At 44.8% G+C, this 70834-nt stretch overlaps 3 protein-coding genes across 3 annotated transcripts; all 3 read left to right on the top strand.

Annotated features, from left to right (window-relative positions):
• The first annotated feature begins 22645 nt into the window (after nucleotides 1–22645).
• On the top strand, nucleotides 22646–34991 carry LOC149744233 (nuclear RNA export factor 3-like). The gene is made up of 8 exons (XM_089904907.1): nucleotides 22646–22853; nucleotides 32659–32815; nucleotides 33036–33189; nucleotides 33813–33896; nucleotides 34004–34108; nucleotides 34233–34313; nucleotides 34419–34517; nucleotides 34854–34991. Exons 1-8 carry the CDS (start codon nucleotides 22646–22648, stop codon nucleotides 34989–34991), a joined length of 1026 nt encoding a protein of 341 aa, XP_089761033.1.
• Nucleotides 34992–35125: 134 nt separating this feature from the next.
• LOC149744232 (nuclear RNA export factor 3-like) lies at nucleotides 35126–40919 on the top strand. Its single transcript, XM_089904264.1, has 10 exons — nucleotides 35126–35235; nucleotides 36113–36149; nucleotides 36516–36584; nucleotides 36670–36725; nucleotides 36868–36975; nucleotides 37082–37140; nucleotides 37249–37364; nucleotides 37460–37502; nucleotides 38149–38221; nucleotides 38759–40919. Exons 1-10 carry the CDS (start codon nucleotides 35144–35146, stop codon nucleotides 38928–38930), a joined length of 825 nt encoding a protein of 274 aa, XP_089760390.1. The 5' UTR covers nucleotides 35126–35143; the 3' UTR covers nucleotides 38931–40919.
• Nucleotides 40920–61805: 20886 nt separating this feature from the next.
• Nucleotides 61806–64283, top strand: LOC149744231 (nuclear RNA export factor 2-like). Its single transcript, XM_089904263.1, has 8 exons — nucleotides 61806–62062; nucleotides 62670–62753; nucleotides 62869–62973; nucleotides 63090–63170; nucleotides 63309–63378; nucleotides 63525–63613; nucleotides 63733–63840; nucleotides 64024–64283. Exons 1-8 carry the CDS (start codon nucleotides 61967–61969, stop codon nucleotides 64141–64143), a joined length of 753 nt encoding a protein of 250 aa, XP_089760389.1. The 5' UTR covers nucleotides 61806–61966; the 3' UTR covers nucleotides 64144–64283.
• The last annotated feature ends 6551 nt before the right edge of the window (nucleotides 64284–70834 follow it).

Genomic DNA, 70834 nt, shown 5'->3' with positions numbered 1-70834 from the left:
TAGGTCTTTGTTGTTTATCTATTTTATATAGAGTAGTGTGTATCTGTATCTGTTAATGCCAAACTCCTACTTGCTTTCTCCCCCCGCTTCCCCTTTGGTAACCACCAGTCTGTCCTCTATGTCTGTGAGTCTGTTTCTGTTTCATAGATAAGTTCATTTGTGTCATATTTTAGATTCCACATATAAGTGATGTTATGTGATATTTGTCTTTGTCTGACTTCACTTACTATGATAATCTCTAGATCATCCATGTTGCTGTAAATGGTGTTAATTTATTCTTTTTTATGGCTGAGTAGTATTCCATTGTATATATACCACATTTTTTAACACCTTTATTAGATTATAATTGCTCTACAATTGTGTGTTAGTTTCTGCTTTATAACAAAGTGAATCAGCTATACATATACATATATGCCCATATCACCTCCCTCTTGTGTCTCCCTCCCACCCTCCCTATCCCACCCCACTAGGTGGTCACAAAGCACTGAGCTGATCTCCCTGTGCTATGAGCCTGCTTCCCACTAGCTATCGGTTTTACGTTTGGTAGTGTATATATGTCCGTGCCACTCTCCCACTTCATCCCAGCTTCCCCTTCCCCTTCCCCATATCCTCAAGTCCATTCTCTAGTAGGTCTGTGTCTTTATTCCCATCTTGCCCTTAGGTTCTTCATGACAAGAAGGAAATAAAAACAAATAATAATAAAACAACAACAAAACAAACAAAACATTAAAAACTAGTAATAATTTTATTTTCCTGGGGTCTCAGCTGCCAGTATCCTTGCCCCTACCATGAGTCACAGCCACCCTCCACCTCCCTACGAGGCCCTCCAAAACCTCTAGGTAGGTGTCTGGTCCCTCTGTGGGCACTGTAGGGGCAGCTCAGACTCTGACCTGGCCCATCTCCTGTGTGTACTAGTCCCCAAAGCCCACAGCTGCTAGAACTAGACCGGTTTTAGTTTGGGGAACACTCATTGTCCATTCAGATATTCCATAGATGCAGGGTTTACCAAGCTGATCATGGGGATTTAATCTGTGGTTTGTGCAGCTTCATGGAAAGATTTTTGTTCCTCTTCCTTAATCACCCTGCCCCTGGGGCTCAGCTGTGTTTTTTGCCCCACCTCTGCCTGTGGGCTACCCACATTATTCTGCTCCCGAGGCTTCCCTGGAGCACTCAGGTCTGCCCCGGCAAGGGCAGGGTGTGGAGATGACACAACTGCCTGGGTCGCAGGGGCCCCGGTGGCGACAGCTGCGTGAGAAAGCCAGCGGCCACGTGTGCGAGAGATCCAGCCCTAGTGGGAGCCTTTCCTAGTGCCTGGCAGCAGGTGTGAGAAGGCCCGCCCTGGTGGGAGCTTTTCCTAGCACCTGGGGGGGAGGGGTCGGTGCGTGGAGAAAGAGGCTGCAATGGTGACTGCACCCCCTGCGTGTCATTCAACAGTGGAGCCTTGCTTCTATGGCAGTCTGGGTTTCCTCCACAAGCATTCCCGGTTGCGGATTTCCTCCCTCCCATCCCCTCAGGCTGTCTCCTCACAGCCAACAGCAGTCCTCCCCACAGTTTGCTCTCCAATCCCCAGGTCCCAGCTCTCAGACCCCATGTATGGTGGACACACATCCCAGTCTGGGGCGCACAGGGCTGTGGCACGGACCATCTGTGTAAGTCTCACTCTGTCCTGTCTTCCATAGACGGGCTGTGTCACCCTTCTCCAGCAGCCTCAGATGCTCCCCCTTCTGTCCCAACTGATTTCCCCATTGGTGAGGGGGCTTCCTCGGATGCAGGAACCTCTCCTCTGCTTTAGCTCCCACCCCCCTAGGGGTGCAGATCCCATCCTGCCTCCTCTCCTCTTCTTTTTCCCTTCTTTCTTTCATCTTTCATCAGGGATCTCTCTTGTCCTTTCCAGTGCCCAAGGTCTTTTGCTAGTGTTCAGCTGATGTTCTGTGAGAATTGTTTAATCTGTAGATGTATTCTTGATGCATTTGTGGGGAGAGATGAACTCCACATCCCCCTACTCCTCTGCCATCTTGGTTTCCTTCATGATTACTGTTTTTGATACCATATTTTACACTTAAGTGTTTTGTGTAGCCCTTAACTGCTTATTGTGGATACAGATTATTTTAATACTTTTGTCTTAACCCCCCTACTAACTTTGCGTGTGTGGATGATTTCCTACCTTTACTGTATGTTTGCCTTTGCCAGTGAGCTTTTCCATTCCATAATTTTCTTGTTTCTAGTCATGACCTTTTCTTTTTCACCTAGAGATGTTCCTTTAACATTTGTTATAAAGCTGGTTTGGTGGTACTGAATTATTTTAGCTTTTGCTTATCTGTAAAACTTTTGATTTCTTCATTAGATCTGAATGAGTGCCTTGCTGGGTAGAGTATTCTTGGTTGTAGGCTTTCCCTTTCATCACTTTAAATATATTGCACCACTCCCTTCTGGCCTGCAGAGTTTCTGCTGAAAAATCAGCTGATAGCCTTATGGGAGTTCCCTTGTATGTTACTTGTGACTTTTCCCTTGCTGCTTTTAGTCTTCTCTCTTTATCTTCAATTTTCATCATTTTGATTACAATGTGTCTTGTTGTGTTCCTCTTTGGGTTAATCCTGTATGGGCCTCTTTGGGCTTCCAGGACTTGGGTGACTATTTCCTTTCCCAGATTAGGGAGGTTTTTGGCTATTATCTCTTCAAATAGTTTCTTGGGACCTTTCTCTTTCTCTTCTCCTTCTGAAACCCCTATAATGTAAATATTAGTGTGCTTGATGTTGTCCCTGAGGTCTCTTAAACTGTCCTCATTTCTTTTTATTCTCTTTTCATTTTTATGTTTTTCAGCAGTGATTTCCACAACTCTGTCTTCCTGCTCACTGATCCGTTTTTCTGAATCATTTAGTCTACTTTTGAGTCCTTCTAGTGTATTTTTCATTTCATTTATTATATTCTTCATCTCTGTTTGGTTGTTCTTTATATTTTCTAACTCTTTATTAAAACCTTCTAACTTATCACTCTGTGCATCCATTCTCCTCCCAAGTTCTTTGATCATCTTTACAATCATTACTCTGAACTCTTTCTCAGGTAGATTGCCTATCTCCACTTCACTTAGTTCTTCTAGGGTTTTAACTCTATCCTTTGTCTGGAACATATTCCTCTGCCACCTCATTTTGTCTAAGTTGCTATTTGTATTTTTATGTATCTGGTAGGTTAGTTATGTTTCTCAGCCTTGGAGAATTCACCCTCTGTGGGGGGCATCCTATGTGTCCCAGCAGTGCACTCCCCTCTCATCACCCAACGTATATGCTCTAGGGGTTCCCCCTAAGAGGGCTGTATGGGTCCTTTTGTTGTGGTGGGCTGACTTTGTGGGTGGCCTGGTAGGCCTGGTTGGCCCTAGTCTGGTTGGTTGCCAGGTCCTGCCTTGTACTGATGCTGCTGGCTGCTGTTTAGCAGGGTCCGATCATGAGGTGGCTCATTGAGGAATCCTAGGGGGCCCCAGGGCTAGTGCTGGCTCACTGGTGGGTGAAGCCAGTGTCCCAAAGCCTCTGGGGCTATTGCTCACCCATTGGCAGGTGAAGCTAGATCCTGGGGTTAGTGCCACACTAGTGGCAGGCAGAGCTGGTTTCTGGAGTCTGGCTGCAAGGCCCAGGGATCCCAGAACTTGTTTCAGATCATTGATGGGGGAGGGTGGTTCCTGACACAGTTGGGTATGGGGTCCGGGGTGTCCTGAAGGTTGCGTAGGCCTGTTAGCATGCAGGGTCAGGGCCCAGCTGGTACTGGGGTAGGGTCTGGCCTGCATGGTGGAATTGTAGTTTTCTTGCTTCTGCTGTCTACCCCCTGGTGGTTGAGGATGGTCTAGAGGTTTGTGTAGGCTTCCTGGTGGGAGGGTCTGATGCCTGTCCACTGCTCAGTGGAGCTTGATCTTGGCACTCTGGTGGGCTAGGCTGTGTCTAGGGGTGTGTCCAGAGGTGGCTATGGGCTCTTTATCCTTTAGGCAGCCTGTCTGCTGATGGATGGCACTGTGTCCTGACCCAGTTGGATATTTGGCCTGAGGTGTCCCTGCACTGTAGCCTATAGGCTGTTGGTTGACACCAGGTCTTGGAACTAATGATCCAATATATCAGCTGCCAGGAGTGTTCACAGGGTTGAATATTCCCCAGTATGTCTGACACCATGTCCATGTCCCCAGGGCGAGCCACAGCCACTCCCCCCACCACCTCTACAGGAGACTCTCCAAGCCCAGCAGGTAGGTCTGGCCTAGGTTCCTATCAAATCAATGCTTTTGTCCTGGCCCTGGCACGTGTGAGATTGTGTGCGTCCTTTAAGAGTGAAACCTCTATTTCTGCCAGCCCTGTGGGGCTCCTGCAATTAAGTCCCATTGGCTTACAAAGACAAATTCTGGGGGCTTGTCTTCCTGGTGCCAGCCCCACAGGATGGGGAGCCAGACGTGGGGCTCAGAACTCTCACTCCTGTGGGAGAACCTCTGCAATATAATTATTCTCCAGTTTGTGGGTCGCCCACCCATGGGGTATGGGATTTGATTATATTGTGAATACGCCCCTCCTACCCATCTTGTTGTGGTTCCTTATGTCTTTAACTGTGGAAGATCTTTTCTGGTAGGTTCCATTTCTTTTTTCATTGATGTTTTTTCTGCAGATAGTTGTGATTTTGGTGTGCTTATGAGAGGAGGTGAGCTCAGGGTCTTTCTACTCCACCACCTTGGGTGCTCTCTTCCACCCTGGGTTGTTTCTATGTCTTGCCTATTGTAAATAATGAACAATGTACTATGGACATTGGGGTACATGTATCTTTTCGAATTAGTGTTTTATTTTTTCTGGATATATATCTAGGAGTAGAATTGCTGTATCATATAGTAGTTCTATTTTTAGTTTTTAAGGAACTTCCATATTATCGACCATAGTGGCTACACCAATTTATATTGCCAGCAACAGTGTATGAGGGTTCCCTTTTCTTATTGGCTTGTTAATTTCTCCTCACAACAGACCTGCGAGGTAGGTATCAATGTACCATTTTATAGATGACCCACTATAGTGTCACACACATCTACTTAGAGGCTGTTGTGTAATCCCACTGCTCCTTGAAGAATTCATGTGTATAAAAAGAATGAAAGGACATATAGGTAGCTTTCACTTCCTGCTTACTCCTGCATCTGCATCTCATTTCTTTATTAAATGTGAATTAGGTGTCTACTGTGTACCAGGCATGGTCAGTCCAATTCCACATCTGCATCCCATACCTTCCCCCTCCTGATCAGTAGACCTGGGTAACTGGAGACATCCACAGGCAGCAAGGTGGATGCTAGTGCGCACACCATGGGGTGGTGAGGTATGACCTCAAAGGGACTCCATTCCAAACAAGTTTAGTCCAAGCTTCACCCTGAGTCCAGGAAACCTGGCATCTAAACAGGAAATAATGCTGTTGAGAGGGGAGAGGTTGTACTTGGGAAACCGAGGCAACTCATAACCCACACCTTTGTTCTCTTGAAGAGCCCTAAGAGGCTACTACTTTCTCCTGACAAGATTTCCCTCCCAGAAGGACAGTGAATGTCAAGGTAATAACACTGTGTGGTTTCAGTCTTGGTTCTGTCATGGGTGCAAGCTAGAGGGTTATTTTCTCTTAGCTCTTGGCCAGGTTGCATGATAGATTTCGAGAGTGATTTTGTGTCTGTCTTATCTCTAGGAGGGTGGTCCCTCCCATTTAGTTATCTGAGGGGGCCCATCAGAGGTGACATGGAGTTTCTGCTTCATTTAGGACCTTGTCTCCCAGTGGTGGGGGCCTGGACCCAGATCTACAGGAGACAGAAAGCATAGAGACCAAGTTCTCAAAGACAAGCCCAGACCGGGACCCTGATCTGCACATCTAAGTCTCCTGATTTAGTGGATAGTTTTCACAGATTTCTCACAAGATGGACCTCCCCTCTGGGTTGCTCTTATGCCTGACATGTCCACCAACAGAGGGCTGGATGATCACCTATGGTCCATCTACATCTGGTGGATTATGCAGTTATAGAAGCAATGAGGACTCCCTCTCTGTACTGCTACAGAGTCATCTCCAGGATATATTGTTCAGTGAAAAACCAAGGTGCACAAAATTGTGTAGAGCTGCTGCTGTCTAATACAGTAGCCACTAGCCATACTTAACTATTTACAATTTAATTAGATTAAATTAAATAATTTAAAAATTAGTTCCTCAGTCACAGTAGACACATTTTAGGAGCTCAGCCTCTTAGGTAGCCAGTGGCTACTGTGCGGGACACACAGATACACAGCATTTTCATTTCTGCAGAAATTTCTATTGCACATCACTGGAGTATAATATGCCACCTTTTATGTATGAAAAGGGGAGAAAACTAATATACATGTTATAATTGATTATATTTTTTTGGAAAGGTTAAAACAAAACTGATATGAATGATTTCTTATAGGTGACAGAAGAGCAGCTCAGGATGGAAGGACATGATACATAGTTTCATAACAAATATAATACATATTTACCAGCTCCATGCACTTAAAGGACAAGAAACAAGAACAACCCAGTAGCAATGAGCAACTCTTGTCCCAGACTGAATGTTATAAAAACATTTCCCACTAAAAAGAACCAGGTTTCCTTAGAGAAATGGCTGATACCAGGTCTGGATAGGGATTGTACCAGATGAGTCTAGACCAGATTCCATTACCAGAAAGTATGTCAAGGACACAAAAGACACAAACGGTGGGGGTTACAGAGACTGAGGAAGGAAAAATTTGAACACCAAAAACATTAATGACTGCAATGTATTAAAACATGAAATATATGAACATCTATGAAAGAACAAATAAAACCAACTAGCTGTTCACCTTTGGAGGATCCCAGGGTAACAAATCACTATTTTTGAAAGTGGAAATACTGTAAAAGAATTAAACATTCATCGTTCCCTTCTGTGTGGACCAGACCTCAAGGTAACCTTGTGGTTAAGGAGGGGAAGTTTGTTTTATAGAAGAATTCTAGCTAATAAATTATAAAATTAAAACATCATCCTTTACAACCACTAATGAAATGTAGATCTAGGCCATAATTTTTAGGGGGCTACAAAAGCCATGAGTTAAAAGGCAGATGGGAAATTTCATAATGGGTGGACCAGGCTGATAGCACCTGGACCCAGTGATCAGTCTCAAGGGCACAGGAGGAGAGACAGCCTGACATGATGAGGCTCCTGACGTAGGGCTATAAGAAGTACACCACTTCTCAGGTACTCTTTCCACAAATCTGAATCCGAACAAGCCTCTATATGTACAGTAATTACCAATTTAAAGGAAATAGGATGGGCCAGAGGAACAGAACAAACGGCACAATAGAGATACAATCAGCATAATTCAGAATGCAAACTTTCACATGAAAAAGATCCAGTTGAAGTAAATAAATGGAGATTAAAAGAAGAGGAGGGTATTTGGATGTAAAGAGACTTAAGATTTTAGAGAAATTAAACTTTAAACCACATAATATTCCACCACGTGCCTACAAGAACAAAAACAACTGAGAAAGACGGAAAATAGCAAGTGTTGGCAAGGCTATGGAGCAGAAGAACTCTCACACACTGCTGGTTGGAATATTTTTTTTAATTATTATTTTTTTTACATCTTTATTGGAGTATAATTGCTTTACAATGGTGTGGTAGTTTCTGCTTTACAAGAAAGTGAATCAGTTATACATATACATATGTCCCCATATCTCTTTGCTCTTGCGTCTCCCTCCCTCCCACCCTCCGTATCCCACCCCTCTAGGTGGTCAAAAAGCACCGAGCTGATCTCCCTGTGCTATGCGGCTGCTTCCCACCAGCTATCTATTTTACGTTTGGTAGTGTATATATATCCATGTCACTCTCTCTCTTTGTCACATCTTACCCTTCCCCCACCCCATATCCTCAAGTCCATTCTCTAGTAGGTCTGTGTCTTTATTCCTGTCTTACACCTAGGTTCTTCATGACATTTTTCTTTCTTAAATTCCATATATATGTGTTAGCATATGGTATTTGTCTTTCTCTTTCTGACTTACTTCACTCTGTATGACAGACTCTAGGTCCATCCACCTCATTACAAATAGCTCAATTTCGTTTCTTTTTATGGCTGAGTAATATTCCATTGCATATATGTGCCACATCTTCTTTATCCATTCATCCGATGATGGACACTCAGGTTGTTTCCATCTCCGGGCTATTGTAAATAGAGCTGCAATGAACATTGTGGTACATGACTCTGTTTGAATTACGGCTTGCTCAGGGTATATGCCCAGTAGTGGGATTGCTGGGTCATATGGTAGTTCTATTTGTAGTTTTTTAAGGAACCTCCATACTGTTCTCCATAGTGGCTGTACCAATTCACATTCCCACCAGCAGTGCAAGAGTGTTCCCTTTTCTCCACACCCTCTCCAGCATTTATGGTTTCTAGATTTTTTGATGATGGCCATTCTGACTGGTGTGAGATGATATCTCATTGTAGTTTTGATTTGCATTTCTCTAATGATTAATGACGTTGAGCATTCTGTCATGTGTTTGTTGGCAGTCTGTATATCTTCTTTGGAGAAATGTCTGTTTAGGTCTTCTGCCCTTTTTTGGATTGGGTTGTTTGTTTTTTTTAATTGAGCTGCATGAGCTGCTTTTAAATTTTGGAGATTAATCCTTTGTCAGTTGCTTCATTTGCGAATATTTTCTCCCATTCTGAGGGTTGTCTTTTGGTTTTGTTTATGGTTTCCTTTGCTGTGCAAAAGCTTTGAAGTTTCATTAGGTCCCATTTGTTTATTTTTGTTTTTACTTCCATTTCTCTAGGAGGTGGGTCAGAAAGGATCTTGCTGTGATTTATGTCATAGAGTGTTCTGCTTATGGTTTCCTCTAAGAGTTTGATAGTTTCTGGCCTTACATTTAGGTCTTTAATCGATTTTGAGCTTATTTTTGTGTATGGTGTTAGGGAGTGATCTAATATCATACTTTTACATGTACCTGTCCAGTTTTCCCAGCACCACTTATTGAAGAGGCACTCCTTTCTCCACTGTACATTCCTGCCTCCTTTATCAAAGATAAGGTGACGATATGTGTATGGGTGTATCTCTGGGCTTTCTCTCCTGTTCCATTGATCTATATTTCTGTTTTTGTGCCAGTACCATACTGTCTTGATTACTGTAGCTTTGTAGTATAGTCTGAAGTCAGGGAGTCTGATTCCTCCAGCTCCGTTTTTCGTTCTCAAGATTGCTCTGGCTATTCGGGGTCTTTTGAGTTTCCAGAGACATTGTGAAATTTTTTGTTCTAGTTCTGTGAAAAATGCCAGTGGTAGTTTGATAGGGATTGCATTGAATCTGTAGATTGCTTTGGGTAGTAGAGTCATTTTCACAATGTTGATTCTTCCAATCCAAGAACATGGTATACCTCTCCATCTGTTTGTATCATCTTTAATTTCTTTCATCAGTTTCTTATAATTTTCTGCATACAGGTCTTTTGTCTCCTTAGGTAGGTTTATTCCTAGATATTTTATTCTTTTTGTTGCAGTGGTAAATGGGAGTGTTTTCTTGATTTCACTTTCAGATTTTTCATCATTACTGTATAGGAATGCCAGAGATTTCTGTGCATTCATTTTGTATCCTGCAGCTTTACCAAATTCATTGATTAGCTCTAGTAGTTTTCTGGTAGCATCTTTAGGATTCTCTATGTATAGTATCATGTGATCTGCAAACAGTGAGAGCTTTACTTCTTTTCTGATTTGGATTCCTTTTACTTCCTTTTCTTCTCTGATTGCTGTGGCTAAAACTTGCAAAACTATGTTGAATAAGAGTGGTGAGAGTGGGCAACCTTGTCTTGTTCCTGATCTTAGTGGAAATGCTTTCAGTTTTTCACCATTGAGGACGATGTTGGCTGTGGCTTTGTCATATATGGCCTTTATTACGTTGAGGAAGGTTCCCTCTATGCCTACTTTCTGCAGGGTTTTTATCATAAATGGGTGTTGAATTTTGTCGAAAGCTTTCTCTGCATCTATTGAGATGACCATATGGTTTTTCTCCTTCAGTTTGTTAATATGGTGTATCACATTGATTGATTTGTGTATATTGAAGAATCCTTGCATTCCTGGAATAAACCCCACTTGATTATGGTGTATGATGCTTTTAATGTGTTGTTGGATTCTGTTTGCTAGTATTTTGTTGAGGATTTTTGCATCTATGTTCGTCAGTGATATTGGCCTGTAGTTTTCTTTCTTTGTGACATCCTTGTCTGCTTTTGGTATCAGGGTGATGGTGGCCTCGTAGAATGAGTTGGGGAGTGTTCCTTCCTCTGCTACATAGTGGGAGAGTTTGAGAAGGATACGTGTTAGCTCTTCTCTAAATGTTTGATAGAATTCGCCTGTGAAGCCATCTGGTCCTGGGCTTTTGTTTGTTGGAAGATTTTTAATCACAGTTTCAATTTCAGTGCTTGCGATTGGTCTGTTCATATTTTCTACTTCTTCCTGATTCAGTCTTCGCAGGTTGTGCATTTCTAAGAATTTGTCCATTTCTTCCAGGTTGTCCATTTTATTGGTATAGAGTTGCTTGTAGTAATCTCTCATGATCTTTTGTATTTCTGCAGTGTCAGTTGTTACTTCTCCTTTTTCATTTCTAATTCTATTGATTTGAGTCTTCTCCCTCTTTTTCTGATGAGTCTGGCTAATGGTTTATCAGTTTTGTTTATCTTCTCAATGAACCAGCTTTTAGTTTTACTGATCTTTGCTATCATTTCCTTCATTTATTTCTGATCTGATCTTTATGATTTCTTTCCTTCTGCTAACTTTGGGGGTTTTTTGTTCTTCTTTCTCTAATTGCCTTAAGTGCAAGGTTAGGCTGTTTATTGGAGATGTTTCCTGTTTCTTTTTTTTTTTTTTTTTTTTTGTGGCACGCGGGCCTCTCAATGTTGTGGCCTCTCCCGTTGCGGAGCACAGCCTCCAGATGCGCAGGCTCAGCAGCCATGGCTCACGGGCCCAGCCGCTCTGTGGCATGTGGGATCTTCCCGGACCAGGGCACGAACCCGTGTCCCCTGCATCGGCAGGCAGACCCTCAACCACTGCGCCACCAGGGAAGCCCTCCTGTTTCTTAAGGTAGGATTGTATTGCTATAAACTTCCCTCTTAAAACTGCTTTTGCTGCATCCCATAGGTTTTGGGTCATCGTGTCTCCATTGTCATTTGTTTCTAGGTATTTTTTGATTTCCTCTTTGATTTTTTCAGTGATCACTTCGTTATTAAGTAGTGTGTTGTTTAGCCTCCATGTGTTTGTATTTTTTACAGATCTTTCCTGTACTTGATATCTAGTCTCATGCCATTGTGGCCGGAAAAGATACTTGATACAATTTCAATTTTCTTAAATTTACCAAGGCTTGATTTGTGACCCATGACATGATCTATCCTGGAGAATGTTCCATGAGCACTTGAGAAAAATGTGTATTCTGTTGTTTTTGGATGGAATGTCCTATAAATATCAATTAAGTCCATCTTGTTTAATGTATCACTTAAAGCTTGTGTTTCCTTATTTATTTTCATTTTGGATGATCTGTCCATTGGTGAAAGTGGGGTGTTAAAGTCACCTACTATGAATGTGTTACTGTCGATTTCCCCTTTTATGGCTGTTAGTATTTGCTTTATATATTGAGATGCTCCTATGTTGGGTGCATAAATATTTACAATTGTTATATCTTCTTCTTGGATCGATCCCTTGATCATTATCTAGTGTCCTTTGTCTCTTCTAATGGTCTTTATTTTAAAGTCTGTTTTATCTAATATGAGAATTGCTACTCCAGCTTTCTTTTGGTTTCCATTTGCATGGAATATCTTTCCATCCCCTTACTTTCAGTCTGTATGTGTCTCTAGGTCTGAAGTGGGTCTCTTGTAGACAGCGTATATATGGGTCTTACTTTTGTATTCATTCGTCCAGTCTGTGTCTTTTGGTTGGAGCATTTAATCCATTTACATTTAAGGTAATTATCGATATGTATGTTCCTATTCCCATTTTCTTAATTGTTTTGGGTTTGTTATTATAGGTCTTTTCCTTCTCTTGTGTTTCTTGCCTAGAGAAGTTCCTTTAGCATTTGTTGTAAAGCTGGTTTGGTGGTGCTGAACTCTCTCAGCCTTTGCTTGTCTGTAAAGGTTTTAATTTCTCCAACAAATTTGGATGAGATCAATGCTGGGTAGAGGAATCTTGGTTGTAGGTTTCTCTCCTTCATCACTTTAAATATGTCCTGCCAGTCCTTCTGGCTTGCAGAGTTCCTGCTGAAAGATCAGCTGTTAACCTTATGGGGAATCACTTGTGTGTTATTTGTTGTTTTTCCCTTGCTGCTTTTAATATGTTTTCTTTGTATTTAATTTTTGACAGTTTGGTTAATATGTTTCTTGGTGTGTTTCTCCTCGGATTTATTCTGTATGGAACTCTCTGTGATTCCTGGACTTGATTAACTATTTCCTTTCCCATATTAGGGAAGTTTTCAACTATAATCTCTTCAAATATTTTCTCAGTCCCTTTCTTTTTCTCTTCTTCTTTTGGAACCCCTATAATTCGAATGTTGGTGCGCTTACTGTTGTCCCAGAAGTCTCTGAGACTGTCCTCAGTTCTTTTCATTCTTTTTTCTTTATTCTGCTCTGCAGTAGTTATTTCCACTATTTTATCTTTCAGGTCACTTATCCGTTCTTCTGCCTCAGTTATTCTGCTATTGATCCCTTCTAGAGTATTTTTAATTTCATTTATTGTGTTGTTCATCGTTGCTTGTTTCATCTTTAGTTCTTCTAGGTCCTTGTTAAATGTTTCTTGCATTTTGTCTATTCTATTTCCAAGGTTTTGGATCATCTTTACTATCATTATTCTGAATTCTTTTTCAGGTAGACTGCCTATTTCCTCTTCATTTGTTAGGTCTGGTGGGTTTTTATCTTGCTCCTTCACCTGCTGTGTGTTTTTCTGTCTTCTCATTTTGCTTATCTTACTGTGTTTGGGGTCTCCTTTTTGCAGGCTGCAGGTTTGTTGTTCCCACTGTTTTTGCTGTCTGTCCCCAGTGGCTAAAGTTGTTTCAGTGGGTTGTGTAGGCTTCCTGATGGAGGGGACTCGTGCCTGTGTTCTGGTGGATGAGGCTGGATCTTGTCTTTCTGGTGTGCAGGTCCACGTCTGGTGGTGTGTTTTGGGGTGTCTGTGGCTTATTATGATTTTAGGCAGCCTCTCTGCTAATGGGTGGGGTTGTGTTCCTCTCTTTCTAGTTGTTTGGCATAGGGTGTCCAGCTCTGTAGCTTGCTGGTCGTTGAGTGAAGCTGGGTGCTGGTGTTGAGATGGAGATCTCTGGGAGATTTTTGCCATTTGATATTATGTGGATCTGGGAGGTCTCTTGTGGACCAGTGTTCTGAAGTTGGCTCTCCACCTCAGAGGCACAGCACTGACTCCTGGCTGCAGCACCAAGAGCCTTTCATCCACACGGCTCAGAATAAAAGGGAGAAAATGTAGAAAGAAAGAAAGAAAGAAAGGAAGGAAGGGAGAGAGAAAGAAAGAAAGAGGATAAAGTAAAATAAGATAAAATAAAGTTATTAAAATAAAAATTATTATTAAGAAAAAAAATTTTTTAAGAAAAAATAATGGACGGAAAGAACCCTAGGACAAATGGTGGAAGCAGAGCTATACAGACAAAATCTCATGCAGAAGCATACACATACACACTCACAAAAAGAGGAAAAGGGAAAAAATAATAAATATTGCTCTCAAAGTCTACCTCCTCAATTTGGGATGATTCGTTGTCTATTCATGTATTCCTCAGATGCAGGGTACATCAAGTTGATTGTGGAGCTTTAATCTGCTGCTTCTGAGGCTCCTGGGAGAGATTTCCCTTTCTTTTCTTTGTTCGCACAGCTCCTGGTGCTCAGCTTTGGATTTGGTCCCGCCTCTGCGTGTAGGTCGCCGGAGGGCGTCTCTTTTTCGCTCAGACAGGGCGGCATTAAAGGAGCAGCTGCTTGGGGGGCTCTGGCCCACTCAGGCCAGGGGGAGGGAGGGGTACGGAGTGCGGGGCGAGCCTGCAGCGGCAGAGGCCAGCGTGATGTTGCACCAGCCTGAGGTGCGCCGTGCGATCTCCCAGGGAAGGTGTCCCTGGATCCTGGGACCCTGGCAGTGGTGGGCTGCACAGGCTCCCCGGAAGGGAGGTGTGGATAGTGACCTGTGCTCACACACAGGCTTCTTGGTGGCGGAAGCAGCAGCCTTAGCGTCTCATGCCCGTCTCTAGGGTCTGCACTTTTAGCCGCGGCTCACACGCGTCTCTGGAGCTCCTTTAAGCAGCGCTCTTAATCCCCTCTCCTTGCGCACCAGGAAACAAAGAGGGAAGAAAAAGTCTCTTGCCTCTTTGGCAGGTCCAGACATTTCCCCGGACTCCCTCCCGCCTAGCCGTGGTGCACTAACCCCCTGCAGGCTGTGTTCATGCTGCCAACCCCAGTCCTCTCCCTGCGCTCCGAGCGACGCCCGAGCCTCAGTTCCCAGCCCTCTCCGACTGGTGAGTGCCGGTCGGCACCGATCCTCTGTGCGGGAATCTCTCCGCTTTGCCCTCCCCACCCCTGTTGCTGTGCTCTCCTCCGCGGCTCCGAAGTTTCCCCCCTCCGCCACCTGCAGTCTCTGCCCGCGAAAGGGCTTCCTAGTGTGTGGAAACTTTTCCACCTTCACAGCTCCCTCCCACTGGTGCAGGTCCCGTCCCTATTCTTTTGTCTCTGTTTATTCTTTTTTCTTTTGCCCTACCCAGGTACGTGTGGAGTTTCTTGCCTTTTGGGAGGTCTGAGGTCTTCTGCCAGCATTCAGTAGGTGTTGTGTAGGAGTTGTTCCACGTGTAGATGTATTTCTGGTGTATCTGTGGGGAGGAAGGTGATCTCCTCGTCTTACTCTTCCGCCATCTTCCCCCCAGGCTTCTATTGGTCCTGTTTCTGGCTAATACAGATTTTGGTACCAAAAGTGGTTCTAAAGGAAGAGAAATTTAAGCATGAGTTTTGTGAATTGACCTTGGATTTCTGGAATTGGCTCTCTAATCTGATCAGATTTAAAGGTGCTATGGACTGTATTTCCAGTAGTAAAGAGAGCTCTGATAGTCCATGGTGTGATCTGGGAATAGATTTTACCCAAATGTCTCCACTGTAGACACCTAATCAACCACTTATAAGAAGAAAGGATGTGGGGTGACTGTGTATATGATACTTCCAAAAAGTTTTGCAAAATAACAAATGAGATTGGCTGATTGCTCCTAATGTCACTAGACGAAATGGAGAAAGAAAAGGATGAGCTCAGGGATTGCAACTCCCAGCTCAAGCACTTCATAAATGATCTGTAAGCTTCCATATTTGCCCTGAAGGCGACCATTATTTCCTGTAGCCACAAGGTGAGATTGCTGAAAATCAAATGCAAAACCTCATCCTGCGAAGAGGCAAGCCACTGACTGAAGGAAAATATTTGTAAATCATGTATCTGATAAAGGACTTGTACACAGAGTAAAGAATCAAAATTCGATAAGAAGAAAACAGACACACTCACAGATAAATTGACAAAGGATTTCAAGAGATACTTCATCAAAGAAGATATAGTCATGGCAAAGAAACACATGAAAATATGCTCATCATTATCATCATTGAGGAACTATAATTGAAAACTACAATTAGGTACCACTACACCTGACAGGGAATGGTCACGAGGAAAAAGACTGACCAAATCAAGTTTTGGCAAGGTTGTGGGGAATGGAACTCTCACACACTAATGGTGGCAATGAAAATTGTGTGACCACCTTGGAAAACAGTTTGTTTCTTACAATGTTAATCTTTCATCTACCATATGATCCAGCTGTTGCACTGGCAAGGATGTATTCTAGAGGAAGAAGGCATATGTCCATGCCAAGACTTACACACCAGTGTTCACAGCAGCTTTATTTAAGAGAAACCCAATTTGGAAACAACCCAAATGTCCCTCAAGAGGTGAATGAATAAAGCAAATGTGGCATATCCATATACTGGATTACTACCCAGCAATAAAAAAAAAACTATTGACACATGCAACAAAATAGATAAATCAAAAAATAAATAGGTGTCCAGTTTCTAGCCTGACGTGTAAGGAGCTTCAAAGTCGGCACTCCATCCTAACAAGTAAAAAGCCAAACAAACTGAAAAATCAACTCTTCTCAGATCTATCAGAGACGTGAGGTCGCAAGGCGAATTTGTCTCCAAAATTGAATACAGAGAATACAACCTACCAGAGCAAAAACTCATCAGCAGAGACCTCCTTGGGAACCAGTATCAGTGTAGGAAAACCCAAAATGTAAATGTTGGGGTCTCCTGGAAGCCGCTGCCTTTAAACCTGGAGTAGAAGCTCCAGCAGCCATCAGGACACAGATCCTCAGAACCTGCCTCCTTCAGACACCTGCTATGAGCTCGGCCACTGGCATGAGGAGCTGCACAGGGAGAGGCAGATTCAGCACATGTTATAATGTCCTTCTCACAAGGCCCATTTCTTCTCCTTTCCTTGTTTGTACCCTAAGAACAAAGTGGAAAACGAATAAGAAGTGGCCTGAATCCATGCAAACATCCATGATCCTGGAATAACGATAAGGCCATCAGCTTACTCACGTGTTATCATTCAATGTTCTCAGCAATCCTGTGGGTAAAGCATTCTTCTCCCCATTTTACAGAGGGGGGAAGCTGAGGCTTAGAGAGAGTTATTACCTGTGTCAACTGCAAATTGGCACTTGCCATGGTCACTTGCCATCTACCTCTACAAGGATTAAATCAGTTGCCACTGCAGCTGCTGACCTTCAACACCCCCTGAAAGGAATTCAGGGTGGAGATCAGGAAGGAGGCACTCTGTGCTCTGAGAAAAACTGGGAGAACAGGTCTTCAGATAGTTAGGTATCTTCAGGAGCTGATTTTATGAGCCCAATTCTTGCATCTCCTCATATCTAGAAAAGCACTAAATTCCTTAATGGTGACCTCTGCTCCTCGTGACTAGCGGTAACCCTCACGAGACCTGCAGAAAAAACAAATATGTGCTTTATTGCATGTACTCCCCCTTTACCAAAATCACATATATACTGACCTTCCCCCCGCCTACCTCTTTAGAGTAGTTTCTCAGAGCTATCTGAAATGCTGTCTCCCGGGCTATAGTCCTCATTTTTCCCCAAATAAAACTTAACTTGCAACTCTCACGTTGTGCACCTTTTTTAAGTCGATACCTGTCTCACCTCCTGTGCCCCTCCTTTAGAAGGAAAGTGGCTCCCGGACACCCCTGGAGCAGGATACCACACTCACTGGGGCCAGGAGGGACCGCAGTGGCTTTACCTACGAGACAGCGGAGGCACCAAGCCCCAAAGCGGGAAAGAGGTGACCTGGATGTGGATCCCTTTGTCTCCCCACACACCAGCGTGGTCCAGCCCCCACCAGGGACCCACACCCTCAGCTGAGTCCCAAACACCTGAAGGCGGGAGCTGCTCTTTTCCCCAGTTTATGTCTGTCTCCCTTAAAAAGTCGTCACGGTTGCCGCCATGACGTTAGGTTTCCACAGCAACTGCGATGCGCAGCCCTGTCCTCCACACTGAAATGCCTCCTATGTTGTGGCCATCATTTGCAGTCTTGAGAGGCTGCATCCTCTCAGCCACACAACACCACGGGTTCTGTCATCTGCATGAGGAGCTCTGCACTGGGACATAAAACTCTGTGAATACCCAGCACACGTTTGACACATTCTCATCCATCCATCTATTCATCCAGTTAACAGGCATTAAGACCAAACTTTACACGATCTCTTTGGTTGAGTTTTAGGCTTCTCCAGAATGGAAACAAGGAATTAAAGTGTGAAAAGGCAGGTGTGGTAAGCTCAGTTGTTAAATCTAGGAAGAGATGGCTCCTTCCCATTAAGATTTCAACCTGCTCAAGTTTCTTATAATTGATGATTTTAAAATATGCTTCAAGCCCTATCCCCCTCTCCACATCTCTAGTTACTGTCCTCTTTACATAGATTCTCCCCTTGCACCGAAGTTCTACCAAGAATTCTGCACCCTCAGTTCACATCTCCCTGCACCTCCCTTCCAACTCTGTCTTCATCCCTCATCTAACAGGGCTGTGTTCTCCCACGCTTCCAGTGACATTACACTTGCCAACTCAACCACCACTTATTTGTCACACTTATACTGTAGATCCAGAATGTTGAAATAATTTTTCAAATAGAGACAAATAGGTATTTCCTCAAGAGGAAAGGATTTCCCTTCCACAGGGAAGAATTCAAATACTTGGGTACAGACAAGGAATTACATTACAGGGCAATCAGTTACCGAAAAGCTCAAGCTGTAACATACCTTCCGTGGAGTTAGAGTTAGGTAACGTGAAGGCTGTGCTTTTGACAATTGGCTTTCCAATGACGCACACATTTTCTCGGACATATCTCATAATTTTACTTCATTGAAATGGATTTTGCAAATATGTTAAGTGAAAGTTAGCAATAATTATTTTTATGGTCACTTCAATAACCTTTGTTTTATCTGTTTATTTCTTTCTCAAGGGATTACCAAGTATGGAATAAAATTGCCTGAAATTATATTGTTGTTCCAGGCTCTGCCATGAAAATATATTGTCTGAAAGCACTGTGTGATATACCATATTTGGACAATATATTGGTAGATATAGGGAACTCTTTTGCAGTTTCCTGACTGTTAAGTCAAAATTCTCTTACTGCATTGTAGAAATTATGATGCTTGACTTTCTTTTGGGATGTATCCGTTAAGTAAGAAAAAAAAACAACCTACAGAATCCATATACATCAATCCATATTGATATCAATAAATGTTTGAATTAATAAAGAAATGGGTGATGAGAGTAACTGTGTTTATCAAATAATTCCAAATAATACATGGTGATACCCTGCCTCTGTGAAGTGAACCTGAAATCTGCCTTCCACCTCTGAGAGTAGGGCAGACTTAGTGACTCACTTCTGAAGAACAGAGGAGGAAAATGGAAAACAGTTACTGTACACTGGAGAAACTGGGCAAACAGCACCTTAACCCACAGATGAAGGTCGACATCTCCAGTGACCCAGTGATGTCACGTGTCTACCATGTCCTCCCAGATATGATGTGATGGGAAGGGCACTTCAACTCTGTGGTATTCTTTCTCAAAACCCACAACCACAGGCTAGTCACAAGAAAAATAAGACACTATGCCTGTACTCCTCAAGACTGTCAGGGTCATGAAAATAGTGTGGCATTTCCTCAGATGGTTAAACAGAGAGTCACCATATGACCCAGCAATTCCACTCCTAGGTACACAGCTAAGAGCAATGACAACATATTTTTACATAAAAACCTGTACACAAATGTATGTGGCATCATTATTCACAGCAGCCAAAAGTGGAAACAATCCAAATGTCCACCAATTAAAGAATGGGTAAATAAAATGTGGTGTACTATTTGGTAATAAAAAGGAATGAAGTACTGATACATGCCATAACATAGATGAACATTGAAAACATTATGCCAAGTGAAGGAAGCCAAATATGCAAAAGACCGCATAGTATATGATTCTATCTATATGCAATGTCCAGGAAAAGGCAATTAGCATAGCTGTATCCAAGGAATTCCCCGCTTTACACCCAGACTTCCAAAAGGCTCTTTGTTGTGGCTTTTAGCCACAGCCCCTCCCTCCCACTTTCCTGTCCTGCAATGTTCAAGTTGCAGTTCAGGCTTCTGTCACCAGGTGGCACTAAAGAACCGCCATTTGCAAATTTCTTACAAATAAGTTTATTCAAACAGCAACGAAAAATACAGTACCTTCCCTTAACATTCAGCCTATGAATATATGTACAGAATGATTCTAATTCTGTCTGAAAACACTGGTAGGTGTAAATGAAGATTGTGAAAGCATATACTCCAGAGCTTGCACACGATGGAACACCAAGTGGCAGCAGCGAAACTTGTCAGTTGGTGGGCAGGCAAAGGGCAGGAAGGAGGTGACTGAGAGAGGATGGGGCTTTGGATCGTGGTGTGGGCAGCCTGTACAGTAGTGTTCTGTGTCCTGACAGGGGATGACAGAGTGTGTGAGACAAGGACTAGGCAGCCTGTACAGCCTGTAGGGTTATGGGGGTTAACACGTGTTCTCTGGTAGGAACCCTCTGTAGAGTCCACAAAGTACATCAGCAGACATTAATGAGGGAAGAGATAAATCAGTGCACGCGACATAGATTTGCAGTCAACAGCAGATGGAACTGCTTCAACATAAATAGAAATTCTCCAAATAGAACTGCTATCATAGTAAACAGTTTCATATTTTACTCTTTCCAAATACACGCTTTTTCATTTAAAAAGAACAAAAATGGAGGTGGATATGATGCCACCTGACATCTGTCATCTTCCTCACCCAGAAGGGTTGCTGAGTGAGTACCCGCGGGGCCACAGTAGCAGGGAATGTGATCCGACCATTTCTCCAGCCCTGGAAGCCCATCTTCTAAAAGGGAGGCTGCTCTGTGTCCTCTAGGGCGGGTGAGGGCAGGAGCCTCATCCCGTCCTGCCACTTACTGGACAGGTGACCTAGGCTCTGTCAGCCTGAGCTTGGGCATCTGTGACAGGGGACTCAAGATACCTGTGTCACAGAGCTGTCCTGAGGGGTGAATGAGAAAACCTGCCCAAAGTATATGGCATACTGTGGAACTTCAGAGGCTCTTTAAAAAAGTCAAGACTCAGTAGCAGGGACTGGCTGAGCCTTAGGGCTAAGGCAGGCACCGTGGAAAGGTGTTTTTCATTGTTTCTCCTAATGAGAATATAGATATCTTTATGAAGGAAGCAAATCTCTCTCTGGTATGCCTTGAGTTCAAAGTTTTAAAGACAGAAGGATCTCTAGTTTCGTGGGAGACTCAGAAGCTCCTAAGAGCTGCTCAACATCGTGCCTCTGAGCAGACCCTAACCCAGTTCCCCACCCTGGGAAGACAGGCTTGCCTTTGATTCACCTGGTGAGCTCAGTGAGCGATGGCACCAGGGCAGCGAGTTGCGGTGTTTGTCTAACTGCTGCTCCTGGACTGCTCCGCCTGTTAATACGTTTATAGGAAAATTCTGAATCCGACCCACAGCCACCAGGACAGGAGTCCTCAGATCATGTCACCCCAGGATTTCAGCCACCCGCTGCCTCCCTGAGAGGCAAAAATCCAAGAAGTACTAGCGTTTTTGGACACAATTGTCCATTCTTTAATTATTAATAACTAAAAATTTATATTATAATCCATCCTGTTTATTGAAAGTGTTTCATTAACTCTATTGTGAAATAAGAAGTTAAGAAGATAAGGAAGGAAATGAACATGTAGGAAAATTCAAGGGTTAAATCTGAGATGAGATTGCTCCTTCATATTAAATTTTAAACTTGCTCAAACTTCATGGCGTTGAAGATTCAACAACAACAACAACAACAAAAAACCCTCTTAGGGCCCCTAATCCTTATGCAGACACAGGTGTCTCTCTGTCCTTCTCTCTCTCTTCCTCTTCCCCTTCAAAGTATAAGTTCCACAAAGAGAAATGATTAAGCTTAGCGAGGAAGACATGTCAAAAGGCAAGACAGGGCAAAAACTAGGCCTTTTGTACCACACAGTTAGTCAAATTGTGAATTAAAACGAAAACTTCTTGAGGGAAATTAAAAGTGCTACTCCAGTGAACACACAAAGGACAAGAAAGGAAACCAGCCTTATTGCGGATGTGAGGAGAGTTTTAGTACTCAGGAGAGAAGATGAAACCAGTCACAACATTCCCTTAAACCAAAGCCTAATCCAGAGTGAGGCTTTAATTCTCTGCAATTCTATGAAGGCTGAGAGAGGTGAGGAAGCTGCAGAAGAAAAGTTTCAAGCTAGAATAGGTTGGTTCATGAGGTTTAGGGAAAGGAGCCATCTCCATAACATCAAAGTGTGAGGTACAGCAGCAAGTGCTGATGTAAAAGCTGCAGCAAGTTATCCAGAAGATCTAGCTAAGATAATTAATGAAGGTGCCTACACTAAACAACAGATTTTCCATGTAGACAAAACAGCCTTATATTGGAAGAGGATGCCATCTAGGACTTTCATAGCTGGAGAGGAGAAGTCAATGCCTGGCTTCAAAGCTTCAAAGGACAGGCTGGCTCTCTTGTAATGGGCTAATTCAGCTGGTGACTTTAAATAGAAGTCAACGCTCATTTACCATTCTTAAAATCCTAGGTCCCTTAAGAATTATGCTAAATCTACTCTGTGCTCTATAAATGGAGCAACAAAGACTGAATGACTGCACATCTGTTTACAACATGTCCACTGTTGGGGACCTACTGATCAGAAAAATAAAGAATTATTTCAAAATATTACTGCTCATAGACAACTCACATGCTCACCCAAGAGTTCTGATGTAGAGGTATAGTGAGACTAATGTTTTCATGCCTGCTAAAATTACATCCATGCTGCAACCCATAGATCAAGGAGTAGTTTTAACCCTCATGTATTGTTATTTAAGAAATACATTTCATAAGGCTATAGCTGCCATAGACAGTGATTCCTTTGATGGATCTGGGCAAAGTAAATTGAGAATCTTCTGGAAAGGATTTACCATTCTAGATGTCATTAAGAACATTACTGGTTCATTGAAAGATGTCAAAATATCCACATTAACAGGAGTTTGAAAGAAGTTGATGGATGACTTTGAGGGATGCAGGACTTTAGTGGAAGAAGTAACTGCAGATGTGGTGGAAAGAGCAAGAGAATTAGAATTAGAAGAGGAGCCTGAATACGTGATTGAATTGCTGCAATCTCATGATGAAACTTTAACCGACGAGGAGCTGTTTCTTATGGATGAGAGAAGAAAGTGGTTTCTTGAGATGGAATCTACCCCTGGTGAAGGTGCTGTGAAGATTGTTGAAATGACAACAAAGGATTTAGAATATTACATAAACTTAGTTGATAAAGAAAGTGGCAGGCTTTGAGAGGACAGACCCAATGTATTTTTAAACATGTTTATTGGAGTATAATTGCTTTACAATGGTGTGTTAGTTTCTGCTGTGTAACAGTGAATCAGCTATACATATACATATATCCCCATATCTCCTCCCACGTGCATCTCCCTCCCACCCTCCCTATCCCAGCCCTCTTGGTGGACACAAAGCACCGAGCTGATCTCCCTGTGCTATGAGGCTGCTTCCCACTAGCTATCTATCTTACATTTGGGAGTGTATATATGTCCATACCACTCTCTCACTTCGGCCCAGCTTACCCTTCCCCTTCCCTGTGTCCTCAAGTCCATTCTCCACGTCTGCGTCTTTATTCCTGTCCTGCCCCTAGGGTCTTCATGATCTTTTTTTTTTCTTTTAGATTCCATATATATGTGTTAGCATACGGCATTTGTTTTTCTCTTTCTGACTTACTTCACTCTGTAGGACAGACTCTAGGTCCATTCACCTCACTACAAATAACTCAATTTCGTTTCTTTTTATGGCTGAGTAAATATTCCATTGTATATATGTGCCACATCTTCTTTATCTATTCATCTGTCGATGGACGCTTAGGTTGCTCCCCTGTCCTGGCTATTGTAAATAGAGCTGCAATGAACACTGTGGTCCATGACTCTTTTTGAATTATGGTTTTCTCAGGGTATATGCCCAGTAGTGGGATTGCTGGGTCGTATGGTAGCTCTATTTTTAGTTTCTTAAGGAACGTCCATACTGTTCTCCATAGTGGCTGTATCAATTTACATTCCCACCAGCAGTGCAAGAGGGTTCCCTTTCCTCCACACCCTCTCCAGCATTTAGTGTTTGTAGATTGTTTGATGATGGCCATTCTGACTGGTGTGAGGTGATACCTCATTGTAGTTTGGATTTGCATTTCTCTAATGATTATTGATGTTGAGCATCCTTTCGTGTGTTTGTTGGCAATCTGTCTATCTTCTTTGGAGAAATGTCTATTTAGCAGACCCCAATTTTGAAAGAAGTTCTACTGTGGGTAAAATGCTTTCAAACAACAGTGCACAGAAATCGTTTCTGCGAAGGAGAGTCCATCGATGCAGCACACTTCACTGTTGTCTCATCTTAAGAAACTGCCACAGCCACCCCAACCTTCAACAGCCACCACCCTAATCAGTCAGCAGCCATCAAAACTGACACAAGACCCTCCAACAGCAAAAAGATTATGGCTCACTGAAGTTTCAGATGATTCATAGCAACTTTCAGCAATAAAGTATTTTTTAATTAAGGTATGTACATTGTTTTTTAGACTTCATGCTATTGTACACTTAATAGTCTACAGTATAGTGTAACCATAACTTTTATAAGAAATGGGAAACCGAAGCACTTGTTTGACTCACTTTATTGCAATATTTGCTACGTTGCTGTGGTCTGCAACCAAGCTCACAACATTTCCAAAGTATACCCGTATCTATAATTGAGGCAAGGCTGAGTGAATCAGTAGGAAGAGCAAAGGCCTTGGGTTCAGAAGACGTGGGTTCCAGTCTGGAATCAGCCAATGAGTAGGAGCATGACATGGGGCAGTGTGGGACATTAAGGTCCCAAACCTCAGGTTCCCCATCCCAGGAGTGAGGATTCTTCCCCTCATAGTGTCCTTGTCAGGATTTATTGAAATCACAAGACAGTGAAGGTCACAAAAGTGCCTTAGTCTCAGCCAGGCCTGAAATCTGAGGCTCGGTTGCCTTATCAGTAAAGAATGAGTCACAATATGGAGTTTGTAGTTATGTCAAAAGGATTAATTGTTATGTGTAGATTAAAAGATAAGCCAGTGTCCTATTATGTGCATAATTAATGAGAATATAAAAATGATGATAACTCATCCTGGGTTAATGGAACGTTTTGCTTCCTTCCTTAATTTTTCTTTTACTATTTTCCAAATTCATTTAAATGTTTTGAAATATATTTAAGAGTATTCCATGCAGCAAATTATTCAAAAACTTTCAAACCTGGAATTTTACCTCTGGAAGGTTCATTTGGTCTTTGCCATGCAAAACTATGCCTGCTAAAAATCACAGACTCTCGTTGTAGTACTCTCATGGGCTCTTGTAGAGGAAGGAGCATCAATCCACAGCCTCCTCAGCTTCTCTGAACTGCACGTTCCAATTGCTGTCTGTGGAAGAACTCTGCATTTCCGTTGCTGAACTGACCTGTGTCCCCAGCATCCCTCTCAAAAGTGGCAGAGAGAATCTGAGGCAACTCTTCAGACAAGATATTTGAAAATTTCAGCGTCTTAAGTCCACTGTGTGATGCTACAGCCTATGAAACATTGTGAGCTCACAGTTTTTGGTCCCCTTTCACATGAAACATGTGTCTGGAGATGGTAAAGGTGGTGGAGCTACTAGATGCCTAGTGGTAATCACACCAGTAGGGTATGTCTGAGACTTCTCACATGAAGTGAAGTTTAAGCTGAGATCTGAGCCTAAGGAGGCTTTAGCCAGCAGAAGAGGAGAGGGTGGAGACTAGCCAGATATAACAGGAAGGAAATACCCTGTAACCTGGTTTATCCATTTGGAAAATCCAGAGTGGCAATCCCTTACCCAGAAGTTTGTCACGCTGGGAAAACCTTTGTGAAACTTAACAGGACAGTTGTAGAAAGTACCTGAACCCCTTCTGCCCTCCTTGCTCCCACCTCAGGCCTTTACTGACCACCAGCCCTCTAAGAGGAATCCTATATTATTACTATGATTTCTATCTGTGAAACCATAGAGAAGAAGAAAGTCGTTAGGCAAAACAATTTGAGTATGATTTTATTTTACGTGTTCTTCCACCACTCACCATGCAAAGCAACTTTTAATAAATTTTTCTTTCCTCTTCCCAAATTTTCCACTGGAGGAAATTCAGAAATTGGCGGTCCATGATAACTGGTGAACATATTGTCAACCAAGAAATGCAGAAGGCTGCAGATAAGAAAAATAGTTTTTACTTAGGGTCTTATGAATTATAATTTGTGAGGCATTGATTTGAGTAGCAACTCAAATGTGCTCATAGGGAAACAAAAATGGCAAGAGTTTATAAAGGTGACATATAAAGACATTCCAGAGAAGTTATATAGGTTATCTTTACAGAACTATGATTGGTGCTGGCAGGCATTCAGTCACTTGAGGCACCAGATTGGTTGCCATGCTCTGGTCTCCAGGGAATAATGAAAACAAGCTCCAGTCGGTCTCAGGTTGGCCAGGTCAAAGGTTTATGTTGCATTTGGGGGTAGAAATATGTAAGTCCTACTTCCTTACTAGCCTCCTGGCTCCATTTTCAATCCCTTTGACATAAGTAACCACATTTTGTTGTCCATGGTCCACGTGTCTAGAATTGCAGCTTAGACATCACTCAGCAGGAATCTTTGGAAGGATGGAGGGAGCCAGTTCTCATTCAGAGTGACATTTCTGGAAGATTTTGTGGCAAATGAAGCATTAAGGGTAGCCCACGTACATTAAAACTAGTGGCAAAAACATTTCTTCTGCCTCTCCCTCCCAACTATGATGGGCAACCTATATGTGTGTAATTGAGAGACAAAAGTAATGTGAAAAAGCATATAGATGTAGAAATATACCATTAATCCACACATCTATTATTTTGGTAGTGAAATTCCCAACCAGGTATATACTACTATGCTATAAAATTTTACATCAGTTATTTTTCTGATTTCAAACTGCTATCTTTATAAACTAATGAAGTGCAAGAATGTGTATTAGAGAAAATATTTTTCTATATTATTTTCATCTTGTTACAGAGCAAGATGTACATCCTTGATAGTTTAGTTTATATTCCCCAGATATATTTCTCTGTGTACAGTACTATATAAACAGGTTCACATGATATATATATTCTTCCAAATTTTTCTCACAGTATGTATACACTTTTGTTATGTATGTTTATGTGCATATGTAAATATATGTACACACTTACATATTTTTATAATTGTTTTTTTACTTGTTTAATCTTTATATGTTTGTGATGTATAGATCTTACTTAATTTTTTTCAATAGACTTTGAAAGACACTCTTACTACTAATCAGATTTATTTATGTATGAGAATATTAAACACTTGCCTATAAAATATTTTTCCTATAATTTGCATTCCTTTCTATGTGACATTTTTGTTTGGGATTGACAAGGTTTTCTTTTTCTAACTTCCCTTCAATTTCTCAAATAAATTTGTAACAGATAAAAGGTTTTTTGGGTCACATATGCAGTTTTGAATTCCCCTGGTGTCAATGCCACGCAGATAGGGTACTCAAACAACCCTCTCATCCATGTCTTGGTCTTGGAAGTTCATGATGGAGATAAAATACACTCCCTTAAGCCTGGAGTGCCACAGGGATTGAACTGTATGGGGGCGGGTGTGCTGGGCATGTGGGGCCCAGGTAGAAGCAGAGGAAAGTTAACCTCCATGGAGGGGAGAAAATGATCCCCTCCATGGGATCCCCTCCATGGGAGGGAGAGGCAGAAGAAATGTTTTTGCCACTAGTTTTAATGTACGTGGGCTGCCCTTAATGCTTCATTTGCCACAAAATCTTCGTTTGCCACAAAATGATGACTTACAGAATTATTTTAGGCCAGAAGCACTTTACATGGTATCTCCTATAAGCAAACATATGTTCAAATATTTTGGTCTAAAGCCCTTTTCCATTGTGCCCTGAAACTCTCAAGGATTTTTTTTTTTTTCGGTACACAGGCCTCTCACTGTTGTGGCCTCTCCGGTTGTGGAGCACAGGCTCTGGATACGCAGGCTTAGCGGCCATGGCTCATGGGCCCAGCCACTCCGCGGCATGTGGGATCTTCCCGGACCGGGGCACGAACCCATGACCCCTGCATCAGCAGGCGGACTCTCAACCACTGCACCACCAGGGAAGCCTTGTTTGTAGATTTTTTGATGATGGCCATTCTGACTGGTGTGAGGTGATACTGTCATTCATTTGCTCTTTGCCATCTGTATGTCTTCTTTTTTTTTTTTTTGCGGTACGCGGGCCTCTCACTGTTGTGGCCTCTCCCGTTGCGGAGCACAGGCTCCGGACGCGCAGGCTCAGCGGCCATGGCTCATGGGCCCAGCCGCTCCGCGGCATGTGCGATCTTCCCGGACCGGGGCACGAACCCGTGTCCCCTGCATTGGCAGGCGGACTCTCAACCACTGTGCCACCAGGGAAGCCCACCCTCATGGCTTTGAATCTAGAATTCCCAGTGGACTAGAATTCCCAGTGGACTAGTATTTGATGCTACCCTATGTATTTCTCATTTTCTTTTCTGTCGTAGCTGCATTATTTTAAAGTAAAAAAATCCATGAAAATTAAAGCAATTTCTGTACTGTCAAAAGAAAAAAACTAAAAGCCTGGAAATTTGGGAGACAACATTTCAAACATTATTACAGGTTTTGTACTCATGTGCAAGAACCAAAATGATTTCTGTTAATCAGTAGAGAAAGGGACAAAAAATTGCAAATAATTCGCCTAAGAAGCAAAATGCTTCTCCAATAACCTCTGGAAAGATGACAAACTATTAACTGAGGAAATGAAAATCTGAAGATGTCATAATAAGTGAAAAAATGAATTTGCATAAAATTACTTATGTAATTGCAAAATTTAAAAAGAATATGTATAGAACTACATAACTACACAAATGCTTTAAGTTAGGTATTCACATCACCTAAAGGGAAGCACATCTGGAAAATGTGCACCAATCCTCTTACATTGGATATCTTGGGTATTTGTGAGTCAGGGCGAGGGGATCATGTAGATGGAAGGTGCAGAATGATTTTATTTTCTAAGTATACATTTTTAATGTTTAATATTTTGTGATTAGGCTAATTTGTTGAGAGGAACACTCGAAAATATCGAATAAGCAACTAACAAAAAAAGTTCACATATATTTACCATGTTATCAAAGAGTTCACATGACACTGTTTCATAAAAAATAAAAAATTTCAATTTTTTTTTTTTTTTTTTGCGGTATGCGGGCCTCTCACTGGTGTGGCCTCTCCCGTTGCGGAGCACAGGCTCCAGACACGCAGGCTCAGCGGCCATGGCTCACGGGTCCAGCCGCTCCGCGGCATGTGGGATCTTCCCGGACTGGGGCACGAACCCGTGTCTCCTGCATCGGCAGGCGGACTCTCAATCACTGCGCCACCAGGGAAGCCCAAAAATTCCAATTTTTGACTTGACAGTTTATCTGTGTGGTATGTGCATTTCTGTCTTACACTTCTTTTACCCCAAAATGTTCACACACTTATGTGCAGAGTTTTCTTCACCTCTCTCAGTGGCTGGACTTTTCTCAGGGCATAGAGATCCAGGAAGGGATTGTGGACATGGTGTGGAAAATTCCAGAAAGTAGTCGAAAATTCCAGAAATGTCTAACTGATGCACTGGAGCCCAACCTCCTCTCTCCTTCCCTCTGCCTTGAAACCTCTCTGGTCTGGAACTTTCAGAGCTACAATTCCGGCTCTGACCACTAGGGGTATCTATCTACATTGAGGACATTTTTTTTTTTTTTAAAGGAAAATACATGATTTGTTTTCTTTTACTGTCATTACAGTGACCCACAAAACTCTGCTTGCTATTTCGATTATAGTTTTCAGGTCTGTTCTTTGTTGTTTGTTTTTTGTTTTGTTTTTTTGTTTTTTGGTATTATCTCTCTGAGGTGGGCTGAGGTTAATTCCAGCCATTTGACTATTTTCAGAAAATTCTGTTACTTTATACTAACTTAAGACAATCTCCCACACTACAGCAATAATTTAGTAAACCTATGCTTGGAGAAGTCATCTTCCATTCCGTGGAGCTCAATTTCAGTCTCTGTTTCCCCAGGTAGCATCTGAATGACCCTAGACAAGCTCCAGCACCTCAGCAAGCCTCAGCAACCTTGGAAAGTTGGTGATTCTGATATCACAGTCCCCTTGTGAGGAATTCATGAAAGAACAGAGGCAATGTAGCAAGTACAGAGTCTGGCCTACAGCTGGCACACAGAGTTATCTGGGTTTGCAGAATGAAGGAACACAGTGTAGTGTAGCTGATCCAGAGTCTGGCATACAGAGCTCCCTGTGTTTGTAACCAGAAGTATCAAGGTCCCCTAAGCCTCCTGATTCCAGATGGCCTCCTCTGCAAGGGTGGTACAGTTGGAGAGAGTGCCCTGGGTGTTAGGCTGGTAGCAAACTCAGGGGGCAGTAATTACAGGAAGCTAAGTCTCCTCTGGCCCCCAGGGCTCTCCTCCTCTGTGCCCTTGGGGAAGGGACTTCCTGTTAGGACTCCATCTTGTTTGTGTGGCTCTGACAAAGTGGTTTGGGGCTTGCACTCTCCTTCTTCGGAAGCCCTTCCTGATATTCTCCAAACCTCCAGCTCCAGACCCACAGATTCTCTTCACGAGCAGCCTGTGAGGAGGGTGGTGACAGATCACTGCCTTCAGGCCACCCCATGGGTGAGTTGGTCAGCATGAGACCTTGTCCTCAGATCCCCACAGGGCAGGAGGGGTTCTGGGTTCCCTCCCTAACCCCAACCCACAGGACCCCCAACAAGCTGATCCCCCTTTAGAGAAGGCATGCGGAGAGCTCAGGCTCACTATTTCCCACTCTCTTGAGGAAATGGGCCAGGTGGGCTCTGACACACCCGTCCTGATTCCATGTGGAAAACCTTCCCTCTTATGGAAATGGCCATGGCTGAGGTGAATTATTTCCCCTGGCTGAGAAAAAGGCACAAGTCATGTGATCTTCTCAGGTCTAGGATTTGGAGAGTAGGGAGGGTCACCTAGGTGGGGCGTGGGATTGTGTAAACTAATATCCCTTGGATTTATACGAGGTGGGGGAGGGGCAGAAAACCCACCATTACCACTGAATATTACATTAACTAGTCAGGGTAAATTGTATCAGTCCATAGAAGCTTACTGAGGCTTGCTTTGTTGCCCAGCATATGATCCATTCTGGAATGTTCGATGAGTAGTTGTTATGTGCATTGTTCTATGTCAGTTAAATACATTTGTTAACTTAAGTAACATTTTGAAACCCTCTCCCGCTAGCTGAGTTTTTGTCTGCCATTTTGTGCATCACTCAGTGAGCTGTGTTAAAATTTCCCACTGTGACTGTGAATTTGACCGTGCTCTATTTCTGTTAGATTTTGCTTTGCATATTTTGGCTCTATTTTAGGACATGCATACAAATTTAGAATTTTATATTAATATCTCCTTATTGCATTGAACCTGTTATCACAAAGAAATCTCCTTCTTTCTCTAGTGATGCTTTTTTCTTTAAAGTGTACCTTTTCTTTTACTAATAGGGTTATACAAGCTTTTTGTAGATTACTGTGGAAAAGGTATACATTTTGCCATTTTTTTTATTTTCAACTTTTCTAGATGATTAAAATTTGCATGTGTCTCTTTTCAGGAGCATTTGATGGAAGGTTTCTTGTCCAGTCTGATAATAGCTGTCTTTCTATTTGGAATACTAATCTGAAATTTTTAATGTAAAAGTAGATGTAATTTGGTTTATATATACTATCTTACTGTATGTTTATTTTTGCCCCTTCTCAGTTCTTTTGCCTTTCCTCTCCTTTGAAATGATTAACATTTTATAACTATTAAATTGTTACCTCATGTGGCTAGGTAAACATTCTTTTGCCATTCTTGTAGTGTTTACCCTTCAGATTACAATGTACGTTTTTGCCCTTTCAGTCTAATGTTAGTTAATTAGTTCTTTAAAACTCCTCAGACAATTAGGGGACCTTGAGACACTTTGATTCCATATACCCTCCAAATTTGTTGTCATGCATTTTCCTTCTCTATATATTTAAATCCCCAGAAGAAATTACTATCATTGTGTTATATAGTCAACACTCATTTAAATTTGCCTACATATTCACAAATGTCATTAGTCTTTCTTTCCTGTATCTACATGCCTCCACCTGGGAGGATATTTCTTCTGCCCAAAGAAGAGCCTGTAACATTTCTTTGAGTTTGAGTCTTCTGGTCACATATTTTCCGAGTTTTTCTTACATGATGATGAAATAATGCATATTTTAGGACTGTTTTTCCTTAAAGCATACTTTTTCTCCTATTACAATAATACTGTTACACTGAGTTGATATCTTGTTACTTTTGGAAACTTCTCAACCAAGATCTCTTCAAATACCACTTCTCCACTGTTCCCTCCCGTTCTTTCCGGGACTCACATTAACCATGTGTTAGGTATGTTCACTGCATCTCCTTTAATTATCTCCCCCTCGCTTTTGGTATTCTCCATGTTATGTCTCTCCAGGCTCCATTCTGGATCTTTTCATTGGACCTATCCTTCATATCTCTAATTCTTCCGTCAGGCAGGGAGGTCACCTTTGACCCTTGAACCATCACACCAGGGTAGATTTCAGGGTAGGTTTTATTGTGTCCCAAGAGCCAAGCAGAGAAGAGAGAGTTAGAGATGAAAAGCCACTTGTCCCAGGTCACATAACCTGATCCAAGCAGAGCAGGGACTAACATCACAGACTAAACCCTGGGTCCAGACCCTTTCCTCTGTGCTTGTTTTCTTCTTGGCTGTGAATGCTGCCTACCTCTCATTTCCTGAGAAGCAGAAACACAATGAAGTTTCTAAGCCTTTTTTTAGCACTGTGATACATTTCTCTTTAGATTATAAAGCCAGTGATATTTCTTCATTAGCCATGAGAAGTTTCCCAGGAATTTTTCTGGTACTGGGCCCATTGATGTGTTGTTCTCAATTTCAGAGAACATTGATCAAGTGAACACTTTACAAAGAAAAGCAAGATGCCGGGGTATTTACCGAAGGAGACACAACTATTGGTCTCAACAGGCCACTTCCCAGCAGCAGCAAGATAGAGAATCACTAAGAAGCGATGCTCACGTGGACACCCAAGCAAGATAGTAAGTGACGAGGCAGCATGGCTGACCAGTATCAACCAGTGAAAAACAAAACCTTGTAGTTAAATATGTCATTCTTCTCTCTAACCTGGAAGAGTGAGGAATGATGGGATCAGGTTAACGGTTGAGCAGTCTTTATTGTAGCTCTGCTATCATTGGGGAAAATGTAGAGAAGACTTCCCAAGACTATACGGACCACTTTCTTCTCTCCACTTCCCCACAGTGCTCCCTATGCCATTCCATCCTGTCATCGGAGAGGCAATTTTCAGGAACAAGACGAAACCCATGTTAACAAGGAGACAGAGCAAAAGCCTCCAGAGAGAAGAATGGAGAGAAACAGGCAGGATGAGACCTTGGGGAGCTGGTTCAAGATCAGAGTGAGTGTGCTGGCTAAATGGACCTAACATGTAGAAGAAGGTGACAGAGAGAGTCATGTTGGGCACGTGTAGAGATGCTGGGAACTTTTCTCTCGTGGCAGTGGAGTTGGTAATCTGTCTTGTTATTACTAGGAGTTAACTTCCTAGATCATGTGAGGGCAGGTTCAGAGAAGCAATATAAAGGGAGCAGACTGACTGCAGGGAGCATGGGAGAGGCTGTCTAAAAGCAAAGGAGGAAACTACTGCCAAGGAGATGGAGCAACTCCACACCAGAAGACGCAGTTTGGCTCAAGCTGAGTGTGGGAGGAGGTTGAGTCTCTGGGGTCCTCGTCAGAGGGGCGGGCCAGGTCTGCCTTAGGTAGGATCTCTTAGAACTTTATAAAAGTGAGTACATGTGAAAGATATGAAGTCGATTATTTCAGGAAAAGTATTTAAATGGAAAGAAAGGGTATTTGGGAAGTCCATGTCTGGTGTAAAAGTTAGCGATAACAGATATTGTCCTATCTTAAGAAATTACCTAAAGCCTGAGAAAAGGTCCTAAAGCAAGACACAGCTGGGTCTTATCTTAACCTTGGATTCCATTGTATCATTTTTCTTTCCCCAATTATTTCTTTGGCTCCTAGATTCCCTTCGGTATTAAATATGATGAGAAGTGGCTGCTGAATTTGATTCAGAAGCAATGCAGTGTCCCCTTCACCCCAGTCGAAGTAAGAGAGGACATTGAGGCCGATGAGAGGAAACGGGGTAGATGGCAGGCCCAGATGAGAAATGGCTCTGGTCTCATATTATGCTTCTCTTGTCACTCTCCCTACAGTTTCACTATGAGAAAATGCAGGCCCAGTTCTTCGTTGAGAATGCCAACATTGCCTTCGCACTGAAGAATGTCAACGGCAAGATTTACAATGAGGCTAATGAAAGGGTATGTATCAAGGGCATGAGCAGGGCTAGCTGGGGGCAAGAGGGCAGGACAGGGGCACGGTCTTGCTTGATCCCAGGGCTCAGATTTCCTGGAGCTTACCCAGCCCCTCTTGTGTTCTCAACAGATATCTATCTTTGTTGATCCCTGTGATGCACCCCACTCTGTGCTGAAGGAGCTGAGGTCAGAAAAGGTGGAGCAGATAAAGGTAATGCAGACTCAACACAACCTGTGCACTCACAGCCAGACCCACCTATTGCCCCCGATCACCACCTCAGACTCAGGCCCCTGAACCCCATCTCTAACTCTGCAGCTGTCCATGAAGGAACAATATGATGCCTCCCAGCAATCTCTTGACATCCAGAGAGTCCGCTCTGACCCTGGTATGGCTACAGCAGTAATTGTAGAGCAGGTGAGGGCAGAGGGGTCTAGCTGGAAAGGATACTCAGGAATGGTAACTCGGGGAGGGGTTGGTGCTGGAGCTGTACCAGCCAGGAGCCTCTCAGCCCCCGCTTCCCTCCTCCTGTCTTCCTGGAGACTTGATGACCCCTGATACTGGAATGGCACGAAACCCTAGAACTGGCATGGCCGCCTCCCTGCAGATCCATCCAGGGAATATGCCCAAGGTGAGGACCTTAGACCCGATGTTGGAGCAGGTGGTGATGGTGGGAGAGGTTAGGTAGAAGAGGCAGATTTGTCTCAGGTATCCCCTGCTGGGGTCCTCACTCTAACTCTTTCCTCATCATAGCTTTTGGCCTTGGACCTGAGCAGCAAGAAACCCTACCAGCTGCACGGCCTGTCCAACACTATGCCGAATGCTTCCAACACCAAGAACTTGAACCTCTCCAACACTGAGGTGAGGTGTGGTACCCAGATCCGTCTTTGAAGGGAAGGTGGGAAGGCTCATGTGGTGGTGACAGAGGAAGGGAAATGGATTTGTAGGAAAAGGAAGCGACTAGGGGTGCACAGCCATCCTGGCTCTGTTTCTCTGGCCCATGTGGTTCCTCCTCATAATCACAGGTGAAGTCTGCAGGGGAGATGGACATGGGTGAGCGGCTGGAGCCAGAAGGGATGTGTGCAGACAGAAACCCCCTGTGCACCACCTTCCCTGATATGTCAACCAACATAAGGTCAGATGCATCCTCTGTTACCCGGTGGCAGCCTGAGCTACTCCCGAAAGTGCCCGTTTGCAAGGGGCAGCTGACGTGGACCTCAGGGAGGACTACAGGCCCTATGCTCTGCTCTCTGCATCACAAAGCTGCCAAAGTTTCAACCAGCACCCAGTGGGCCCCCAGCCCAACATGTGCATATTTTACATTCTTATGTGCTGTGTTTGAGCCATTCTGGGGCAGGTGAAGAGCTGCAAATGGGGCGCCATTTCCCCTTTCTCCTCTCTTCTTCCCTTACCCCCACCACGGGAGAGCTTCTTTCCCTTCCCTTTGCTTTCTCTCTCTCCCTTGTGTCTAGGCCCATATGTCTCTCTCATCTATCCCCTCGTACCTTCACTCCCTTTCTGTCTTCATCCCCCTCCATCTCCCTCCCTGAGCCCCACCTCACTCACCTCCCTGCCCCAGCACCCTGGGCCATCCAAGGGGGAAGTCCAGGTCTTGGTCCAGGTCTTGGCAGAGTGCTGGACCGCCAGTGAGGTAGCAGAGCCTCGGGCACACACCCCATTCCCTCTTCTCTCCACAGCCTTCAGTGGGGCCCTGGAGGAAGGAAGGGAGGGGAAGGAAGCCCTGCAGCATGGGTTGGAAATGCTGGTCCCTGTGGCACTGGAGAAGAGAGTCCAGGCAGTCTGCGGGGGAGCTACCCAGGGGAAGGAGAGGAAGGGAGGGAGGGAGGCAGGGAGGGAGGGTGGGCCTGCTCTCCCTCTGTGTCAGTCGATGGGGGACGTGTTCAGGGCCCTGGAAGCCTGGGACGCTGTGGTGTGGGTGTACTTGCTCCCATGAGGAAGAGGCTCACCTCCACAGTTTCACTGACTTTTCTGTTTTGACTTGATTTTGGCAGCTCCATCCTGGAATTGTTCCCCAAGTTACTAACCTTGGTAAGTGTATTCCTTGTTCACTGACTCCTCTAACTGGCACTGACAGTACCCACAAACTACCCTGAACCCCATTAGGTCTTGCCCCAGTTACAGTTTTGAAACTGAACCTTCAAAGTCCTGGGCGGAGGGGGGATGGTACAGTCCTTGTGGGAACCTGACAAACGCTCTGGATCTTCTTCAAGCACATTCTTCATAGGCTTAGGGGAATCCACGGTGATGATCCAAACTGTAGTCCTGCCCATGGAATTTCCAGGGCCCTTTCACCACTGACCTCTGACCCTCACCCTCTCTTGAGCCGATCCTTTTCCCTGATCATCCAGCACCACCTCCTGGTCTGCACTGCTGACATTCTCTTCTCTTCCCCAGGATGACCAGGAGACATCCCCACTGGCTAAGTGTGGTATTGAAGCCTGCAAGCGCTTACCAACCTGCAAGGTGAGGACGGAGGATCAAGCCGGGTTTTAAGTGGTGCCTGAGAACGGGGTGTCAGCCATGGTCCTGAGGACTGTTTTGATTCCAGGGAAGCTACTTTGGATCTGATGAGCTGAAGAGCCTAGTCCTGCAATTCCTGAAGCAGTAAGTACCTCAGGGAAGCTGAGCAAGGGGGGGAGGGCTAGGACAGGTGAGGCTACCTAAGCACAGGTCTGCTCAGGGGAGTTTTCAAGTCCATTTGAGGTCCAGACCACAGAGATAGACTGTCTTCATTGCTCCTCCTTAGGTACTACTTGATCCATGACTATGGAGACAGACAGGTTCTCGCGGGTGCTTATCACGAGGAGGCCTGCTTCTCCCTGACGATTCCCTTCCACCACAAGGACCCAGCCCCGTGAGTATCACAGCACAGGCTGTGCTCCCGGGCCATGTGGCCCCCCAGCAGACACAGGCCAGCTCCTGCAAACACCCACCACCCACTGTTGCTCTTTGTCTCCTAGAAGCAGCTTGTGCGAGTATTTCAAGGACAGCAGGAATATGAAGAAACTCAAGGACCCCCGTGAGTGTGTGATGGGAAGACTGGGTGGGAAAGGGCGGTGAAGGGGTCAATCATAGGGCCCAGGGCGTGGCAGCCCCTGACCTTCGCTTGCTTCCCCTCCCCTCACAGACCTGCGGGTCCAGCTGCTGAAGCACACAAAACGTGTCATTGTGCACACTCTCTGTGTGTTGCCCAAGACTCAGCATGACTTCAGCTCCTTCGTGATGGACACGTGGTTCCAGACGGTGAGCGCATGCTTCCTCCCTCGGGCGGACCCGGGAAGCTGCAGGTGGGTGGGAGGTGGAGGTGGTGACTGGGCGCCTGGGCTCTTCCCTTTCAGGAAACGATGCTCTGCTTCTCCGTCAGCGGGGTGTTCAAGGCAGGTGAGTGTTTGTAGACCCCCAGCGCAGATGGCCCACTGCTGCCTGCCCCTGGCCAGGCTCACACCCAGAACCACTCAGCTTCCCTGACCCCTTCCCTTCCCTTCGCTTTCTTTCCCCTTCTCTTCCCTTCCCTCCCATTCCGTTCCCTTCCGTTCCCTCCCCTCCCCTACCCTGCCCTCCTCTCCCCTACCCCTCGCCTTCCCTTCCCCACTGTGTTCTCCTGCCCTCAGGCTTCCCACAGACAACCCAGGTCTGTGCTGTGTCCATGCCTGTCTGCCCTGCACACCCTGGGCGTTGGTGACACAGGCTGTGGATTTTGGTGGCTCTCATCCCAGATCCTTACTCTGAGAACTTGGGCCGTTACTGAACCTCTCAGTTTCCTCATTTGCAAAATGGGGTAGTAGTATCCACCTCTTGGGCGGCTGTGAAAAATGCATCCCGTGAACTTGTGTAGTGGTCGTCAGGGGCCCTGTCACTGGGTGCAGACTGCTCCTATAGTTGCCCTCCCCATTCCCGACACCCTGGCCCCCGTGAACAACTGCCCTCTCAGCACGAGTGTCCAGTCACACCCTGACTGGGGACCGCTTTGTGAGCGTGTACAGCACGTGCAGCTGTAAGGGGTACTGTTGTTTGTTTGCTGTTGAAGTGGAAGGAAGTTCTCAGGGCTGTGTGCGTTCCTTCACCCGGACCTTCATCGCTACCCCTGCCCGCGACTGCAGGTGAGAGCCCTGTTGTGGGCGGGAATGCCCATCCCCGCCTGGGCTCAGGGGCGTGGGAATGTGGTGGCAAAGACCTTAGGTTTACTCAGTATTGTGGAAAGCCAGCAGGGGGATCCCAGGAGCAGTCTAGCCTAGTGGTTAAGAAGAGTATGGGCCTGGAATCGGCCTATGCGTTCACTCCTTGACCCAACACTCACTCGCTGTGTGACCTTGGTCAAGTCACATGACCTCTGTGTGACTCAGTGTCTTCTTCTGAGAATGGGGATCAGACTGTCCACCCCTTGCACTGTGGTAAAGGGTAAATGTGAAATTGCCCCTGGTTTGGGGATGAACCTATAAATCAAGTGAAGGTGGTAGACAGTCTCTCCAAAGGTGGGCTCTGTGGGGAGGGGCAGAGGTACCAGTCAAGGAACCTGGGAGACAGACACAGGAGGGACGAGGAAGGAATCTGGTTGCTGAGTGCCAGTGGGAGCAGAGTCAGTACTGGGGGTGTGGGTGTCCATCCACCAGTTGTCTGAGGGCCCATTTTTCCTTCAGTCTGTGCATCGTGAATGACGAGCTGTTTGTGAGGGATGCCGACCCCAGTGAGACCCGGAGTGTGTTCTCCATCCCACTGCCTACACCCACCTCCAGCTCCATGCACCCCCTCTCCCAGCAGCAGCAGGACATCATGATGGCATCTTCCGCCCCATCTGAGGTGAACCGCTAGTGGTCTCAGAAGTGAGTGCTGGGGTTGCATGGGGATAGGAGGGAGCTGGGAGGAGTAGAGGAGTGATTAATGGGAATTTTCAGGTAACTATTTTAAATCTATTTTTCCTTACAAACGTTTACTTGTGAGAAATACCCTAATTTCATACTAATACATTTCCATGTATTGTAAAATACAGGTATCCTACCTTATATACTGTTTTGAAACTTCTTTTATTATTAGTGCCAGCATAGTTTCTTCTCAGTATATGTGAAGCTACATTATTCTTTCTAAGATCAATATATTAAACAATTGAATTCCAGGAAGCCATAAGCTGTTATTGATAGGCATTTAGCTTTTCGCCTCTTTTTCAGCATTACATGCAGTGGCATCTGCTCATTCTGGTACATACATGTTGGTAAACTTGAAGGCTTGCTCTTGTAGCATAGATGTAGCAGTGAAGTTGTGTGGTCAAGTGTCTCCAGTTTGGTCCTAAGGGAGGTCATCTATCCTCCCCCACTAGAGGCGCTTTCAGTACAATGACTAGACTATACCAGAGCTAAAAATTTCTTTACTCATCAAAAAGTGAATTCTGAGAATTCAGAGATAAGAAGAAATAGACCTCTAGGGTTTCAGGAAGGTGAAGGTGGACAGAAGTCAGGTGCCCTGGGGTTGACACTCACGGCTGCTGGCTCTGCTGACATCCCAATTCTTTCTCTTTACTTTCTTCAGTCCAAGGGCAAAATTCCAGATGTGACCCTCATCCACTGACCTGGGATCTTGAGAAGAAAACTCTGCAAATGAGCCTTTAGATGTCAGTTTCATCCTCATCATATCTGTCACCTCTCTTCTCTTAACTGAAGCCATATCCATGACTAAGCTTGCAGTCCGGCTAATCAGGAAGCCAAAGTTTACCGTGTAGGCCTGCCCGTTGTTTTATATTTTTCCCACACATGATCCTTGTGTATCTTTATATTAAAGAGTAACATTGCACATTGTATGTTGTGTGTCTTGGATTGCTCTTCCCCTGACCCAACCATGAGTTAGTGGGGCCAGGACCAAAAAGTCCCATCTCCCACATCATCCCTGGCAGTCTCTAGCATTTATATCCGACCTACACAGTGCTTGAAAATTATAGAGTAAGGACTCCATCCCTGGACAACCCTAAAATCCAAGCTTTGCCTCCTGATAACCTTCTCTCCACCACTTCAGTACTCACAAGTTGTGACCGTTCTGATGTTCACTTCTATAAACAAATATAAGGTATTTAGCAAGTAAAGTACCATATTTACTCCAATAATTATGGATTTCTTACTCATTTAACAGGTCTAAAACTGTGTTAACATTTTTATTAGGTTCTTAGGTTCTGTACCGAAGACTATTTTCCCCACAACTCCTGTGTTGTTTTTTTAACTTTTTTATTTTGAAATAATTATTGATTTACCAAAAGTTGCAAAAAAATGTGTAGAGAGGTCATGTATACCCATCACTCACCTTCTCCTAATGATAACACCTTGTATTACTTTAGTACAGTATCGAAACTAAGAAATGGACATTGGTACAATCCACTGAGCTTACCACAGTTTCGCCATTTTACATGCACTCATTTGTGTGTTAGAACACTTGGGCATAATACTTATATATTTAATAATTCCATGCACTTTTACCAGCAGTGTAGGTGTTCTATCACCACAAACAAGATCAAAAACTGTTTCATCACCACACGTTTCCCTCATGTTAGCCTTTATAGCCACACCCACCTTCTTCCTGATCCCACATCCCTAAACTCTGTCAAACACTATTATAATTTCCTAAATGTCATAGAAATGGAATCATATAGTACACTACCTTTAGGAATGGATTTCTTTCACTCAGCATAATTCTCCTGAGATCCATCCAAGTTGTAAAGTGTGTCTATCGTCTGTTCCTTTTTATTGCTGAATAGGATTCCACGGTGTGAATGTACCACAGTTTGCTTACCCATTCCCCCGTTGAGAGACATCTGGGCTATTTCCACTTTTTAACTATTGTGAGTAAAACTGTGATGAACTTCATGTAAAGGTTTTTGTGTAAACATAAATTTTCATTTCTCTGGGTAAAGTGCCCAGAGTGCAACTGCTGTATCATTTGGTAATCGCATGTTTCGTTTTGAAAAACCTGCCAAATTGTTTTCCAGACGGCCTGTACCATTTTACATTCCCTTTGGCAATGTGTGAGTGACTCAGTTTATCCAGTGTTGCCTGCATTTGGTTTTGTCACTCTTTTTTTCAGCCATTCTGATAGGTGGGTTTAACATTTCATTGCGCCTTTAATTTGCATTTGCATGATGGCTAAAGATGTTGAATAGCTTTTCCTAAGCCTATTTGCCCTCTGTTCATGTCTTTCATCCATTTTATAATTGGATTAAGAGGCAAGAAGTTACCTCTAGAGAGCTACCCTGGCTCTGGCTAACAGGCAGAGTAAGAGAATGTGAGGCCCCTCGAGACTCACTTTTCTTGACAGGGAGGGCAGAAGTGGGGCTGAAGCTATTAAATGTTCCTCAAATTAGGACTGAACTTGGATATGGAACAGGATTAAGAGGTGGGGGCATCTCTGGGTCCATCTGTGGAGATCTGGATAGGGCAGAAAAAGACGGGGGATATTGGGTAGAGGAAAAACAGTGGAAGGAGGGAGATACGGGGGGATGCCTCCCAAACGATGCTAGATTCACCAGTCTCAGCCTGCTCAATGGAGTGCAAGAAACTATTCTCCTAGACGTGTGGTTTTCAACTCTGGATATCCATTAGGATCCCCTCGAATGCTCAGATTCAACCAACTGAATCAGAGCCTCTAGGGATAAGCCCAGTCATCAGTGTCTTGAAGGTTCACCCCAGTTGATTCTAATGAGCTGTCAAACTTGAAAACCTTATCTGATGGTGTATTAGTTTGCTATGGCTGCCATAACAAGACACCACAGGCTGAGTAGCTTAAACAACAGAAATTTATCTCTCACAGTTTTAAAGGTTGGAAGTCCAAGATCCAGGTGTCCACAGGTTTGGTTTCTTCTGAGGCCTCTCGCCTTGGCTTGCAAATGGCCTCCTTCTTACTCCTTCTTCACATGGTTGTCCCTCTGTGCATACACACCCTGGTATCTCTTTACGTGTCCTAAACTCCTCTTATAAGGAAACCAATCATATTGGATTAGTGTCTACCCTAACGGCCTCATTTTAATTTAATCACCTCTTTAAAGGCCCTATCTTCAAACACAGTCGCATTCTGAGGTACTGGGTGTTAAAGCTTCAACGTATGAATTTGGGTAGGACACAGTTCAGTCCACAACAGATGGTATGAGAAACACCATGGTCTGAGAAATTCATCTCCCTTTTAGCCACCTTCCTGGAACTACTATACAACACTTCTGCCATCACCTCATTAGGTAGAAGTCGGTCATGTGACCATTCTTGGCTGCAAAGGAGGCTATAAATGTGGTCTTTTACTGGAAACATTACTGTCCCAAATAAATTTGGGATTCTTTTATTAAGAAAGAAGGAGAATAGGTATAGAACATATGCTACACTTTCATACCCAAGGCAGCTAGAAGCACCACCTCAATTATCATGTCCTTTCTACCCAGTTTTCCAGCCACAGTTTTCATGGGTTCAAACAAAACTGCTGCTTCAGAGACACCTGAGCTCACTCTCCCATCCTCCCAAATCCCATGTCCCAGACTATGCCTGCGTCCTCACAACTTAGCATGCTAAATCTACGTCATTCACTCACTCATTCATTCATTCAACAAATATTTATTGGTTACCAGTGATATGTGAGGCACTGTGATAGGCACTGGAGATAAATCAGAGAACCTGACAGACAGGGTCATGGTTCTCAGGGAGCTCACATTCTACAGGGGTTGATACACTCAAGATCTGAGAGCCATTAAGAAAATAATATGGGAAAATGTGACAGAGAATGACTAGGGTGGGGAAGGCAACGAAGGATTTTCTGAAGACGTAACTTAGATTTAATATTGAAATAACAAGAAGTACACAGTCAGCAGTGGGAAGATATAGGAGTTGAGCCCTCGAGGCAGAGGGAAGAGCAAGACGAAAGGCCCTAAGATATGGGCAAGCTTGGCAGTTTTAGGGAACAGCTTGTATGCCAGTGTGTATTGGGAGGACAGTGTTAGAAAATGAGGTGAGAATGGTTGGAGGGGCCCAATAACAGAAGGTCCTGTGGGCCATGGTAAGGACTCTGGGTTTTGTTCTTATTATGATGGAGCTATTGGGTGCTTTCTGAAAGGAAGGGAATTATTATTAAAATCTGCTTTATTAAAGCTCATTCTAAATGTTCCTTGGAGGACAGACGGAAATAGAGCAACTGTAAGATCAAGAGACAAGATTAGGAGGCTACTACACACATGACAGTGAGAGGTTACAGTCTCGTAGACCACAGTCGTAGCAATGGAAGGGGTGAGATGGGGTTTGAGATGAGATGTATCTTGGAAGTAATAAACTTGTTGATGAAGTCCACGTTTGTGGTAGGGATAGAGAGGAATTAAGTGTGTCTCTTGGAATGTGGATTTTTGCAGCTGGGTTAGGGCGGTTTTCTTCGATGGGGAAATGAATGGAGGACCAGCTTCGGTGCAATGCCAGAAAACTGACAGTTCTGTTTTGACCATGTCGTTTGTGGAGCCTACGAATAATCTGGGTGGGGAGCATGTGGTTGGATGTATAAGTCAGGAGATCCTGAGAACATTCTTGGCTGTGGAAAAAAAAAAACCCAAAACAAAACAAAAATCAAGCATGCAAGCAAACACACGAAAAACCCAACTGTACAGTTCAATCTGAAAATACAGGTTGATTCCACATATGAGCATGACACAGCTCCAGATTCTGGAAGGGATACGAAGACATATTAAAAGCCAACTTCACTGAGCTATAATTTATGTTCCACATAATGCATTCATCTTTTTTTTTTTTTTTTTTTTTGGCTGTGCTGCGTGGCTTGCCAGATCTTAGTTCCCCAAACGGGGATCGAACCTGGGCCCCTTGCAGTGAGAGCACTGAGGCTTAACCACTGGACTTAGCTATAAGGCTAAGGCTCTAGCCTGCCAGGGGCTACGAACTGTCAGAGAAGAAAGATATACGTGTGGCATATAACTATCATTCATCCACTTATTCATCCATTCATGCACCTAGTGCATGTCAAGCTTAGTGCTAAGAAGGGAAGATAGGACCATGAAAAACTTCAGACAATGTCTCTGTCTTCCTGAAGATTAGGAGTCGAAATAGAGAACTGCAAGTGGCTCTGGTTGCTAAAGAGTAAGGGAGGTATTTGGTGAGATAATTGGGCCCCCAAAAGGTCTAAACCCAGTGCACAGGCGCAACTCTTCCCCTTCTGCATGTCTCATTGACAATGCTGTGGCATGACCTAGAACATAGAGCTGTTAGAATAGAATGAGCCTGAACATTCTGTGCATAAATGGCTGAGGAAACAGCTTTCCAAACCTTCCACCCAGCAATCAGCCCTGATTATGTGCAGAAGTAGATCTCAATTTCATTTAATTCTCACAGTTGGAGTTGTATGACTAATTATTTTGTCTCTGTATCTAATTAAGAAGCTGAGGTTAAGAAGGGTCAAGTATCTTGGAAGAAAATAGCAGATCTATTGATAATAGGAAAGGGTTAGATTTTAAGCTGTGAGCTATTAACTAGTGTGGAATACTAGTTCCCATCCTTTAGGTCCAGGCTGAGGTAGTAGCAATGCAAATTTCTCAGTCAAATGCCTGGGATTCATTGGCCATTCGAGAATTTTAGGAACTGGAGAAGCTATAGGAAAATGAAAGCCTAACATACCATCCTCCTGCCTGCTTCGCATCATTGCTCCTGCCTCTGCTCTCTTGTTTTCTATGATAACGTCATCTTAACATTAGGTTTTGTTATTGACTGAACTGTGTTCTCCCAAAATTCATATCCTGAAGCCCTAACGACCAGTGCCTCAGAATGTGACTGGATTTGGAGATAGGGCCTTTAAAAGGTGATTAAGTGAATTTAAGGCTGTTAGGGGATACGTTAATCCCATCTGACTGGTGTGCTTATAAGAAGAGGAGTTTAGGACACACAGAGAGACAGCAGAAGTGTGTATACAAAGAGGGACAACCATGTGAAAAAGCAGCAATAAGATGGCCATCTTCAAGCCAAGGAGAGTGGCCTTAGAAGAAATCACCCCTGCTCACACCTTGATCTTGTACTTCAGGCCTCCAGCACTGTGAGAAACAAATTTCTGTTGTTAAGCCACTTAGTCTGTGGTATTTTTGTTGTGGCAGTCTGAACAGTCTAATACAGGCATTATGAACGTGTTTCAGTAGGTTATGAAGCAGGTAGAGTAGACTGTCAGAAAAGATGTAAATAAAGTGATGGTAAAAAATACCAATGATCAGCAAAACTGAAAGAAACGTGGTTAATTTGTACTACTATCTGGCAAAATAGACATCAAGCAATTGCAACCAAGAAGGCTACTATCAAACCATAGAAGAAAATGTATTGAGAAGATAACAAATTCTGAACTTACATTCACCCGATAACATATCTTCAGAAACATATATAGCAGTAAGTAACAAAGCTACAAGTAACAGAAAGTAAAATCCACTTTTGTGTATACGATAAGGAAGGATACTTGCTTATATAACTGAGAGCCCAGAGGTAGAGGAGACTTTAGGTTTGTTGATCCAGTGACTCAAAGATATAAAGACTCAGGCCCAATCTTGAACCAATGACTGTGGCTAGGGACATAGGATTATTGCGTGAGATCTAGAGTAACTCTGGTCTCACCCTTGGAACTAGCAGGCAAATTCCCCCCCAACATGTGACTGTATGAGGGAGGAAATGCACTAATGAAAATTTGAGACCACTTAGGAAGATGAGGAATGTATATTGCGTAGGTAAACAAAAATATCACCTTCAGGCACCATTTGAAAGCACAATTATCAACATGAGCATAATACCCACAGTACTCAAGCTCAAATGGTTTTCAACTACTATGCCTTTCCAGGTAACAAATACTTCTATTCAGGAAATACCTACATTGAATTAGTGGATGGGTAGTTACAAAGCACTAGAGCTCTCACCCCTGCAGAAAGTTTAGGAAGGACCACAAAGGCATCCATGGTAGCGTACTTAAATCTCTTTTTCTCTCTCAAATTTTTGGCAAAGCTTCTTCTTTACTATCGTACTTTGATATTATTGTGTCAGGATAGTTTGACTAGAAGGGAATGGATTCTTTATAGTTACAATTTCATCAAGTATTACCATTCTGTACACATACAACACAGAGTTCATAAAGACATGAAAGATGAGAAGCAAGAAAATTGTCAACATTTATGATCAGCAACAATTTCCTTTAAAGAGCACCATTAAAATTCAATATGGAATATCTTTAAAAGCTTCAAGCTTTTAGAAGAAATTCAGTCTCATGAAAATGTAATAAAATTAAAGAACATCTTCTGTTAATGTACATATTTGTAAATATGCAAAAAGGAATATTCCTCTGGGAACACTAGCCCAAGAACCACCGCAGCCCTGCCGCCTGGCACACCAGGACCCAGCCCATACACCAACAGGCTGGCACCAGCTCTGGGACACACTGGGCCCCTCAACCAGCTGCTCCTGGATCTGGCCCCACTCACCAGTGGGATGACGCCAGCTTTGGGACACCCCAGACCCCATACCCAGCCATGTCAGGAACTGGCCCCACACACCAGCAAACCGGCACTAGCTTCAGGACTCCAAGGCCCTGCAGCCAGAGACCCAGGAACCTGGCTCTGCCCACCAGCGAGCCAGCACTAGCTCCAGGACTCCCTGGGCCACAGCCCCACCCACCAGCAGGCCAACACCAGTTCCAAGACACCCCTCAGCCAGCTGCCGTGGGATCCAGCCCCACTCAACAGTGGGCCAACACCAGCTTTTGGACACCCCCAAACCCGGCAGTCAGCCATGTGGAACTGGCCCTGCCCACCAGCAGGCTGACACTAGATACAGGACCTCTAGCCCCACCACCCCCCACTGCAGAGCCTAGCACCACCCACCAGTGGGCCAGCGCTAATCCCGGGACTTCCTGGGGCACTGCAGCCAGCAGCCTCATGACCCAGCCTCACTCGCCAGTGGCCACCAGCCTCTGCACAAGGCAGGGCCTGGCAACCCACTGGACCAGGGGCCAGCCACACCTACCACACCACCCACAGTAGTGTGCTGGTCACAGCAGAAGGACACATGCAGCCCTAACAGGGGGCACCCTTAGAGCATATAGCTCTGGTGACCAGAGGGGAGAGCTCGGCTGGGTCACACAGGACGTCTCCTACAAAAAGCCACTTCTCTACGGTTGGGAAATGGAGCCAACCTACCAGATACAGGGAAATAAAACAGCAAATTGGACAAAATGAGGCAACAGAGGAATCTATTCCAAACAAAGGAACACGATAAAACCCCAGAAGAAGAACAAAGTGAAGTGGAGATAGGCGATCTACCTGATAAAGAGTTCAGGGTAATGATCATAAGGATGTTCAAAGAACTCAGGAGAAGATTGGATGAACAGAGTGAGAAGTTTTGAACAAAGATTTAGAAAATATGAAGAACCACACAGAGAAGAATACAATAACGGAAATGAAAAATATACTACATGGAATCAACAGTAAATGAAATGATGCAGAGGAATGGACGAGCAAGCTGGAAGACTGAGTAGTAGATATAACTGAAGCAGAATAGAAAAAAGAAAAAAAGAGAAAAAGAAATAGGACAGTTTAAGAGACCTCTGGGACAACAGCAAGTGTACTAACATTTGCATTACAGGGATCTGAGAAGGAGAGGAGAAAGAGAAAGAGAAAGGGGCAGAGAACATATTTGAAGACATGATAGCTGAAAACATCCCTAACCTGGGAAAGGACAGAGATATCCAGGTTTAGTAAGCACAGAGAGTCCCAAACAGGGTCAAGCCAAAGGAGACCACACCAAGACACACTGTAGTTAAAATGGCAAAAATTAAAAATAAAGAGAGAATATTAAAAGCAGCAAGGGAAAAGCAACAAATAACATACAAGGGAACTTCCATAAGGCTATCAGAGCAACTGGAATGAATCCAACTGGATCACGGTGTATGATCCTTTTTAATGTAGCGTTGGATTCGGCTTGCTAATATGTGGTTGAGGATTTTTGCATCTATATTCTTCACAGATATTGGCCTGTAATTATCTCTTTTGGTAGTGTCTTTGTCTGCTTTTGGTATCAGGGTGATGGTGGCTTCATGGAATGAATTTGGGACTGTTCCCTCCTCTTCAATCTTTTGGAAGAGTTTGAGAAGTATAGGTATAAGTTCTATGTATGTTTGGTAGAATTCACTGGTGAAGCTGTCTGGTACTGGACTTTTGTTTGCAGGGAGTTTTTGTTTTGTTTTAATTACAGATTCTATTTCACTTCTGGTGATTGATCTGTTCAAATTATCTGTTTCTTCTTGACTCAAATTTGGCAGGCTGTATATTTCTAGACACTTGTTCATTACTTCTTGGTTGTCTAACATGTTGGCATAAAACTGTTCATAGTATTCTCTTATGTGTTTTGGGTTTTGTGGCTTTTTTTTGTTTTTTGTGGTATTGGTTGTTGCTTCTGTTTCATTTCTTATTTTGTTTATTTGGGCCCTTTCTCTTTTTTTTCTTGGTGAGCCTGGCTAGAAGTTTGTCGATTTTGTTTGTCTTTTCAAAAATCTAGCCCTTGGTTTTATTGATCTTTTCTATTTTTATCTCTATTTTATTTCTTTCCCTCTGCTCTCTCCCAAAGAACTGACTTTGGGATTTTTTTGATTCTTCCTTTTCTAATTCTTTTTCTCTTTCTGTTTATTTGAGATTTTTCTTGTTCCCTGAGGAAGGCCTGAATCGCTATGTACTTCCCTCTGAGAACTGCTTTTGCTGCATCACATAGATTTTGGAAGGTTGTGTTTTCATTGTCATCTGTCTTGAGGTATTTCCTGATTTCTTCTTTGATTTCATCACTGACCCACTGGTTTTCTGGTAGCATGTTGTTCAGTCTCCACATTTTTCCAGTTTTCTTTCTGTGGTTGATTTCTAGTTTCATATCATTTTGGTGATGAATGATGCTTGAAGTCATTTCTATCCTCTTACATGTGTTGAGGTTTTTTTTCTGATCTAGTATGTGGCCTCTCCTAGAGATCGTTCCTTGAACGCTTGAAAAGAATGTGTATTCTGTTTATGGGGGGATGTAGTGTCCTGTAGATATAAATTAAGTCCAAGTGGTCTACTGTGTCATTTAGGGCCTCTGTTGCCGTATTGATCTTCTGTCTGGAAGATGTGTCCATTGATGTCAGTGAGGTGTTAAAGTCTCCTAGTATCATAGTATTCCTGTTAATTTCTCCCTTTACGTTTGTAACTATTTGTTTTATATATTTAGGTGCTCCTATATTGGCTGTATATATGCCAACTAGTGTAATATCCTCTTCTTTATTGATCCCTTTATCATTATATAATGTCCTTCTTTGTCTTTATGGACTTTGTTTTAAGTCTATTTTGAATGATATCTGTACTGCTAAGCCCGCTTTCTTGTTGTTTCCATTTGCATGAAATAGCTTTCCATCTGCTCACTTTCAATCTGTCTGTGTCTTGTGCCCTGAAGTGAGTCTCTTATAGGCAGCATATTGTACATTCTTGTTTTGTTTTGTTTTTTTATCCATTCAGCCACTCTGTCTTTTGATGGGAGCATTTAGTCCACTGATATTTAAAGTAATTATTGATAAGTATGTACTTACTGCCATTTTAAACCTTGTTTCCCAGTTGACTTTGTAGTCCTCTATATCTTTCCCTTTGGCCATTTTAATTATGCTACGTCTTGGTGTCACTCTATTTGGGTTCTTCTTGTGTGGGACCCTCTGTGCTTCCTGTACCTGGATATCGGTTTTCTTCTTTAGGTTTGGGAAGTTTTCAGCCATAATTTCTTCAAATACATTTTCTATCCCCTTTGCTCTCTCCTCTTCTTCTGGTACCCCTATTATGCATATGACTGCACACATTATGCGTATGATTATGCATATTACGCATGCTTTATATTATCCTATATAAAGGATAATATAATGTTTCATATATTTCTTATATAATGTCTCATATGTTTTCTTCATTTTTAAAAATTTGTCTTTCTGTCTGCGGTTCTGATTTGGTGATTTCCATTACTCTATCTTCCAGATCACTTATTTATTCTTCTGCTTTGGCTAGTCTGCTATTTATTGCTTTTAGTTTGTTTTTTATCTCGGCAATTGAGTTGTCTAGTTTTGATTGATTTCTCTTTAGAGTTTCTAGTTCCTTGTTGCAGGGACCTGCATTTCTATCAATAATCTTTCTTAATTTCTTTAGCCTTTCTCTTACCTCCTTTCTGAATCTGGGGACTAGTAGACTGGTGAGGTCTCTTTCATTATTTGTTCCTTCAGGGGATTTCTCTTGTTCTTTTCATTGGGAATAGTTCTTCTGTTTTTCATTCTACTTAACTTTCTTTCTCTCTGAATTTAGGAGAAGCATGAATCTACTGTGTTCTTGAAGGGGTGTTTTTAGGTTGGAGGATTCCTGTGTAGACGGTATGAGTCCAATATTTTTGGTGCAAGGGCTGGTTTTGGTGTGGGTGCTTGCCACGTATTTCCTTAAATTGTGCTGGCCCTTGTTCCCTTGATAGGGGGTGTGTTTGAAGTTGTGTTGACCAGAGCCTGCACTGGTTGTTTGCTGGGTCCTCCTCTTTGCTCGATGGCTGTCACAGCCCTGTTGGGGCTGGGGTCTGCTTCCCAGCTGTTGGAGTAGAAGCCCTGAGGGTCAGGTTCAGTCAGGTTCCATTGCCTCTGAGCACACGCCCTGATGCAAAGGAGGTGACCACTGAAGCTAATGAGGTCCGTGTGGTCACCACAAACCTATGTGCCTCCCGTGCAGGCATCCATGGTTCTGTCCAGAAGCAGCCCAAGGTTGCATCCCTTTCTCTGTTGTGTTCATCCCAGACCTAGTGCTGGGCTGTGGTGTGGAGTAGGCTGGTGCTGGGGGCCGGGGCCCTGTGGCTACAGGAATTGAGGTGGTTGTGCCGCTGCCTGGAACCTGGGCTGCCTCTGTGAAAGACCTCTCCCAGAACCTGTCAGCTCCAGATCTGGCTCCAAGCTGTGGTGTAGAGTGAGCGGGGCCAGTGTGCTCCCACCGTGAAATGAACGGCTGCATACGCCTGCCAAGAGCCCGTCCAACCGAGACGCAGTTCCCAGCTGCTGTGCCTTTCCATGGTGCTATCTGGTGCACGTGCTGGCAAAGTCCACCATGGGCAGACCTGCCCCCACTGTGTGCACACTGACAATGGGCACTGTGGCAGGACCTGCCCCCACTATGTGTGGGCTGACAATGAGCTCCTTGGTTTGGCCCAGACCATACCCCAGGCCCTCCAGGCTGTCTCCACACATCTAGATCAAGTCCTCTCCCTGGACCTGTCTACCTAAGATTCCATACTCAGCTGCTGTGTGCATCTGTGGCCCCACCACCACCTTGTGTGTGCTTTGGATTGGGAAGTGCAGCAAGGCAGCAGCCGCCAGTGCCAGTCTCTCTCTGCCCTGATTGTTAGCAAGCCAGCATCCATGCATTCCTTGTGAGTAGAATTTAGGCTTTTCCATCCCCTCCATCTATCCCAGTGGATTTTCCGGCAGGCAAGGGGGCTCCCCGAGGCAAGGGTCTGCCTATGTGTACCTTTCCTCCTCTCTCCCAGGGGTGCCAGGACCATCCTCATGCCTTTAAAATTTTTTCTGTCCTTCCTGGATACGTAGAGATATTCCTTGCAGCTTTGGTTGTGCAGGAGATCTTCTGCCAGTTTCCAGTTGGCTTTCTGTGAGAATTGCCTCACATGTAGGGGTATTTTTGATGTGTTTGTGGGGAGAAGTGAGCTCCACATACTCCTACTCCACCATCTTCATCCCCCTCCCCATTTGGGAGACTTTGAATTGCATCAAAGTGTCCCATATAAAAACAGATACACTAGACTAAATTAGAATTTCAGAATCCAGTGATAGTCAACTATTGCAAGTGCTTGTCATTTTTTAGAGAGCACAGGATATGCCATGTTTTTCCAGATTTTGTGGGAAAGAAAGGTAGAGCATCATGTACATTTTAGATTATCGCTGGCCCCAAACAGGCTACATGAAGTAGATAATTAAAGAATCATCTGGTGATGTTACGGAAATGCAAAGTCCATTGACATAATTTAGTCCTCAAAGCCTGCTTTTATTCTAAAGAAAACTGGCAAAGGTCACTCATTTACATCATATGGGAACATATCCACCAGCAGTAGATGCCAGTGTGATATCGTAACAAGGAAACAATGTGGCTGTTTACGTAAAAACCCATCTCACAATACTTTCAAAGTCTATAGTTAGAATTATTTGGGGGGGTGTGGCAAAAAAAATAGTTACAATGAGTGGATAACAAGAGCCAACCTAGGACCACTTCAATTCTCCCTGTCTGATAATTTTTGAAGCCTTGAAACACACTTATTTAATTTTTAAATAGTCTTCACGCGGATGGGATTTTCAAACTGTATCAGAGAATCATACCATCACAAATGACATAGTCTATGAGCAAAAACCCTGTAAGGAATCCCTGCCTTCTCGCCCCTTTCCATCCTTTGGCCTCAAAAGAAATTTTCACGGTGGATGTAATTTTCTGTTTCTAGGCTGTGGTAGTCCCCAAGAATGAGCTCATCACCTAGAGCTGTTAAAATTTACACTGTGCTGGGGGAAGGGAGCACACTGAGTACTCTGACAGGGAGCACTATCTACAATTGTTTCTCTTCTTTCCCATTGCTTGACGCTGACAGTAAAGTCACTTCTAGTTAATTAACGAGCTTCTTAAAGGAACAAAGAAAAACATGTTTCGATTACCATTTCTATAAAGGCACAGCAATATCTCATAAGTTATCTTGGATAATGTTACCAGATTAAGTCAATTTTACTTTCTGAAAGTAAATTGACATAGGATCTCTACTTGAGTTGTACATATTTGTGTTTGAACCCAAAGCATTTGAGTATTTGTGTTTAATTTAGCAGCATCACAAATGTCTGTTATTCTCCTTTCCCATTTCTCCGTGTTAAACAAAGCCACTAGCACTGACCTCCAAAACGTCCACCCCAAAACAGAAATATAAAGGAAGTAAAAGTTGTTCCCGGTAAACCTTGCCAAACAACATTCAAGAAAAATAGCTTATCAGCCTGCCTCACCTAAACAGACACAGCACCTGATACATGCAGTGCCTAAACTGCCTAGCTCATATAAGCTGTGTTCATACAGGTGTTTACCCATAGCCTTAACGTCCCTTCCCCAATGTATGTTAGAAAGAGCTGACGGGCACCCACTGGTGTAACTAAATATATTTTTAAATCCTAAAATAACTCCTGGTAATCATCGCAGGGAAAGAATAAATGATACGACCTTTAGTTCTGACAGGAGAATATCTGACCCTTCCCAAGTAAATTTATAATTAGAACTCCAGGGTTTGCCTTTTGGTGAAAGAAGTTGACCTCAATCACCATTAGTGGATTTGTCCATTACAGAAGCTACAGTTGGGACAGACATCAGGTCTTGATGTCAGATTCCATCCAGTAATCTTGTATACAGATGCTTCCTAAATGCATCTTGAGGTTTCATAATAGGCTCTATTGTAAACACGTGGCTCCATTTTCATACCCTGCATTTACATGTGTCCCATAAATAATTTTCCAAAATTATCCAAGTAACAGCAATGTGCCCAAACAGAGTCACTCCAAAAAATCACTACTTCCTTCAACAGGCTTAGAACTACAAACACAGTCTGTTATCCTTACTAGTATATTCAAATTTAACCATGGTGCAAATTTGGTCTGTTGTATTTTCTTCAGGTTATTTATGTAGCCATGCCACGTTGCAGGGTGCCGGGAAAATAATCCCACTGCTTGTATAGCATTAAGTTTGCCTAAGCCAGCAAACGCGCAATATCACATCAAATCTCTTTTGGATATACAGACAGATCTTCCGTTTTCTGCACCAATCAGCAAAAGAGGTGTTTGTAAAACTGCAATAAAAAAAAAACAAAACTAAAGTATATTGTATATTCTCCTTTCCCTTTCTCTGTCCTTTCTAGGAAGATGCAAACAAAATATAAATGCAGTAATATCTAATTCAGATTCTGCTCACTTTTAACTTTTGGAATTCCGTAAAGAGCCATAAAGTCTGCAATATTTCTCTTTAGAGAAAAAGAGCCATAAAGTCTGCAATATTTCTCTTTAGAGTGTTTAAAAATAAAAGAAGGAAACGTTTTCAACTAACGTCTAGCATTTTATACCACCTTTTATATACACAAATACTTCACTTATTAAGGATAAGTTTATATTTATACCTTAAAATGAATCCGAGGGCCTTACCTGGCTTCAGCTTGGATTAGTTCTAATTACTGGTAGTACTGGAAATTATTTAAATGGCACTTTAAAGAGGTCCTCTATGATCTCAACTTTTCAGTAACTGCGGATGGCTTTCCAGTTAGTCTGAATAAGGAAGGCTGAATTATTCTTAATTTTCTTTGGAGACTCTTGTGGGTGATCAAAACACAAAGTCTGGAGCCAGGGTGCCTGGGAGTAAACCCTGGTTTGGCACCTATAGGTTCGGTTACCTCTTAGGCAAGTGACTTAACACGTCTGTGCTTCCACTTTCTCATCTTTGAAAACTGGAATAATAATCATAGTACCTAGTTTATAGAATTGCCAGTATTAAAGGGGTTGACATTTTAAAGTGCCTGACACATGGTAATCATTATATACATTTGTTTTCAAATTAACAGCTAAAATTCACTTATTGAGTTTGCTTTAATTTCTCTTAGACTTGCATGAAATTACAGCAACAAAGCTTACCTGTACCCACCGCTTAGGTTTTTGAAGTGGTCCCTAAAATATGGCAATGGTTATGGATTTAGGGAGGAACTAGTCCATTGCTATGTGTTAATTTATGTGTTGAATTTCACGTATTATTAGGAAAAATAATTAGCACACGAAAGAAGCACATTAGCACATTAAAAGGGGGTTGGGGCAGGTGAAGCCAGCTTGTGTTCTGAGGAAGATCATCCGGAGGCACCACCATCAACGGGAAGCCCAGGAATGTGGGCAATCTCAGATCTCCAGGTCTCGTGAAGAGAACGGCCTCCTGAAACATGCAGCCGGGAGAACCCTGCTGTCACTATCCTACACTCAGGAGGCTGACCCAGCTTTTGAGCACCGTGGGCTCCTAAGGCTATGGTCACGCGGATGCGGCCATCAAGTGGCGGGCCCTGACAGTTACGTGGCAGGCCCAGACCTACCGGCCATGTCAGCACCATGAGCCCTTAAACCCTGAGCTCGTGTAGTCTCTCTGGACCTATTGCCACTATGATCATGTGGTAGATCCAGCTTTTCAAGTCGCTAGAGCATGGCAGACTCCTAAACCTTGCCCATCATGTGGATTCATCCTGTCATGTGGCCCTCACTAGCTAGTGACATGTGGAAGCCTCAGCCCTCCAAGTCACAAAGGTGACCCGCTTCTGAGAGTCGTATGGATGCTATGGTCGGTCACATATCCCCCTTGGTCACACATCAGGCTCAGCCATCTCTATTTCGTGAAGATTGCTGGCTACCAGAATCTTCAGATCCCTGAGTCAACACGGATGTGGCCGCTACCATCACATGGCAGGCAAAGCGCCTGCCGTCATGTGAACACCGCACCTACCCTTCGGCTGTTGGTTGTGTATATTCTGCGGTCATGGGACATGCTGTGGTCTCCTGAGGCTCAGTTCTCTCGGTCACAGTTCACGATTGAGAGCTCCTGAACCCTGAGGTCACCTGCATCCTTCTACTCTGTGGCCTCAGCCAGCCAAGCCCCTGGAAGTCAGGTAGGGCCCCACAGCGGCGCGTTGCGTTACGTTACGTTACGTAGGTCGCGCAGTCACGTGACGCCATAAGGTCGCGACCGAGGGGGGCGCCCTTTCAGCGTGTGGAGAGCCTGCCGAATGGTCGGTAGCTCGGCTTAGCCTTCTGAGGAATCAGACCGAGAGGTGAGGAAGACCTTTAGCATTAAGGTACTTGTCCTGGCTGAGGGGGAACTTTGATGAGGCTCTGGCTCTGATGCCAACCTTTCCACCGGCTTTCATATTCTGCCACAGTAGGCGGTAGACGGTAGGCGGTAGTCGGGTAGGAGGGGCGCCCGCCGGTACTAGAGGTTTACTCAGAATTGGCGGGACAGCGGGCAGCAGGCGTTCATGGACTCCTCTCGGCAGCTAGGCTCGGGAAACTGGGTGGACCCCTCCCTTCCCCCTTCCTTCCCAACCCCCACATTAAAGCCCTACTCTTGCTTATCTCTCTTCCGTATTCGTATTCACTGCCTGCCATGTGATGGCGTCCTCTGTGCTCCTCCGACCACGTTTGTTATTAGGGACACCAGAGAACTCCTAGATGCCAGTTCGTATTGATGATTTGAAATCTGATCTGAATTTCTGTCTCTTAATTTGTTCTGTAGAGAGAGGCAAGGAGAGAGACTTTGTTTAATTTGATATTTTTTCAGTAAAAGTGTGGAAGTAGCCAGCACGTTAAGGTTCAGAATTTGTTTTCTGTATTTGCTTTGCCGATCAGTAGCTTTTCGAAGTGTGTGGGGGGTGGGATGCCATAATCTTTTTCTGCTTGGACTGTCTAAACGGCTTAAATTAGTCCAGCCAGACACTATTGGCTTCTGATTTTCCTCCTGACTTTCTAACCATTCCTTGTTACATTCCTTGAAAGCTCTCCCCTTTCCTTTGTGTGGGAAAAAAACAGTGAATTTATTTAAGAAAACCATATTAAGTAAAATTATAGATGATACATTTCATAAAAATCACGTAGATGGTACTTAATGAGTAAAATGCAGCAAGTAAAAGATGGTGTTTACATTTGTGAGGGATTTAAATATTGTTTGAGAGATGGTTAAAGGGGTGATATATATATTTTTTCTTATATAATAGCCATTTCTTTCCTCTCATTTCAGCACTTTCAGGTTTGCTCTACAAGACACTATGTCTGAGAGACATCAACAACAAAAATGTTTTTATCCATCGAAGAAATATGGGACATACAAAAATGAAGGTAAAAAGGATTTCTATATTGTCATATTTTTAAGATCTCAAAGAATAGGGTAGTGTCTTAGCTTGTTCAGGCTGCTGTAGTAGAACACCATGGACCGGGTGGATTACAAATTACAAAAATTTATTCTTCACGGTTCTGGAGTCTGTGAAATCCACAATCAAGGCACCAGTAGGTCCAGTGTCTGGTGAGAGCCTGCTTCCTGGTTCATAAAGGGCTGTCTTCACGCTGTATCCTCACATGGCAGAAAGGGCAAGGGAGCTCTCTGGGTCCTGTTTTATAAAGGCACTAATCCCATTCATGACGGCATCTCCCTCGTGACCTAATCACCTACCAAAGACTCTACCTGCAAATACTGTCACCTTGGAGACTAGGTTGGTACATAAACATTCAGTCTGTAGCAGGTAGTTTCCTCAAGCTATATGGGAAAGGAACATTTTTCCACAGACCACTGGAAGTACTAGTGTTCCTCAGAAAACCTTTTGGGAAAGCCTGTTCAAAGTAAATCTCTTCTGCCGCATTAATACCTTGTACCTTTGTTTACTAAGAAGAATGTATGCTTACTAATAATTATAATCTGTTCTTCTCATTAAGAAACCACTTATTGCTAACTGATTTTATCTTACGTCATTAGTCGTTCTCTCTTTTGCTTAATCTTTCCAGTTTTTCATTCTTTACATATAACCTCAATTTATGTTTCTGATATCATGACGGCAAGCAGTAAGTGCATATGTGCTAGTCATTAGAAGTCTTAAAAATAAAATAAAATGCCCCACTCTTGAAGAAATGATACAACTTACCCGTAAGGATGAGTGGATGAAATAGCTCTCATTTTATACCAATTTTCCACACTTTTTCAAAACTAGTTTGTTATTATTATTTAATCATTATAGCTGCCATTTTTTGAGTTCCTGTTTTATGTCAAGCACTGTGGCAACCTTGTCATACCAGTTTTCTCATTTAATCCTCAGAAAAATCCTGAGAGGATGTTAGTTTAATTTACAGATAAGATACAAGAATCAAGATAGGCTAGATTATGCTGTGGTAATAGACAGTCCCCGTATCTCAGGGGCTCATTCCTCACCTCGACTACATGTCCATGGCAGGTGCATGCCCCTCACAGGATGGTGGACTTTGGGGGTCTGAGCCATTCTTACTGGAATGACTTGGAGACCCAAACTGACAGAGCAGCCATCACCTAGAAAGTTGTCAGTCTCTGTGCCTGAGGGGAAGAGGACCCTGCAAGGTCTCAATCCAACAAGCATATGTTCTGGCCCAGAAATAGCACATGTCACTCACAGCCCATTAGCCAGAACCAGTCACATACACAGCCCTGCCCAAACAAAGGAGGTCAAGAAGTACCAGCTCTTCCAGGTCGCTGGAACAGGGACAAATGGAAACACATGGCAAACAGCACTACCGCACGATGGAATTGAGGCTCAGAGAGGTAAACTACTCGCCTAAAATCACATACGCAGTAAGTGACAGAGCTTCACTGGATTATTCTATCAAATACTTGACAAGTCGATGTCTGAGATTGCTTGTGTCTGAATCACCTTGATGAGGGAGGTCTCTAGCCCTGTTCAGGCACCCGATGTAGTTGGTCAGCCGGGGGACTGCGGTAGCTGCTATATAGCTCCCTTTTACGCTTTCCCCTCGGCAACGTTATTTCGGAAGGAAAGTGGGTTCTTGCAAATGACTCTGACTCTTCCTCTACACCGTATGTAGACCACATGCCCTTACTGCTCCCTTTAAAATGTGAATTTTTCCCTTTCATTGCTGGATTTTCCTGAAAACGAGTTGGTTGCCCGGCATTCTCCAAAGGTCACCAGTAAGGTTCCTCTTTGTTGTTGTTATTGTTGATGAGTGTCATTATGAACTCCTGGCTTTTGAACATGTTGGTGGGCTTCAAACCACTGTTATGTGGTGTTGAGAAGAGGAGTGAAATGATTTGACTTGCGCTCTGCTGCTGGGTTGAAAAGAGACAGGTAAGGGAGCCAGGATGAAAGCAGAGGGGCCAGCTGGACAGCAGTACAGTCCAGGAGGTAGCTGTTGGTATCTTGGCCAGGGTGGTGGTAATGAAGGTGGTGAGAAGTGGCTGGCTTCTGGACATACTTTGAGAGAGGGGCCGAGAGAATCTCCTGACCAGTTGGATGTGGAGTGTGGGAGAAAGAGAGCACGCCAGGCCCTCTCCGAGGTTTGGGGACTGAGCAAGTGGCATTTGTGGGTCAAATGCCCTATCTGTGTTTCTTTTCACTTCCAGTGCCACACACAGAAAGTCCCAAGGTTGTGAGTAGCAGGATTGCCCTGACAGCGGGCCACACAGGGAAAGCAAGAGCTCCCCAGAGGAGTTCATCTGAGGCCTGGTTGTAATCAGTCCATCGTGGAGTGATCAGCAGTGGGCGGATCTTTACTCATAAGCGTGCCCTGAGACAACATGGAATAGTTAATGTACAAAAGGCACAGCACACAAACCTAGAGAACCTTAAGTATTACAACCCAAAGGAAGCTGGTTTCTAACAGTGTAATTACCATAATCCTCCCTCCCCACAAGCCACTAGTATGATTTTCTGCTGGTTCACTGTTTCAGTGGAATGCGTTAAAAAATAAACTACCCTTAGTGAATCCACCCATGGGAGAGAGAATTGACACGATCTTATTTCTGCAGGTGCGGAAAAACTTCCAAATCTTTTGACATGGTGAATTAGATATGCTGGAGGGGAGAATCTGTGGGTGGAGGGGTGAAAAGCAACACAACTGCTAGGAGTGAATACAAGGTGAGGTATACCCAGGACACTTTCTAAGCGTGCCTGTAGCTTCAGTATCCAGTACAGTAGATGTCAGAGTAAAGAAAATGAACAAGAGCCAAAGAGAGGCCTTACAGAATGGTGAAAGGATCAGTACACCAGGGAGACATAAAGATCCTAAATGTGTACGCACCAAACAATGGAGCCTCAAAGTACATGAAGCAAAAACTGATGGAGATGAAAGGAGAAAGTGCCAGATCTATAATTATAGTGGGGGCTTTCCACACCCACCTCCCCCTTAGCAAGTGACAGAATTACTAGAGAGAAAATCAGCAAGGATATAGGAGACCTGAATAACACAGTGAACTAATAATGAGATCTGCATGACATAAATAGAACAGTCTGCCCAAAAACAACAGAGTACGGTTTTTTTCCCCGAGGGTCTCTGTAACATTCACCAAGTTAGACCATCTCCTCGACCATCAGACAAACCTCAATAAATTCAAAAAGAATTGAGGGACTTCCCTGGTGGCGCAGTGGTTGAGAATCCACCTGCCAGTGCAGGGAACACAGGTTCGAGCCCTGGTCAGGAAGATCCCACATGCCGCGGAGCAGCTAAGCCCGTGCGCCTCAACTATTGATCCTGCGCTCTAGAGCCCGCGTGCCACAACTACTGAAGCCCGCATGCCTAGAGCCCGTGCTCCGCAATAAGATAAGCCGCCACAACAAGAAGCCCGTGCACCGCAACAAAGAGTAGCCCCCGCTAGCCGCAAGTAGAGAAAGCCCGTGTGCAGCAACAAAGACCCAATGCAACCATAAATAAATAAATAAATTTATTTTAAAAAAATAAAAAAAAAATGATTTCAAATCTCCCAGAGTGTGTTCCCTGGCCATGATGGAATCAAATTAGAAACCAGTAATGGAAAGCAAAAAGAAGAACCCCTAAACACTGGGAAATGGTGGTTGACACATCATTCCAGGTTATCATTCACACCCTTGTTATAGAAGGGCTGAAATTAGGAAGAGTTGCCTGCTGAGCTGAAAGGCATTTCAGGCTGGCCCAAAAGAGAGCTCACTCTGGGTCTTGCAAACAGAGTATTGTTCAGGGCAAGGCTGGAGGGAGGGAGACAGTTCAGGAGGCCGTTACATCAGTGCCACCTGACATTAAAGCTGCAAGTGCACTGGCAAAGGAAGACCAGCTAGCTTGCTGGTTGTTAGTGGAATCGGTTTGGCGGCTCCTTGGATTTGGGAAGCATGAGAGAGGTATTGGTGTGGTTGCTGGAAAGTCCTGAGAGAAGGCAAGATTCGGGTGCCTTCCTGGTATATATATGACTGGTGTCCAGTCTAACCCATGGACGCATACACCTCGGTTCTTTATCAGTCCTGCTCCACTGTTTTAAAAGTTTCAACGCAGTTGTCCTCTCCTCCTTCTCCTCCCTCTTTGTCCTCCTTGTGGTCCTCTTCCTCATCCTGCTCCTCCTCGATTCTTCCCCTGATAGTGCCATCTGTCGGATAAGGCTGTCCTCTCTGGACAGGCAGAAGAGTGTCCTTTCTGAGGCTTGTGGGACTGGTCCCTTAGGCCAGGTTGGCACTTTGCCTGCCCTACCATGCTGTTAGCCTAAGACATGGTACGTGGTAAGTGGGCCACAGATGTGTCTGCAAACTTGTATTTTTGTTCCTCTTTTCAGAATACAGTGATGGTGGTAGACCAGCTCAAGGAAGAAAGAAAGGTTGGAGTTCTTTCCCAGGTAATTCTGGCGAGAGGAGCCCTCATTATGAACACGATAGATGTGAGCCTCAGCCCTCACAGCTCAAGGAGGATGATGGAAACGTCGTGAAGAAGGATGTCCAGGAGGACCCCGAAGTAAGACAGTAAGTGACCAGGCAGCAGGGTTTGTGCACAGCAGCCCCTGGGACTATGCACCTCTCTCACGCTCCGTGGACTTGTTTTTCTTCTCTCACTGCAAATCTGAGGCATGCTAGAAGGGAAATAATGGTTGAGCAATCCTAATTGTAGTGCTGGTGTCAAAGACACGAGGGTGTACAGAAGACTTTCTTAGCACTTATGGCCACTCACCCGCCTTCTCTCCACATGCCCCCTGCAGCTCTCCCTGTACCATCCCAGGCAACAAGAGAGGAGTGAGATGGCACAGTGAAGGCCACATGCATACTACTGTGTGGAGAAAGAGAAAACCTCTGGAGAGAAAAATGGGGGAGAACACACAAGATGGAACCCCAGGGAGCTGGTTCAGGGTCACAGTGAGTATCCTGAAAAATGTATGGAATGTGCAGGAGGGAAAAGCCCCGGGGGAGTTGTGTTGGTCTCATGTAGAGATGCTGGTTTATTTCACTGGGGACAGTTTGTAATCTGTCCCTTTTACTAGCAGGAGTTAACAGTCTTGTTCATCTAAGGGCAGATTCAGAGAAGCAATGTAAAGGGAACAGGCTGACCGTGAGGAGAACAGAGGAGCCTGTCTCAAAGCAAAGATGGAAACTACTGCCAAGGATATGGAGCAACTCCACATTGGAGGTCTCAGCTTGGCAAGCTGAGTGTGGGAAATGGAGGGCCGAGCCTCTGGAGACCTTGTCTGAGGGGCAAGCGGTGTCTGCACCGGGTAGGATCTCCTGGAAATTTATAAAAGGAAGATCATCACTGACACCTTGATTATGTGGAAGAGAGTTTGGAGAGAAAGAGTATTTAGGAAATCCATATTACGCACACCCATAAGAAATCATGCCAGTGGTCCCTTCTTTACAAGCCCTTTCAAGCTCAGTAGAAGGCCGGAAAGGAGCAGGAAAAGGTTCGTCCTCCAGCCTAAATTCCCTGTTGTCTGTCCTCTCTCCCATCGCTTCTTTTCATCCTTAGATTCCTCATGGGATAAAGTATGACAGGACATGGCTAATGAGCTCAATCCAGAGACATTGCAGTGTCCCCTTCACTCCAGTGGACGTAAGAGAGGATGCCGAAGCCAGACGCGTGGGCACAGGGAAGGGGGAGAGAGAGACCAGGTTCAGCAGGGTCTGCTGGCTTCTGAAACTATTGCTGTTGCATTCAATCCCTGTAGTTCCACTTTGTGAAAAATGGGGCTCGATTCTTTGTCCAGGGAGTTAGCACTGCCTCTGCATTGATGGATGTCAGCTACAAGATTCGTGACGAGGAGAGCCAAGAGGTGTGTGTCGAGGGCGTTACGTGTACCTCGTCCTGAGGAAGGAGTACAGGCCAGGGGCTGGTTTTCTTCTTTGGAACTAGAGATCCTGGTGCTTACCCCACCTCTTCTTGCTGTAGATACCTGTCTTTGTCAGGCCCTCCGCTGTTCCCTACTCTGTGCGGTATAAGTTGAAGCCAGAAGAAATGGAGCAGCTAAAGGTAATGCAGATGCAAGGCATGTTGTGTGCCAATGCTCAGACCCACCTCTCCTTCCTCCAGACCCCCGTCCCCCTCGCCCCCGATTTCCCTGCCACCACCACAGCCTCAGAGCGGCGCTCTCCATCTCTCACTCTGCAGCTGACTTTGATCAAACGATTTGATGTCTCCAAGCTAGCTCTTGACCTGCAGAGGCTCTACGTTGACCCAGGTACGGCTGACAGCAGTAATTCTAGGGCGTGCGAGGGCAGAGCGGTCTTTCTGGAGGGAGACGTAGGGATGGTAACGTGGGGAGGGGCTGGTGCTGGCCCCACACCCCACTCAGCCATCTGGTTCCCTCCCCTCTCCTTCCTGAAGACTTGGTGGGCTATGATATTGATATAATTCTGAATCGAAGAAGCTGCATGACTGCCACCCTGCAGGTCATCGAAAAGAATTTACCTGAGGTGAGGTTGTAGGCCCAGTGCTGGTATTAGGGTAGGGCGTAGAAGAGATGGGGAGGAGGGCAGATTTGTCTCCAAGGTCCTAGATAGTAACCTTCACTCTACCTCTTCTTGCCCCAAAGCTGTTGTCCTTGAACTTGAGCAGCAACAAACTGTACCAGCTGGATGGCCTGTCTGACATTATACAGATGGTCCCCACAGTCAAGATCCTGAACCTCTCCAAAAATGAGGTGAGAAGAGGGAGCCAGGTCAAAGTTGGGTTGAGAGTGGGGGGGGCATGTTAGTGGCCATCAGAGTGATGACAGGAGGCAGGTGATGGTACCTGTGTGGAGGGAGGGGTCTGGGGGTGCAGGGATCCGGATGTCCCTCTTTCCCTGGGATTCCTTTTCCCACTTCCGCCCCATATTTCTCAGCTGACGTCTATGCGGGAGTTGAGCAAGATGCGAGGGCTGAAGCTTGAAGAGCTGTGGCTGCAAGGGAACCCGTTGTGTGACACCTTCCCAGACCAGTCCACCTATGTAAGGTCAGTGTGAACACCCTGCCACCCTTCATGGTGACCTTCACCCATGGGAGCCTAGACTATCTGTGACAGTGCCCCTTTGCCAAAGGTGGCAGCCCTGGTCTTCTGGGAGGATCACAGGCCCCACCTTCTGCTCTCTCTGTGCCTCTCACCGGTGAGGAGTTTCCTTCCCCTGACCTGCTCACCTCTGCAGGCGCTCTGGGGTCTGTTGCCAGCTCTCTGCGCCCAGCTATATTCCAGCAAGACCTCCCAAGAGTGTGCCCCAGAAAGCAGGGCTTCTCCTCCTCACCAGGACCAGGAGTGACCAGCCTTGATCCAGATGCTGGCGCCCTGGACTGAGAAGGGTCCTCCTGTCCAGGGCCTCTTGCTGAGAGAAGCCTTCCTTCTTCGTGCTGAGATGGGGTTTGCCTCCCCCATTCTGAGAGGGGCCCTCTTCCCCTTCCTCCAAATGGATCCCCACTCCTCTCCCAGGTTGACATGGGGGCTTTCCTGCGCCATGCTGAGGGCTGAGGCCATGGGTGGCTGCTGTCATGACATCCATTCTGCTGGCCCAGTGCCAGGAGCTGGACCCTCCTTGGGAAAAAGCAGGGCTTCCTGAGTCAAGGGGCCAGACGTGGGCTCACGCCAGTGATCAGAGGGCTTCCTGAGGCAGGGGTGGAAGGCAGAGGGCAGAGGTGGTAGAGGAGACAGAAGGACAGGCCTCTCAGGGGCACTTCCCCTCCCTCCCTGCACACGTCACATCATCCCGCCTGGTCCTTCACAGGAGCCCTGGGCAGCCTGAGACAGGTATGATTCCTCAGATAAAGAACCAACTCAGAGAGGTGCAGGGGTCATCGGGAGAGAAGACAGTGATCTTCAGAGGGGGCCACAGATCCTCAGCCCCATACTGAGCTGGGACCTGACCCTTTCCTCCTTCTGGGGAAGATGTGACCCCATGGCTGCTCGGTTTCCCATGCCCAAGTCTGGCTGAGCTCACACAGGTGACAAAGTTTCAGCTAGCATCCAGTGGGCCCCCAGCCCAACATGTGCATATTTTCCATTCCTACCTGGTGTGTCTGGGCGATTCTGGGGCAGGTGAAGAGCCGCAACAAGTGTGCCGTCTCCCCTTTCTTCTCTCTCCTTCCCTGACCCCGACCACGGGAGAGCTTCTTTCCCTTCCCTTTGTTGCCTCTCTCCCCTGTCTCTGTGCCCCTATGTCTCTCTCATCTCTCCCTTCCTACCTTCACTCCCTTTCTGTCTTCATCCCCTCCATCTCCCTCCTTGAGCCCCACCTCACTCACCTCGCGGGCCCAGCATCCTGGGCCATCCCTGGGGGGTGTCGGGGTCTTGCCAGAGTGCTGGACCCCCAGTGAGGTAACAGAGCCCCGGGCTCCCACTCCATCCCCTCTTCTCCCCACAGCCTTCAGTGGGGCCCTGGAGGAAGGAAGGGAGGAGAAGGAAGCCCTGCAGCACAGGTTTGAAATGCTGGTCTCTATGAAACTGGAGAAGGGAGTCCGAGTAGTCTGGGTGGGAGCTACCCAGGCAAAGGAGAGGAAGGGAGGGAGGGAAGGAATATTAAAGTGAAGGTACTGAGAGAGATGAGGAGACAGTGCCTTTCAGACAGTAAGATGACAGATGCTCAGTGCTCAACAGGCAAGTGGACCGAAAACCCTTAAAATCAGGAGCAGAGGTGCTGCTGGTGGCCAGAACACACTGATCTCTGTTTATGGTATTACTGTTTTAACTCAAAGGAAGCATTGCAACCTTGAACTATCAACCACCTGTTCTCTATTTTTGGTTTTGGACAGGGCCATCAGAGAATGTTTCCCGAAGTTGTTACGCCTGGTAAGTGCCTACGAAAATCATTGTCTCTTTCGAATGTCGGTGGCCTCTGCACCTGCCCTCAAGCCCTTTGGGTCTTGCCTAGATCACATATTAGCATCAGAACCTTAACCATTTCGGGGGACATGGACTCCTGAAAATGACATGGATATACTTGCTGGAAAAATACCCATAAGTACACACACGCACACACACAAGTTGAATATAACACTAGAGACTTCCAGGACCTCATGATGAAGACATCCACTGTAAGCTTTCCCATGGAATTTCCAGGGCCCTTTCACACCTGACCTCTGACCCTCACCCTCCTGGGCCCATCCTTTTTCCGGATCATCCAGCGCCACTCCCCTGGTCTCCACTCCTGACTTCCTCTTCCCTTCTCCAGGATGGCCAGGAGTTACCGTCACCAGTGACCGTTGGCGTTGACACTCCCTACATAGTAAAGCTCTGCAAGGTGAGGAAAAGGATCAAACAACATTTGGGATGTTGCAGGGAGGCTTTATCTACTGCATAGTCTCAAGTGCCATTTGATTCCAGGGAAGCTACTTTGTATCTGATGAGCTGAAGAGCCTAGTCCTGCAATTCCTGAAGCAGTAAGTACCTCAGGGAAGCTGAGCAAGGGAGGGAGGGCTAGGACAGGTGAGGCCACCTAAGCACAGGTCTGCTCAGGGGAGTTTTCAAGTCCATTTGAGGTCCAGACCACAGAGATAGACTGTCTTCATTGCTCCTCCTTAGGTACTACTTGATCCATGACTATGGAGACAGACAGGTTCTCGCGGGTGCTTATCACGAGGAGGCCTGCTTCTCCCTGACGATTCCCTTCCACCCCGAGGACCCAGCCCCGTGAGTATCACAGCACAGGCTGTGCTCCTGGGCCGTGTGGCTCCCCAGCAGACACAGGCCAGCTCCTGCAAACACCCACCACCCACTGTTGCTCTTTGTCTCCTAGAAGCAGCTTGTGCGAGTATTTCAAGGACAGCAGGAATATGAAGAAGCTCAAGGACCCCTGTGAGTGTGTGATGGGAAGACTGGGTGGGAAAGGGCGGTGAAGGGGTCAATCATAGGGCCCAGGGCGTGGCAGCCCCTGACCTTCGCTTGCTTCCCCTCCCCTCACAGACCTGCGGGTCCAGCTGCTGAAGCACACAAAACGTGTCATTGTGCACACTCTCTGTGTGTTGCCCAAGACTCAGCATGCCTTCAGCTCCTTCGTGGTGGACACGTGGTTCCAGACGGTGAGCGCCTGCTTCCTCCCTCGGCTGGGCCCAGGATGCCGCAGGTGGGTGGGAGGTGGAGGTGGTGACTGGGCGCCTGGGCTCTTCCCTTTCAGGAAACGATGCTCTGCTTCTCCGTCCGCGGAGTGTTCAAGGCAGGTGAGTGTGTATAGGCCCCCAGCGCAGATGCCCCACTGCTGCCTCCCCCTGGCCAGGCTCACACCCAGAACCACCCAGCGTCCCTGACCCCTTCCCTTCCCTTCGCTTTCTTTCCCCTTCCCTTCCCTTCCCTCCCCTTGTATTCCCTTCTGTTCCCTCCCCTCCCCTCCCCTCCGCCCGCCTCCACTTCCCCACTGTGTTCTCCTGCTCTCAGGCTTCCCACAGACAATCCAGGTCTGAGCTGTGTCCATGCCTGTCTGCCCTGCACACCCTGGGCGTTGGTGACACAGGCTGTGGATTTTGGTGGCTCTCATCCCAGATCCTTACTCTGAGAACTTGGGCCGTTACTGAACCTCTCAGTTTCCTCATTTGCAAAATGGGGTAGTAGTATCCACCTCTTGGGCGGCTGTGAAAAATGCATCCCGTGAACTTGTGTAGTGGTCGTCAGGGGCCCTGTCACTGGGTGCAGACTGCTCCTATAGTTGCCCTCCCCATTCCCGACACCCTGGCCCCCGTGAACAACTGCCCTCTCAGCACGAGTGTCCAGTCACACCCTGACTGGGGACCGCTGTGTGAGCGTGTACAGCACGTGCAGCTGTAAGGGGTACTGTTGTTTGTTTGCTGTTGAAGTGGAAGGAAGTTCTCAGGGCTGTGTGCGTTCCTTCACCCGGACCTTCATCGCTACCCCTGCCCGCGACTGCAGGTGAGAGCCCTGTTGTGGGCGGGAATGCCCATCCCCGCCTGGGCTCAGGGGCGTGGGAATGTGGTGGCAAAGACCTTAGGTTTACTCAGTATTGTGGAAAGCCAGCAGGGGGATCCCAGGAGCAGTCTAGCCTAGTGGTTAAGAAGAGTATGGGCCTGGAATCGGCCTATGCGTTCACTCCTTGACCCAACACTCACTCGCTGTGTGACCTTGGTCAAGTCACATGACCTCTGTGTGACTCAGTGTCTTCTTCTGAGAATGGGGATCAGACTGTCCACCCCTTGCACTGTGGTAAAGGGTAAATGCGAAATTGCCCCTGGTTTGGGGATGAACCTATAAATCAAGTGAAGGTGGTAGACAGTCTCTCCAAAGGTGGGCTCTGTGGGGAGGGGCAGAGGTACCAGTCAAGGAACCTGGGAGACAGACACAGGAGGGACGAGGAAGGAATCTGGTTGCTGAGTGCCAGTGGGAGCAGAGTCAGTACTGGGGGTGTGGGTGTCCATCCACCAGTTGTCTGAGGGCCCATTTTTCCTTCAGTCTGTGCATCGTGAATGACGAGCTGTTTGTGAGGGATGCCGACCCCAGTGAGACCCGGAGTGTGTTCTCCATCCCACTGCCTACACCCACCTCCAGCTCCATGCACCCCCTCTCCCAGCAGCAGCAGGACATCATGATGGCATCTTCCGCCCCATCTGAGGTGAACCGCTAGTGGTCTCAGAAGTGAGTGCTGGGGTTGCATGGGGATAGGAGGGAGCTGGGAGGAGTAGAGGAGTGATTAATGGGAATTTTCAGGTAACTATTTTAAATCTATTTTTCCTTACAAACGTTTACTTGTGAGAAATACCCTAATTTCATACTAATACATTTCCATGTATTGTAAAATACAGGTATCCTACCTTATATACTGTTTTGAAACTTCTTTTATTATTAGTGCCAGCATAGTTTCTTCTCAGTATATGTGAAGCTACATTATTCTTTCTAAGATCAATATATTAAACAATTGAATTCCAGGAAGCCATAAGCTGTTATTGATAGGCATTTAGCTTTTCGCCTCTTTTTCAGCATTACATGCAGTGGCATCTGCTCATTCTGGTACATACATGTTGGTAAACTTGAAGGCTTGCTCTTGTAGCATAGATGTAGCAGTGAAGTTGTGTGGTCAAGTGTCTCCAGTTTGGTCCTAAGGGAGGTCATCTATCCTCCCCCACTAGAGGCGCTTTCAGTACAATGACTAGACTATACCAGAGCTAAAAATTTCTTTACTCATCAAAAAGTGAATTCTGAGAATTCAGAGATAAGAAGAAATAGGCCTCTAGGGTTTCAGGAAGGTGAAGGTGGACAGAAGTCAGGTGCCCTGGGGTTGACACTCACGGCTGCTGGCTCTGCTGACATCCCAATTCTTTCTCTTTACTTTCTTCAGTCCAAGGGCAAAATTCCAGATGTGACCCTCATCCACTGACCTGGGATCTTGAGAAGAAAACTCTGCAAATGAGCCTTTAGATGTCAGTTTCATCCTCATCATATCTGTCACCTCTCTTCTCTTAACTGAAGCCATATCCATGACTAAGCTTGCAGTCCGGCTAATCAGGAAGCCAAAGTTTACCGTGTAGGCCTGCCCGTTGTTTTATATTTTTCCCACACATGATCCTTGTGTATCTTTATATTAAAGAGTAACATTGCACATTGTATGTTGTGTGTCTTGGATTGCTCTTCCCCTGACCCAACCATGAGTTAGTGGGGCCAGGACCAAAAAGTCCCATCTCCCACATCATCCCTGGCAGTCTCTAGCATTTATATCCAACATACACAGTGCTTGAAAATTATAGAGTAAGGACTCCATCCCTGGACAACCCTAAAATCCAAGCTTTGCCTCCTGATAACCTTCTCTCCACCACTTCAGTACTCACAAGTTGTGACCGTTCTGATGTTCACTTCTATAAACAAATATAAGGTATTTAGCAAGTAAAGTACCATATTTACTCCAATAATTATGGATTTCTTACTCATTTAACAGGTCTAAAACTGTGTTAACATTTTTATTAGGTTCTTAGGTTCTGTACCGAAGACTATTTTCCCCACAACTCCTGTGTTGTTTTTTTAACTTTTTTATTTTGAAATAATTATTGATTTACCAAAAGTTGCAAAAAAATGTGTAGAGAGGTCATGTATACCCATCACTCACCTTCTCCTAATGATAACACCTTGTATTACTTTAGTACAGTATCGAAACTAAGAAATGGACATTGGTACAATCCACTGAGCTTACCACAGTTTCGCCATTTTACATGCACTCATTTGTGTGTTAGAACACTTGGGCATAATACTTATATATTTAATAATTCCATGCACTTTTACCAGCAGTGTAGGTGTTCTATCACCACAAACAAGATCAAAAACTGTTTCATCACCACACGTTTCCCTCATGTTAGCCTTTATAGCCACACCCACCTTCTTCCTGATCCCACATCCCTAAACTCTGTCAAACACTATTATAATTTCCTAAATGTCATAGAAATGGAATCATATAGTACACTACCTTTAGGAATGGATTTCTTTCACTCAGCATAATTCTCCTGAGATCCATCCAAGTTGTAAAGTGTGTCTATCGTCTGTTCCTTTTTATTGCTGAATAGGATTCCACGGTGTGAATGTACCACAGTTTGCTTACCCATTCCCCCGTTGAGAGACATCTGGGCTATTTCCACTTTTTAACTATTGTGAGTAAAACTGTGATGAACTTCATGTAAAGGTTTTTGTGTAAACATAAATTTTCATTTCTCTGGGTAAAGTGCCCAGAGTGCAACTGCTGT

Source organism: Delphinapterus leucas, chromosome X (genome assembly GCF_059928025.1).
Source record: "Delphinapterus leucas isolate spDelLeu-1000000601 "Yukka" chromosome X, BTC_Dleu_Yukka2, whole genome shotgun sequence".
Lineage (NCBI taxonomy): Eukaryota > Metazoa > Chordata > Mammalia > Artiodactyla > Monodontidae > Delphinapterus > Delphinapterus leucas.
Note: the sequence above shows the minus strand (reverse complement) of the source record. Positions and strands in the feature narration are given on the sequence as shown.

Coding starts and splice junctions, on each gene's coding strand:
- LOC149744233 (XM_089904907.1), top strand. CDS start 22,646: ATGGATGACTTTGAGGGATGCAGGACTTTAGTGGAAGAAGTAACTGCA. Junction 22,854..32,658: donor GGAATCTACCCCTGGTGAAG/GTGCTGTGAAGA, acceptor TCTCAATTTCAG/AGAACATTGATCAAGTGAAC. Junction 34,109..34,232: donor ACAATGAGGCTAATGAAAGG/GTATGTATCAAG, acceptor TGTTCTCAACAG/ATATCTATCTTTGTTGATCC.
- LOC149744232 (XM_089904264.1), top strand. CDS start 35,144: ATGGACATGGGTGAGCGGCTGGAGCCAGAAGGGATGTGTGCAGACAGA. Junction 36,726..36,867: donor GTCCTGCAATTCCTGAAGCA/GTAAGTACCTCA, acceptor GCTCCTCCTTAG/GTACTACTTGATCCATGACT. Junction 37,141..37,248: donor GAAGAAACTCAAGGACCCCC/GTGAGTGTGTGA, acceptor CTCCCCTCACAG/ACCTGCGGGTCCAGCTGCTG.
- LOC149744231 (XM_089904263.1), top strand. CDS start 61,967: ATGCATACTACTGTGTGGAGAAAGAGAAAACCTCTGGAGAGAAAAATG. Junction 62,063..62,669: donor GGAGCTGGTTCAGGGTCACA/GTGAGTATCCTG, acceptor TTTCATCCTTAG/ATTCCTCATGGGATAAAGTA. Junction 62,974..63,089: donor GTGACGAGGAGAGCCAAGAG/GTGTGTGTCGAG, acceptor TTCTTGCTGTAG/ATACCTGTCTTTGTCAGGCC.